The following is a 72,089-nucleotide window of genomic DNA, read 5'->3' as shown; positions in this document are numbered from 1 at the left end:
GTTGCATGATAGAATCATACCTCAGTTATGTCGGTCAAGCTCGACAAGTTGGAACTCCCTGGGGATAACAAGCTATCCCTTCAAATGTGTACAACATTGAAAAGAAAAAAAATTTGAACATACAACACTGCAACGCTGTAAATCTAGTGCCAAAGCACTATGGATCTCCTCTGAGATAGAGAGCTTAGCGTCGAGGCACTGTGTTCATAGCGCCACACGCTGTGAACTTGTTTTGAGATAGATGAGTCAACACCGAGGCGCAAGTGATGCTGCAAGTTAATTGAGTCTATTTTCTCTTTCTTTTAAGAGATGTATCTAATTAAATGTGTGTGTAACGAGTAAAATACTTTTGTATCCAAGTTAGGAGAAGATGGAAGAGAGTGAGAGTATAAAGATCTATGCAGTTTATTCTCAGTTTTATAATGAATTTCTTAATGTGGTATGACTCCGTAATTTTTTTCCCCTTTAAATCCAATTTGTTCTTCTCCATTTTTCTTTCTTGTTTGCCTGGTTCGTGATTTACTTCCCAACATATTTACATTCCTATGCTTTATCATGTCTTGCTAATTACTCCCAAAAAAAAAAAATAATAATTATCGGCTGTCTATGAATGACTATATAAGTATCATTTGTCAACCGATTTGGCAGCCAATAAAAGCTGATTAATAAGCTTTTTATTCTGGATACCATTAGCTTAATTAATTACTAATTAGCAGATACACCCACCCAGCACCGTGCTGCTTGACAGAATCCCACTGCCTAATCTTCTTCGTTGCAAGAGGTCAATGAACAGCTCGTTCATGTAGAGATTACAATTAGGAGAAATGTTGGCTGAGGATATGTTATTATAGAGATTATATAATTAGGAGAAAAGTATACTTTTGATGGAAATTCACACCATCTATTTTATTTATTCAGAATTATTCATAATTTCCGCCTTTTAAGTTTTAAGAGCTCCTTTTATTAAGTAGGTATAACTCCACACCTAAAATGAGTTTTATTATAATTTACTAAGAAAGGATCGATGGATTTATGCATTATTTCGATTATATTATTTATAACTTTCATAAAAATAAGGATCTATTATGATCTGTTTGGAACAGCTATAACATTTTATTAAGTTGATTGAGAAGTTGTTATAGAGAAAATAAAATAGGTTCATTTGATACAGCTTTCTTATTTCTTTTAAAGTAGCGTTTTAGTGCAAATATTTTTTTGTTTAAGAAAATTTTATACTAAAAATTTACTTTATAAAGCAATAAAAATGCTGTTCCAAATTGAGGCTTTGTTTGAGTAAAAATTAATTTTTTTTTACTAGTAAGTTGCTTTAAGAAACAGTAAAAAAATAGTTCCAAACAGAGCTTTATTGCTTTTTAAAACGGAGTTTTAGTACAAAAATAAAAATATTTGTACTAAAACTCCATTTTATAAAACAATAAAAAAGCCGTCCCAAACGAAGCCTAAGTCTTAGTTATTATGGTGCTAGAAATCTGTTTTTCACTAAGAATTTCTTTTAAAATAGTAAAAAATCTTGCTGCAAGAAAAAATATTCAAATAAAATTGTGATTGATATCTGAAAATTAAAATAGTTAGACAACTATCGCAAATAGATCTTTAATTTATTTATTAATTATTACAGTTTAATTATTAAATTAAGAATTCATGCATACGTAGCAATAACCAAGCGAGCTAGCAAAAGATCAGCTGGCTGAAGCTGTTTTAGCAAAATGCTATTAATTTTTAATATTAGCACAACTAATGCTTCCTGTCAACTTGAAATGCTCATAATTATTTAATTAAATAACTTAATTGTACGCACAGCAAGTATTAATAATGGAATTTTCTTTCCTTAGTACTCTAGTAGGGCGGCTGCTATACTACAACAATATTTTTTTTGTGACAATTATTTATTTTATTTTATAAAGAATAATTAGCTTAAGTTATAATAGTTAAATCATAGTCGGATGAGCTTAATTACATTACTAGCGTGATTTTAGGGGAAATGCCTTCTCTGTTTTTTTTTTTTTGGATATTATTTATAATTTTATTTAGCTAATTATCTTCTCAATATTTTTTACCAACTTGAAGGCTGACTTTGCATTGAGATTGGTGCTCTAATATAAATGTACTGTTTTTGGATTAATCATCTCATTATGTTGGATCAAATTTGTTATTTTATCTTTTCTAAACATAACAAGTGCTTCATCGAATTTTTCTTGATATTTATCAAAGGGAACAATGGAAGGAATTATAAGCACATCCTATTTTAATAAATGAATAAGAGTGTAATTGTAAATTGTAATGAAGAAATCTTATTTCTAAATCCTTGACAATGGAGGTGTTTTTAGTTGGAGGGAATCTAATCATAAAATGACAAAACACAAATCAACCAACCTGAATCTGATAGGCTTATTAAAATAAATTGAAATCCTCAATCTAAATGGGTCCAAACCAATATGAAACGCATAAAAATTAAACATATTAGCCTCAACTTGACCTGAAAAGAACTTAACTATTCGAACTCAACACAACAAATAAAAATATATATAAAAAAAATTATAATTTCCTGAGTTTTTATGATCGATTTCACATTTTGGAAAAATTATTTTGTGCGGACATCGGACGTCCGAAGACCAACCAGAACGCGTTATGTCATTTTTTTGCTCGATAGTCGATACTACTGTTTACCGAATGACGTGACGCATTCTAATTGATCTCCTAATCATGTGATGTCCGCACAGAATAATTTCTTGCATGACTTCTTCTCACGATATATAAATCAAACCTTGCCATATATGATATCAAAAGGAGCTACAACAATGAGATCTCACTCCATGCCCGCCACTGCCAATAGAACAACATCGGATTCTTGAGGCGCCCGGCTTGGTCCCCTCCCTCACGGAATGCACGGCTTCGTCGCCAACTTCTCCCGCGCCGTATAATAACTCCACGCGGTCTAATGATCCAGACGCCTTCACAGCTGGCGCGAGCCCGCCCCAAAAAGTCCTTACATCGTTATTTATTGAAAATAAATAAATCCAGGCTGTCCTTCTGCGGTGCCTTCGTAGAGTTCCCTTGCCGCTCAGCGCATAAAAGATGATTCCCATTTAGCCCCTATGTCTTAAACTATCATCTGATTTTGCTCGTTTTAGATGCCGGGGCATTCATGGAAACATAATAAAATCTTCTCATGGCTGAAGCTGCCGGGAAATGTACATGGTTTTTTGCTTGACCGATTGACTAACCAAAGGCCCACCATACGGCTGGCGCCTTCCCTCATATTTAATAATAAAGCAACGTATACCAAGCTCTCTCCATGGCTTCACAGTATATAAGGCTACCATTTATCCCTGTTTTCCCACCACCACATCAACAAAGCTAGCTTTTTTCCCATTTTTCTTCCTCTGTCAGAAAAGGCCTCTTCTTTCTCTTGCTGTTTGATCAGATATGAGTTATTTCAAGCATTCTTCTCTTCTGTTCTTTTTCCTGCTCTCCTTACTTCTCTTACAGGCCTGTCTCGCCTCCAGTCGCCTCACCGCGGCGGAGGAAAAGCAGCCGCTCACTATCACTTACCACAAAGGCGCCCTCCTCTCCGGTCCCATATCCGTCAACCTCATCTGGTACGGTAACTTCAGCGCCGCCCAGAGAGCCATCCTCTCTGACTTCGTCGCCTCTCTCACTGACCGCAATCATAAGCAACAGCAGAAGACTCCTTCCGTCTCCTCCTGGTGGAAAATGACAGAGAACTTCTACTCCCGCTCCAATTCCCCGCTGCCTCGGCTCTCCTTCGGTGATCAGATCCTTGACATGGAGTGCTCGAAGGGAAAATCCCTGAAGAACGCGGACCTGGCGGCGCTGGCGGCGAGGGGGCAACGGCGGAGAGCAATTAATATCGTGCTGACTGCTGCCGACGTGGCGGTCGAAGGCTTCTGCATGAGCCGTTGCGGAACCCACGCTGCGTCTCCCCGTTCGAAGACCGGCCGGTTCGTATACATTTGGGTGGGCAACGCGGCGGCTCAATGCCCAGGTCAGTGCGCGTGGCCCTTTCACCAGCCGCTGTATGGCCCGCAGGCTCCGCCGTTGATCGCGCCTAACGGAGACGTCGGCATTGACGGCATGGTGATGAATCTAGCCAGCATGGTTGCCGGCGCCGTTACTAATCCGTTCGGCGGCGGCTTCTTCATGGGCCCGGCGAACTCGCCGCTTGAGGCGGCGACGGCGTGCCCGGGAATATATGGAAAGGGAGCGTATCCTGGATACGCCGGCGAGCTGTTGGTGGACCCCGCCTCTGGTGCCAGCTACAATGCGAATGGAGCTCATGGGAGGACGTACCTGCTCCCGGCCATCTTTGACCCGTCAACGGCTTCATGTTCCACTTTGGTATAATGATGAGAAGATTTTATGGTTCATTTGTAATTTATCTCATTCTTTGGATTAATATGTTATTTATTTGACACAGTAAAAAACGTTTTTCAAATTTTAATACTTGTTCTTAATAAAAAAAATTGTATTCATGTCAAGAATAAATGGTTATTTATTGATAAACTGGGGTGCGTTTGTTAAATGTCTTGTGTTGATTTTTATTCATCATCATCCTATTGTATGCAGTGTGTATATAATATGTACATTCATAATTTGGATTTAAAATTCCGTTCGAATTCTGCACATAATAATTTCTCTTTTGATTGAGGATGTGAGATGCTAAAACTTATTTGTCCCCTTAAAGGGGGCTAGAGGTGTAAGTGAGTCGAGCCGGCTCACGTGCCAGCTCGAGCTCGACCGTTTATGAGCTCGCGAGTTAAGTTTATCGAGCTCACGAGTCGAGCTCGAGTTCGAGTTCGAGCTCGTTTAGTAAACGAGCTCGAGTTTGAGGTTGAGCCGGCTCGGTTCGTGAGCTTGCGAGCCGGCTCGAATAAATATTAATATTTTAAAATAATTTTATGTTATTTATTAAATCTAAATATTAAAAAAATTAATAAAAAATCATCTAAGTTTTATTTAAATATTAAACATTTCATATTTTCTTATACATTTTGACTAAGTTTTAAAAATTCAGCTTAAGTTTAAAAAATCCTACCTTAATTTAAAAATTCCGGCTCATGGCTTGCAAGCCGGCTCGCGAGCCTGGTCGAGCTTGTTTACAGTGAGACAAGCTCGAATTCGAGCTCGCTTTCCAACTAACGAGTTGAGCTCGATAAAAGCCTAAACCTGACTTAACCCATATATTTACACTCCTAGAGGGGGCTAAGGGGACGATGATCTTAAAAATTCTTCTATCATATGACTTAACGAAGAAGAAACAAGCAACTCTTAAGCCCATGTAGCACACTATATAATCTTAAGGATATTGGCTAGATTATGACTGATTTCTTCATCCAGATTTATTATTGAAGAAAGTTCAGCACATACAACTGAACTTGGTATTTGTAAAATACAAGCATACACAGAACTAAAACATCTATACGAGAGAATAACAGAGAAGATTACTGGACAAGATATGAAGAAAGAATTTTATCATACCTCACAGTAAATATAAGTGTACGGATGCATCCTGAGGTCAATTAGAACACCCCACATCACCCAATAAATAATGCGTTGGGTGACGTGCTATTTTAGTCTTTATAATAATGTATTTTATGCACTTAACCCTGCAAGTAGGTAAATAGAATTCATCATTTTATTTATTCATTTAAAATATTATGGTCTTTAGACAATTGCCCCAGGTCGAACCCCGTTAGGAGTCGCTACGTTAGGGGCGATATACTTGCAAAGCGTAAGGCGATCTATGATATGAACAAATAGGTGTCACTATTGATCCATTTTCTTGTAATGAATGGTCCAACCAAATTCTAGGCTACATCAACAGTTACTTATAAGTTTGTCCCCTATAAAATTAAGACTAGTTCCGCCCCTCTTCATGAGAGCTACCAAAAAACATCTAATGGTGAGCAGTAATCAAGACATACAGTTACAAATGAATGGTGTTGATATGCTAATTGCAGCTGTGGCAGAGAACTGGAGTAGTGGAGCTACAACTTCTGTTAAGCTGAAAGGGATTTGTGATCATTAGGAGTAATGGAATCTGCATTTCCTTTATCAAACCGAACCACACAGTTTTTTAAAATCGATGAAGTTGAGAAGTGGAAGCCATGCAACAGGGTAAATGAGGAGTGATTATTCCCTCAGGTTACCGAATGCATTCGGAAGACAATAACAAAACGCCACGTCACTAAAGTACTTGGTACCGTGCTCGATACAGATGCTCAGTACACACTCAGTATGCTCGATATTCTTTGCCGGAGGCAATAAAAATTCGTAAATGAGTGCCGCGGTGAAAACAAGTATCCTAAGAGAGAATTGAAGGGATGATGTAAGGAGAGAGGGTAAAAGTAGACTTTAAAGCATTGAAAAGTGTGAAAAAGCAAGTGAGACAAGCAGACGAACAAGCGGTATTTTAATGTGATACAAAAATTTATATATCATATATATGAATAAGTATATAAAAATAAATATCAAATATATAAATATAGTATATAATGAAATAAGTTAATCTAAAAAAAATTTACAAATACTTATAACGATAACAGCGCCGAACAAATTAAACCATTTGTTTCAAATATTTCTTATATAATAATAAATTCCACATATGCTGATCAGATAGTTCAAGTTAGCCGTGTGGAATCTGATTGTGTCGATCAATTGCTATTATTTTTTACCTCAATTCAATTTATCATACTCATTGGAGGGTGCCTAAGGTCCTTCAATTCCCTTGCTTGGGTTTGGGTGTCTTGCAAAAAAAAAAAACAAAATTACAATGCCTCGATGTTGTGTACCCAAACTTCCTGTCGTTGTAAACCCGAGTGCCACAACGTTGTGTTCCTGAGCTCCCCGATGCTGCAAAGTTTGCTGGGAGAATTGACAAAGAGCTTAGCATCACAATGCTTAGTGGCGGACTGCACAAATTTCTTTCTCGTTTTTCTTGGGGTTAATAACTTGACTTTCTCTTTTATTTTGTGCATGAGAGCGGTATAAGTGAAGAAAAGTAAATAAAGAGCAAGAGAGAAGAGAGATTTGTACAAATTTCTCTCAATTTTTATAGTTAATTTTTTGTGTCGTCTGGCTCCGTGATTTTTTTCCCTATTTCAGGTTTTTCACGTTAAATCCTAGTATCCACTTATTTCTGCCGCTTTCTATTTCTTGTTTTTTGTTCGTTGCATAGTTTACTTCCACCCATAACTCATATCACTGATAATTATAGAACACATAAATTTTAATTATCTATTCTTATTTACATATCACCTTTAAGGGGTTGTTTGATTAGAAATAAAATGGGTGTAGAATATTTCAAATGCAATGGTATAGAAAATATTGATATTTGATTTTAAAAAAATAAAAAAGTAAAGCAAAATAATTTTAGTGTAACCATTTTTACCACGTTTTGCAAATCGGACCGGACCAGCCGGTCCGACCGGTTCAACTGTGAACCGGTCTAATGGCCGGTCGGATCGCTTAAGAACCGGGGTACCCGCTGGTTTCGCACGTCCTCGGATTTTCTCAACGACCGGTACAAAATTTTTTTTAAAAATATAAATAAATTTAATTAATATTAATATAAATATTATATATTAAAATCTTAATAAATTATTAAAGAATATGATTAAATTATACTTAAAACTTCTCATATTGGCTTCACAGGCTCCATTATAAGCTCCTATAATGAGAAAAAAAAAAAAAAAACTATATAACTATGGGCAAAGCGAAACATCACAAATGATTGGGACTAAACCATACAAGAAAAATATATTGGTTTCTATTATCACTATACAACAGCAAAACATCTTTTTTTAAATAGTTTTTTTAATTATTTTTAATATGATAATATTTATTTTTGTTGTATTTTTTATCTTTTATTTTTATCATTTATTTTTATATATTGATAAATAGTGTGGATTTTTTTAATTTTTTATAGAAATTTTAACTTTTTTAGTTAATATATTTTTTAATTTTTTCTATTTTTAACATTATATATTTTTAATATATATTAGTAAAAAATTATTTTATTGTGAGTTTTTTTCTTATTTATATTATATGTTTATATCTAAATATGTAATAATAAATTAACAATAATTTATAATTAAAGTATATGGTTATTAATATTTCATTATTGGTTTAATTTTTATTATTTTTATAATAATTTATAATTTGTTACGTCATCCGGGTTCAACCCGTTCGACCGGTCGAACACGTGAACTCTCCTCTTCGGTTTGTTGTCAGGTCCGATTTTCATAACCTTGCATTTTTGTTAATTTTTTAGATAAACTAAACTTTGGTAGTTTTGAGTGGGAACTGTTTACACTACAAGCAAACTTACTTGACTATTTCCACTCGCCATTGGTCGCCCCCGCCAGGCTCCACCGCTACTAGCCGCCACCATCGCCGACAACCACCGACACCATCCTCCGTCAACCACCATCGCCGACCACCACCAGCCGTCAGCCGCCTCTACCAGCTGTCTGCCACCATCTTTAAATTTAATTTATATTCATTTTATTTCAAACCCAAAAATATATATTATCTTATTTAGGCTACATTCATCCAACATCTCTTAAGACATAATGCAAAACCTTTCCCAATTACGTTGCAAAACAGGCCTGCGAGAAATTAAAAAACGTGGTCATGCTTGGTATCAATTTTCCCAATGTATGTGGTATCCAGCTGCCGAAGCATTATGCATGATGGATCTAGCGTAATCAAAGCAGACATCCATGGAATTTGAACGCATTCATTACTCATTACTCAATACTATTTTATTTATGTATTAACCGAATTTGAATAGCTATTAAGATCATAGCGGTAAAATAATAATAATAACGATCAAGAGGAGAAGCTCGACGTTTTTTTTAGGGTTATTTGAGTTTAGGAAATTTGATGATAAAAGATTTATTTGTTTAGGAAGTTGCTAATTTTGCTTGTTCATTTAAATATTGTATAAATCAATTCAAGACGTCAATTCGATTCAAAATTGACGAATAACAAGAACGAAAATAATGTGAACTCGCTAGATGATGTGGACAAATTATTTTGTGCTGACGTCGAAAGTAGTTTATTGTCCGAAGACCAATCAGAACGTGCCACGTTAGCAATACCGAGTCAGGTACCGAGTAAGGGGTGATGCATTCTAGTTGGTCTCCAGATGGTAAACTATATTGGGCGTCCGCACAGAATAACTTCTCATGAGGCCAAATTATTCTGTGATGAGAGACTCCAAAGCCACAATGAGCTTGATCGTGATTCACGGCTCTCTAGCTACTTTTTTGCTTATATTGCTTAAATATAACCATTTTGTAGCAGTAGTGGTTTGGTGATGTTGATTAGGTCCAACATTCTGATGATGGTGGTACGATAATGTCAAATTATCAATAGTTCGATAATGGTAGTTAGGTGGTGATCGAACGATGGTGGCCAAACAACACTAGTAGTTTGATGAAGATGAGTGGTTGTTGTTCATCAATAATTGCGAGTGAAGAAGGTCTAATATTAATGATAGAATTGTAGTAATCGACTGACAAAAGTTAGATGATGGCTTAATGGTGGTGATCAGGTAGTGGTTCAACAACAATACTCTAGTGGTGCTCCAATGATGGATGTTGGGTGATGGCCTAACAGAGGTAGCCAAGCACTTGTTAAATGGCAGCATTTGGGCAAAGGCTATTTTACAACGGCAGTACAACAATAGTGGTGCTCGAGTAGAGTTCTGAGATTCTTTAAACCTCTAAGTTCTCTTGAATCACACGTCATGAGTCTCCATGTAAAGAGTTGAAGTCTACTTATAAATTTTGAAAGCAACAGATACCATAAATATAGCAAAAAATTTAAACACTCTATGAGGTGGCCCATAATAATTTCTTTGATCATATTTTATTTCAATATTTAAATCTGCTAATAATGCTAGAATTATGTGGTCTTTTGTTAGTTGGATTGATCTCATTGAGATGTTCAATTTGATTATCATTGTGTCCTGGAACATATAGGTAGAGAGATAAAGAGCTTAATATCTTAGCTTTGAAAGAATATCAAGCACATATACAAATAAAGAGAGATGTGTGTAAAAGTCATAAGAGATATTATAATATTTACATGGAAATCCCTAAAAAGGGAGAAAAATCATGGGGCCTGATATAATTGAAATGAATCCACTAATGGTTGTTGTTGATTACAAATAATATCAATTTTTTGGTGAAGGTGTTAGCTTAATGTACATCATATATAGCATATTATATAGTTGGGGTTGAGAGCTATTCTTAAGATAATGTTGCGTTGTTTATTTAGTTGTTATGATCGTAATAAGGCGTTGTAGGTTCGAGGGATCGTAGTTGGGTGATGATGGTCGAAGGCGCTGTAGTCAATGGGCAACGGAGGTCAGAAGGTCTGTAGTCAAGCGACGATGGTTGGAGGGACTGTAATTGACAGGTGATGATGGTCAGAGTGATCGTAGTTGGTGGACAACGATAGTTAGATGACGATGTTGGTCGGAGGGACATTAATGGGCTGGCAACGGTGGTCGGATGGACCATAGTTGACAGGCAATAGTGGTTAGAGGGACCATAGTCGACGGACAACAGGGGTTGGAGGGACAGTAGTCGATGGGCGACGAGAGGTAGAGGGACTGTAGTATGCGGGCAATAATGCGGAGGGACCATATTCGGAGGGCGACAGTGGTTAGAGAGACCATAGTCGGTAGGCAACGGTGATCAGAGGGACCATAGTCAGCTGGCGACGATGGTCAGAGGAATTGTAGTATGTTGCTTTAAGAAGTATTAAGAAAGTCATCCCAAATGAAGCCTCAATGTTGTTTATGGAAAGCACTCCGATTAACCATACTATAGAAATGGATTTAACCCATGCAAGAGAGTTTATGGTTCAAATTTTCTCTTAAATTATTAACTTTTATAGTGGATATGATTTGGCCACTTGGTCATAAAAAGATGGGTGAAAGTGATCTAAAGAGGGGCCTAAGAGAGATAATCTATCAAAGAATCTAAAGAGTTTTCAATGGATGAAAATTTGGCCTAAAATATAGGATTAAACCATCTTCATCTTTGACCAATCATTATTAATATATGAGGGCCAAGGTCAACAACATATAACAAGTTATACAACAAAATCATAGGAAGAGTATAAAAGTGGACTCTATGTAGCTAGCAAGTATGACTTACAATATCCACTTGGCTTGTTAGGACGAGTTCCTAATTGTAGGAGGGTAACATTGACAAGTTCTTTTACGAGAGCTCATATCGATAAATAAGAACTCTTAACTATGCTTTATTGGCGAACAAGCTTATCAGAACTCATATTAGCTTCATCATACGTACATTTCCATCCAGAAAGCCGAGAAGAACAAGAGATTAAAAAAATTCAAATCAGTCTAAGGCTTCATTTGGGAGGCTTTATCACTGCTTCTTAAAGTTGCTTTCTAGTTGAAAAATTAAAAATTTTCTACTAAAAAGCTATTTTAAGATGCAGTACTTAAAAAGCCGTCTCAAACGAAGTGTAAGTGATATGAAATATTTAATTTGGAAGGCATTTGGATCATTGATAAGTGGCTAATATATTAGCAACCAAAGCATATAGGTTTGACCAAGTCAAACGTGGACTTGGTCAACCATGGCTCTAAATAGGCCTTAATCACCCAATTAAGTGGATTTAAGAGCCTATTTAATGACCTAATCAATGCCCCTTCATTTTGAATTCAATTCCATGGCCAAAATCGACCTATTTCCTTCCTAATTTGATCATGATTCAATCCCAACCGTCGGTGCATTGATTAGAGCTTTAACTAGGGAAAATTTAGGGTTGGAAAAGGATCTTTTTGCTCTTACTTTCTCGAGAGACTTCCCCAGCCTCTGAGATTTTGTGTGAGAGCTCCTGCATCTTCCCTCCACCTTTCCCTACCTAATCCCGACGGTGAAACCTCGCCGGTGGCGAGATCTCCGGCGAACCGAGGCCAAGGAACTTCCAACTCGTGTTGCATGCGATCTGGACGTTGAGAGCTCGCGATTTGTTATTCAAATAGGAGCGTTGACAGTCTACAAGTGCAACAAGCCAGAGATCCCTCGATTTCATTGAGTATTTTGGGTAAATTTCGCAACCCTAGTTAGAACACTTCGAGCTAAATAGCATCTTACATAGGGTGTTTTAGATCGATATAGAGATCAAAATAATTGAAATCACAACATTACATATTAGAATTTCTTAGTGGTCAAACATGCACATTTACCAAATTAATTCACCCAAAAATTCATCTACACACAAGAACATAGTATGATCTCATTGGGCTTAATTGGTTTAGGCAAATTTGATTACTCTCCTCATGATATTAATGAAATGTTGGTTAGTAAAATCTTTTATGGCCTAAGGTCTTATAATTTGCTTGTTAAGTTCTCAAAAAATATTTTCATATGAACTTCCACATCAGTGCCCAAATAAATGAGTTTATTTGGTTAGCTAAGTTTCTAGGCATCAATTCTCTTCCAATAACATTATCAATATTTTTTGTATTAAGATTTGCTTTCTTCTTATTAATATATTTTGTATATATTTGACGTATTTAGAAATTATTATACCAATTCTTAAATTTACTATAAATTCATTTTCATTGTCACCTGCTGTGGTCAATCACAATACACCGCTTACCATCATTACCACTGACAAGCCTCCCCCTGCTATCGTTACAAACTGCCACCGCTGCTGTCACCATCCGCTGCAGACATCATTGTTGGACTAGGCATTGCATTTTTTTATTTTGTGCGAAAAAATAATTATATGTATTTATTTTATACTCATTCAAAAAATTATAAGACTTGTTCAATGAATGTGATGATCTTTCAAGTGCATGCAACAAATCGCTTGTTACTATTAAGGAGTAATACAATTCACAAACAACGAAGGAGAACGACAAGGTTTCACATCAACAATGACATAAAGCCTCTCAAAACTTTCACCTTATCTTTCATTATTTACATATTATATATGCTTCACCACATCATCTAAAACAACGCCACGTCACCACACTCAAACCTTTCTTCCCACTTGACCCACAACTAGATCCCCTACGGCCTACACCAACGTAGCACACGAAGCAGTTGACGGGTCAAAGATACCCGGAAGCAAATACTCTCTCCCGTGGGCCCCATTCGCGTTGTAGCTGGCTCCTGTAGTCGGGTCCACCAAAAGCTCGCCGGCGTAGCCCGGGTAAGCCCCCTTACCGTACACTCCTGGGCACGCCGTCGCCGCCTCAAGCGGCGCCGTCGCCGGACCCATAAAGAACCCGTCACCAAACGGATTGGTAACGGCGCCGGCAACCATGCTGGCAAGGTTCATCACCATGCCGTCAACGCCGACGTCGCCGTTAGGCGCCAATAAAGGCGGGTTCTGCGGGCCGTAGACTGGCTGGTGGAAGGGCCAGGCGCACAGCCCCGGGCACTGGGCGGCTGAGTTGCCAACCCAGATGTACGCGAATCGGCCCGAGCTAGACCGAGTGGACGATGCGTGAGTCGCGCAGCGGCTCATACAAAACCCCTCAACCGCCACGTCGGTAGCGGTCAGCACTACGTTTATTGCCGGCCGCTTAACCCCCTTCGCAGCCAGCGCGGCGAGGTCCACGTTCTTTAGCGATTTCCCGAGCGAGTAGCTCTCTTCGAGGATCTGTTCACCGACAGTGAGCTGAGGCTGTGAAACTTTGGAATTGAAGTAGTATTTGGCAGTCATCTTCCACCAAGATGATACGGAAGGTTGTTTCTGTTGGTTCGGGTCATCGCCGGAAAGGGAGGCGACGAAGTCGGAAATGACAGCTCGCTGGGAGGCGGTGAAGTTACCGTACCAGATGAGGTTGAGAGAGATTGGACCGGAGAGAAGGGTTCCCCTGTGGTAGGTGATGGTGAGTGGCTGCTTATCGACCAAAGCGGTGAGCTTTCTCGCACTAAGTGAGCTCTGAAAGAAGAATGAGGAGAGGAAGAACAGAAGAAGAATAGAGGAAGACTCCATTGATTTCTCTGTAAGTTTTGATGAAGGGTGCTGCAATGTTCTGTTATATATATATAGGGATGCGATTGACCGCCATGAAGCGAAGATAGGTCGGTGAGAGTTTAAAGGAACGCGGTCATCATTCCTTTTTTTCTTATTTGAAAAGACAAAAATAGGCTTTAGTTGTGCATGACTAATTCGAGAGAGTCGTCGCGTTTGACTGGGTTTTTGGTCAGGGTAATCTGGGAATATAAAGTTTGACTACTGCGTAGTGTGCGAGAGAAGCCAGACTGCACGGGTATGAAAATCGTTGAATGTAACTGGGAGCGAGAGGGAAACGGAAAATGGAGGAGGGAAACGCATCCTGACTCGGAGGAGCTATTAGGATAAGAGTGACAGCTGGTGTGGCGGCACGTGCCAACTGTAGCCAACTTGTTCACCAATCACCACGACGAATACAACACGGTTTGTTTATTTACTTATTAAAAAATGTTACCCCAACTGAGAAATGCCGAAATTTTCTATCTACACCCAATGGTAGAAGAAATTATTTATAATCCGCAGATCAATTAGAATATATCACATCAGCGGTATCACGCAGTAAGAGTTGTGGTATCTAGCAAAGGGTTGATATGATACATTTTGATTGATCTCCGGACGATTTTCGGCATCCGCACAGAATAATTAATCCAATGTAGCAGCAATTTTATATAATTTTATGGATATAAATTTGCATGTGTAGGAAAAAAGTTCAAGAGTTTTTTTTTTTTAAGTTTGGTAAGTATTTTTCTTATTTATTAATAACCTTAATGAAGCTCTCCCGTGGCGTTGATATATTTTTATTTTTAATTTGGCAATATTATGCATTGCGATGACCTCGTAGATGCATCGAGTAGAAACCGTCCTATGCTTACTAACGAAAAAACCTAAACACATCTAAAAATTCATGAGATGATCTAATTTTATTGAAATAATTCTATTATAGCATGTAGTCGGTTATAAATGAGCTCGTTCCAAGTAATTAAAAAAAGGTGTTTATATAATATAGAGATATGAACTATAAATGGTGGATTATATTGTTAAAATTGTAAAAAATGTGCGGCATTGGAATTGCTTTCAAGAGAACTTTTTTAGTATGTTTGATAGTTCTACTTTGAGGAAAGGCTATTGCATATCAAGAAATTTAGTATAATAACCCATATTGATGTCGAAAATTGAAGTTAGAATCTACAATGCACATTGGCCTTATTGATAATGGCATGCATGATGCATGAACATTGTGAGCAAAAATAAGTGATATAGGCAATGGAGTGTTTGGATAGCTTTTATTAGTCCTGTAGGTGATGGCGTGCTTCAACATTATTTACAACGATGGGTATAAAATTGATGACCATCAACATTGATTTTAATGGCATGCATATGGCTTATACACAATGTCATGCATCAACATTTTTAATTCATAATAAAGTTAGCGTGAGATTGAGACAATAGTCAGATAGTCATTATACGATGGTGGTTGGAAAAATACATTCTTCATATATTCAAGTTCTTGTTGGGGATGGAAGGAAGTAAATCGAAATGAAAAAAAATAAAAAAAAAAATGTACCAGAAATAAAAAGACACTAAATATTAACGTGAAAAAAGTCAAAGCAGGGGAAAAAAATCACGGAGCCATACCACACAAAAAATCCATTATGAAAATTGGGAGAAATAAGTATATATATCTCTTCTCACTTGCTCTTTCCTTACTTTCTCAACACTCATGCACCATTCTACACTTAAAACAAACAAATAGATACAATATAAATAAATATCACTAAGGAACACCACCCTTGAGAAAAACAAGAAAGAAAAACTATTTAGCCCTCTTTCTAGCGTTGTGGTACAAGTTTGGAACGTTGTGATGCTCAACCTCTATCTTTTGGTTCTATTTACAATGTTGCGACATTGAGAATATAGTTCTACAGTGCTCTGCTATGTCGATTACACAGGAAAATATTCAGGAAATAATATAATATCATGTCATTCATGTACACAACATATGGCTTTGTACGAAAATAAAATTTTTCATATGCAAAGAACCCAAACCTAAGCAGGAGGAGGACCCCCGCACCCCTTGCGAACATGACAAACTGAGTTGAAATTCATGGAAACAATCCAACACGATTGATCAACACAATCAGATTCCTCACATAACTAATAATTCTATTCAATTTCTAGTCAAGATTGAAGTTATCCCCCTTTATGTAGAAATAAGGCTTTGCTTTTGTAATGCGCAAAAATCAAATTTGAAAGAATTATCTATTTCTCAGTTTAAAAATAACTACAATTTTTATAAATCATCAATATAAATAAGAATCAATAAAATCAACTAACAATTACATACCTCAAAATATTACAATCACTATAAGAAAAACGGAATTTTATGGTAACCATTTTAGTTGGAATATGGCCAAAATCCATCAAAAATTTGCATTTTCGGCGGAAATATTTTCTCCGGTTACACGCACGTCGAAAAAGGCCTTCCGGCATCAAATAATTTGCCAGAAACATTTCAGGCATATTTCCGACTGATTTTCCACTGAAAAATATTTCCGACGGATTTTTTATGCGCCGGAATGTCAAGAAAAATAAATAAAAAATTTTCAAATGTACCCAACCGGCCGCCTGTTGCTCCCATTTGCGCTCCAACCTAGCTCAGCCGCCCCAGCCCGCGTGAACTACCTCCGGAGGGGTTCAAACCCTGCCCCCCCTCTCCATGCGCAGAAGCTTTCGCGCCATCTACCATCTAGCCATTAGACCAAAACTGTTAAATCTGATACTTTTTTTTTTATTTAACTAATTACTTATTAATATTAAAAGTAATAATTATTTTAAAAGTAAAGTTTTTTTAAAAGATAAAAAATATAATTTAATTGAACAATGAATTATTAAATTAGTTAATTTAATTTAATGATAAAATTTTAAATTATTTAACTTAATTTAAAAATAATAATAATTTTAAGTTTTATTATAATTTAAGTTTAAATTTAAATCATTTAAATTTTTGTTATTAAATAATTAAATTATAATTTATTTTATTATAATTTAAGTTATTAAATTCAATAGTTTAAGTTAGTAAATTCAATAATTTAATTATATTTTAAAATAAAAATATTTAATTTAAATAATTTAATTTAATAATAAGTTATTTAACTATAACTTAATTTTTTAATTTTCGTCAGAAATCCACCGAAAATTCCTTCGGAAAAAACCAGTCGGAAAACCAATAAAAAATTATGTCAGAAATTCATTGAAAATTTTCTATCGAAAATTCGTCGTAATTTGTGACTAATTTACTTCCACCAGAAATGAGTTGTTTTCCTGTGGTGAATTTATTTATTCTTTCAAAATTAATATAAAATAGTCAAGAGATCAGTACAATCATTAATCCATCACAAAGCTCCTAATTACAAAGGAAAAGAAAAAAATCAGAATAAAATCTAAATAAAACTTGAGAATCTCTATCAATCTCACTCAAAATTTTCCTGACCCCTTTTCTGATTTAAAATCATTTAAACCACATATAATTTGGTAAACAACTCTATAGAAATTAAAACTCTATCATTGCTTGCAATGTAATATAAAAGAATCAATTTGTATGTTCAATTCTAACTAATATCAATCATCGCTTAATATGTGTAATAAAAATATCAAAAACTAATAATAAAATCAATATATATGCTCAGTAAAATTAAAAGAGATCTATCAAACTATAAGACACATGATAAATAGTAGCACCACCCAATCAAAAATTTAATATGCTATGCTATGTTGTATCAATGTTAACATTATTATGAGCTATCAATATATGAATCAATTTAATATACTATTAATCAGTTCAATGTAATATGAGATAAATGTCATCATGAGTATAAATATGAAAATTAAGGTTTGACATTTAGTTTTAATGTTATATTTTCTTCGATATATCTAATTTCGATCATAGCCCCTCAATCTGTCAATTTTCATGTGTGTCTTTCAATAATTATTTAAGAGTCGTCACCCTTTATCCATCAACATAATTTAGTTAATCAGTTACATGCTATAACTAGGATTATACCACCAACCTTTTATTTAAATGAAAGTTCGTAAGCCTACCCTCTTACGCAATGTATTATATTTTAAGAGCCAATAAATATTCATTATAGTATTAACAGTCAATCTTCCTTGATTACATGCAAATGTTATCTTTTTTATATATAATGTAAGATAATATTATGCACAAAAAGAAGAAATCTATAAATGCAAAAAAAAATCTATTAAATTTGTATACTATGCATTTACTTCAAAAAATTACATCTTTCAATTTAACTGATAAAAATTCAATATATTCATATCAAAATGCTTATATTGATGAGATCTATCACATATAAAAAATTATACAGTGAAAATTTTACCAATATGAATTTATCCTTATTATTTGATAACAAATGTATTAATTTGATCTGAAAAATACTAAAAATATAAAATTATTGAAATCAAAGATTGAGTAATTATTCTTTACAGCGAAACAAACAAAATTTTCATTTAGACCGGCTGATAAAAATAGCTTCGTGACCTCCAAATCCTAGGTTTCTTTCGCTGTCTCCTCTCTTTTCTCTCTTAAATTTCCTAAATCCTCACTGTTGCATAGATGGGAAGAACAAAATGTCAAGCGATGAACAATTATTACGTCCTCCGACCGGATGCAGAGGAACATCCGGTCGTAGGCAAAATCCCGCCTATACCGAGGTGTACCGAGTTTTTCCAAAAAAACTCGGTACACCTCGGTATAGGCGGAATTTTGCCTACAACCGGATGTTCCTCTACATCCTTACACCGGACCAAATAAAAGTTCCAAACAAAGAGATCTATAGGTGGATTTAGATATTTAGGATTAAAATAAAAATATTAATCCATTGTGAATATAAAATTCATATAAATACTTTTAAGGTTTCAAACATTTTAGAAAAATATCGATGAAACAGATTATTTTATTTAAAAATACTACTAAAGTTGGTTTATAAAATAGATACATTATAGCCCCAAAATCTCTACTTATATCAACATGTGTCAATTTATTAAGAATTTGTACCAGTACGCAAAAATTATGAAAAAAATTATAATAGTTTTAAAAAATAAATATCTATCTTATGACGAATTCGGTTTTCAAAATTGGCTTATAATAACTCTTTAAAAAATTTATTTATTTGGGTCAAAATATAGGTTATTACAATTTATATTTTGAATCTTCTAAATGTGCTTTGAAACAATGATTTGGACCTTTTTATGGCTAGGATTGGGTTGAATTTGATGTTCTTAGGTTCATCTTTTCGAGACGTTCAGTTTGACTATAAGTTTATTGAAATTGGAGTTCAGATGTTCCCAGATTTAATTTCGGAAGTTTCTAAATTAAATTTGTCTCAAGATTCATGCCTGATCATAAAAATTATTTGATGATATATTAATTGTAAAAAACAAATTCCAGTATAAAAAATTCTCTAAAATAGTGAAAAAATAATAGCCAAATAAAAATTATGATTAATCCCAAACAACTCTTAATCATTAACCCTCATTCATATGCAAACTTTGAACATGTGATTAGTGAAGCTTAAGCTTTCACTGATTGAGCAAAGGATATGTTTAGGACATTTATAATATTTTATAAAGCTGATTAATTATGAAGTTGCTATGAAAAAAATAATTTAAACTTCGTTTGGGATAGCTTTCTTACTGCTTTTTAAAGAAAATTTCTAACACAAATTTTTTTTTATTTTTGTATTAAAATTTTACTTTAAAAAACAGTAATAAAGACCTCCAAAACAAAAACCTTAGTTATTATAGTTACATTAAGCAGCTTTTTATCACCTAAATTTGAGAAAATAATAAAATAATAATAATTAAATAAAATCAGAAAAAAAAAAACAAGAAAATGCATGGTCACCACTCCTTGCAAACTTACAAAATTTTTTTTTTTGGGGTCAAATCATACTAAGAAATACATCCTTCTCATTTACGTAATAGCTCCCCTTCGCACATAATTTTTCTATCATTTATTTATTTATTTATTTATTTATTTATTTATTATTTTTTTTTTTTTGAAGAAAAACAGCTGACGAGTCATAAACTCAATCTATATTAAAGTTTATATTACGATTTATATGGTGCCTACAATAAAAAAGGAAAAAGAAAAATGCTTAATTTAGAGTAGAATATCGTGAAAATTTGTATATTGCAATTAAACATGAGTTCATAAAAAATTAAATAAATAATATCATTCCTGAGGGTGGATGGGTGGCCGACAAAATGGAAGTTAACTAATGAAATAACGATAAATTTTTTGGAAAGAGTTATTATTACTGTATTAAAAAAATGATTTGTATGATTGACTAATTTTTAAGATATTAATAAAATGAAAAAATTCAAAATTATATATAAAGGTTCTTAGTTGACTTGTAATAGTTCAATGTAGATAATTACTTCCTCCTTAGTTTACAAAATTGAAGTTAACTAATAATGTAGCTGGTGGTCAGCGGAAGGCGCCTTAGTTTACAAAATTGAAGTTAACTAATAATGTGGCCGGTGGCCAGCGGAAGGCGCCTTAGTTTACAACATTGAAGTTAACTAATAATGTAGCCGGTGGCCAGCGGATCGGAAGGCGATGGGCTGCAAAGGGCAAAGTAGTGGTGGTGACTGCTAGCGACAATAACCGATTGACTGTGTTAGTCGAATATGAGCGGAGGTGCCTACAATAATAATAAAGAATTTAAAGTGTATTTGAAAATCATCCAAATATAATAGTCTTTAAATACTGAAAAACATATCTTGTGGATGAATTTCAAATACGTTAAAATTTTACTATGCTATTCTTTTAGTTCAAACGAAATATCAATATCCTCAAAACCTTAATATTTGAAATATATTACATCTCTTTTACTTCAACTCAAACAGAAGAATATACGTGATTGTTGCGTCCAGGAGTATTCGCGGCGATAGATAAATATAAAGTTTATCGTCTTAGCGTTGTACGAAAATCCGGCACGCAATCAGATAAGAGAGAGGGTCTAGCATTTATGAGTCACCAAAATTTATACGTGAAAAACCCCTAAAAAGGGGGAAAAACCATGGGGCCTAGCACAGTTTGAATTAATCCACTAGTATTGAAGTCGATTACAAATGAGGCCCTTCCTTGGGAGAAGGCCTTAGCTTGATGTACATCTTATAGAGTACATTACATGATGTAAATACAAAGAGTTACTATTGACGTATTCGTTTGGTCGGGAGGATCGTAATCGGCGGGTGACGAAGGTCGGAGGGCTTGTAGTCGGTGGGTTACGTAAGTCAGGAGGACCGTAGTCGGCTGGCGACGGAGGTCGGAAGGACTGTAGTCGGCGGGCGACTTAAGTCAGGAGGACCGTAGTCGGCGGGAGACAGAGGTCGGAAAGACTGTAGTCTAACGACGAATATCAGAAGGACAGCCAGCGTTAGGTAGAAGTCCAAAAATGAAAAGAAATCTAACTTCGCGTACACGTCCAGCGAAGTCTGATAACCAGTAGAAGTCCGACGTCGGGTATTAACTTGGCGAAGAGTGAAGGTCCAACGTTGGGTAGAAGTCTGACGTCTGTTGGTGGCAGAGGAGAACTCCGGCTTCACTTGGGCGGAGTTTCGGCGTCAGGAGGGAACTCTGTTGCAAATTGAGAAGAATTTCAGCATCCCGTGGAAGTTGGGCGGAGTTCCTGCGTTCTCCGAAATATCACGCAGAATCCTGGCGTCTTCAGGCGGCAGGAAGAGCTCCGGCGGTGGTCGAGGAGGAGCTTCTTCGTTCTCCTCCTCCTTCTCTTCTTCTTCTCTCTCTTCACTTCCCTCCCCTTTATGTAGAATGATGGCTCTATTTATAGTTCATCAAAAATTAAATAAATAATATCATTCCTGAGGGTGGCCGACAAAATGGAAGTTAACTGATGAAATAATGATAAATTTTTTGGAAAGAGTTATTATTACTGTATTAAGAAAATGATTTGGATGATTGACTAATTTTTAAGATATTAACTAAAATGCTCAGTATGGGCAGTTGAAAAAATTCAAAATTATATATAAAGTTTCTTAGTTGACTTGTAATAGTTCAATGTAGATAATTACTTCCTCCTTAGTTTACAAAATTGAAGTTAACTAATAATGTAGCCGGTGGCCATCGGAAGGCGCCTTAGTTTACAAAATTGAAGTTAACTAATAATGCAGCGGTGGCCAGCTGAAGGCGGTGGGCTGCAAAGGGCAAGATAGTGGTGGTGGCAGCTAGCGACAACAACCGATTGATTGTGTTATTAGTCAAATATGAGCGGAGGTGGCTACAATAATAATAAAGAATTTAAAGTGTATTTGAAAATCAACCAAATATAATAGTTTTAAATACTGAAAAACATAACTTGTGGATGAATTTCAAATACATTAAAATTTTACTATGCAAACGAAATATCAATATCCTGAAAACCTTAATATTTGAAATATATTACATCTCTTTTACTTCAACCCAAACAGAAGAATATACGTGACATATATATGCATGTATACATATTAAAAAGAAAATTTCAAGAAAAAGACTGCCATCGTTTTCCCCATGCACGCCCTAATTAATTTATTGACAAGAACCCATAAGATATCTGGCAAGATATTGACATTACAAATAATAAGTATAAATTAGCATTCAAGCATGAAGTTAATGTGAGGAGATAAGCCAACTTTGTATGCACTGGCAACTGGAATCGCAACCACACATAGGTACTCCATGACAAGGGCTTCTCATGCCCACAAAATCGACTAAATTAGTAGCTTTAATTTTCATTTATACGATGATATATTTATGCAATGAAATTTTCTTTTGCTGGTGAAAGGCATCCATCAACCCTAATTTCACAAATCTTACTGAAATTAATGGGTGATGTGTGCATGTCTTAATATCAAGATATTATGTGGTGTAGCTTTTAATGAGTTGTGTAGAATCAAAATGGACATTGTAGTATGGATGATAAAATATATAAGTGATTGGTTTTATGTTTTCACATCAAAGAATTCTTAAATTTCATTCTACATGTTTAGCTAATTTATTCGGTCTTTTACCACAACGGGCGCTTATAAGCTTTTTTTAGGGATAATGGGACTAAATTGTTAATTGTATTTATACTTTGATTTGAAAAGAATATGAATGAATTTTACTTCATAATTTTGTGTTGGTTGTTTGGTCTTGAGGTAATAGTTAATCTCCATAACCTCCATCCCTAGTCTCTTAATCATTCTCCAGAGTTTGCGTCACTCTCCAAACTTTCAAGCTCTCAAATCTCTCAGGTTTGGACTTCTCACAACATTTTAATCTACATTCCCATAACATTCAACACAAACCCTGACCAACCCTATATTAATCTCTAAGGCATCATAAATAAAAACTCCTTAGCCTCACCCCCAAACCAAGTCATTAATCGTATAGTTCTCAAGTTTTCCCTATCCAAGATAACCTTAATATATACTCTCTACATTTGCAACCCATCATGCACTCTAACTATCATCGTCAGTCTTTACCCACCTCCCTAGTTCTCAAGCTCACCTCATTAAAATAAGAATAAGTTTTCTCTAAATATTAGGTTTAAGAAGTGTTGCATCCTGGAATAGTCTCGATGGTGAAAAATTATAAATTTTAGCGTCATACCTTTATACAAAGATATAGTAAATAGACAAATAAAATAGTAGGGTGCAACATTTATAAGAAATACCAATATTTTTACGTGAAAAATCTTGTAAAGGGGAAAATTATGGGCCAGCCTAGTTTGAATGAATCCACTAGTATTAGTGGTTGATTACAAATAATACCCCTTTATTAGAGGAGGGTGTTCGCTCAATATAGTAAATATGCATCATATTACATAGTTTGAGAACAACAGACAACTGTTCTTAAGAGTGTGTTGAAATGTTTATTCGGTCAGTAGAATCATAGTCAACAGGTGACGCTGGTCAAAATGATTGTAGTCGGGTGATGGTGGTCAGAGGGACCGTAGTTCGAAGGTGAAAGAGGTTATAAGGGTTGTAGTTGGCAAGCAATGGAGGTCGGAAGGATCATAGTCAGTGGGCGACTAAGATCAGAAGGATTGTCGTTCAGCGATGATGGTAGGAAGGATCATAGTCGATTGATGAGATGTTGCACTCATTGAATTAAGAGATGTTGCACTCATTGAATTTGTCTCGTCGTCCGCTCAATTCAACTATAAGCATGATATATTTGGATATCATTGGGTCATCCAATTTATACTTTGATCATTCTAAATGTGTTTTGGTCCCTTGATTTGGACCAATTTGGGCTTAGATTGGTCTGATTTTGGTGTAATTAATTTCTTCTCCTTAAGACGTTCAATTCAACTATAAGCTTGCTAAAATCAGAGTTTGGATAATCTCGAATTTAATTTTAAAAATTTATGATTTATATTTGCATGCATCGAGATTTGTGCCTGATAAAGACTATTTTTGGTGACATATCAAGAAGTTTCCTCACCTTTGTGTAGCAAAGTCATTGTGGAAACCTTGTTCGAATTAGGGGCTAGGTAATAGTCATGTGCATCTTGCTCTAACACTTAGCTTATACCTCCTTGCATATTTACTTGTTATCTATTTTTTTAATCTATAAATGATGATCTATTTGTTAATTAAAGCACTCTTTATAATAAACCAATTACATAAATATAAATCATTAAGCATAACAAGACAATTAATATCTCTTAATCATAAATATAATTAGATATCACCATTATACTACTCTTATGTTCATAGTTATATACTTATCTATGTTGAAAATTGTTGTCTCCTTTGAAAATGTCAATTTGTATGTTTGGTTTAATTTAAATCCATTGTACTTAAGAAACAATAAGTTGTTTTATTTCATGCACCTCTTTATCTAGACTAATATGATGAACTTTCATAAAACTTACTTAATATGTTGAACTTTCATAAAACTTGCTTAAACAAATACAATGAGCTTTACTAGAATTGTATAATGTTTAATATGCTCAATAATATAATCTAATATTCAAGTAGGCACAAAGGAGGATCAATTGATATTTTTTTGTCTTGCAGCTGTTTCTAATTTTAGCAATACTAACTATTAATACATTGTGATAAATCTTATTTTGATCCTCCTTCATGCCTACTTGAATATTAGGTTTTTCATTGCTCTCTTCCTTTATTACCAATTGCTCTCTTTTCTTTGTTATTAAGGAGGATCAATTGATTTTTTTTTTCACTGCAAATTAAGCCATTCAAAATCATTTGGATAGCTCTTATTTTTTTAGTTGTGGCAGTCTTTTAAATTAAGAAAAAGGCAAACGTAGCTTGGTTATCAGGATTTTCTTCTTTCTCAAAGTTTAGAGAGCAAGTTGGTTATAAAAATGAAGGAGAAACAATTTCCAAGAAGAAAGAGCAAAGAAAAGAGAGCAAAGGATAATTTTGTTATTAATGCATTTGTATCCATGGATATGTACATAACATTAATTAACTTGTTTTGCTGCAATATAACATATTTTTAAAGGAGAGGATCTTTCATTTTGTTATTAATTTATATGCAAAAATAATAGTACTGAAACTACATCAGTCAAATATAAAAGGATTTTGATTGTATAATTTTTTTTTTTTGTATATAACTAAAATGATGATTATTTTGGAGGGATTAAAGAGGAATTTTAATTAGATTTGATTAGCTTAATAGTTATTTATTTCAATATTATAGTAAAAAAGTGTAATATTTTCATCTTAAATCATAAAATCATAGCACTCATATAATGTTAAATCATAAAAATTGAATGATTTAACATTATATGAGTGCTATGGGGATATTTCTCTCTTCATCTAAAATTACAGTAAATTAGTTCTTATTTTCATTGACAATAGTGTTGGGCACCTCAACTAATAAAAAAGTAGTCAAATGATTTCACCTAGGTAGGTGTAACTGATTGGTCTTGGTCATGTGATCTAACATGCATGTCTAGTGGACAATGGTAGAGCAATAATGCAATGGCTATCGACATTGAAGCCTCCAACTGGTAAATGAATTGTGCCATCATGAAGCTCTTCATAACTAGCACAATTGATCTTATGAATTAGAAAACTATCGATCGAATCATCATCTTGAACAAAACTTGAAATATAGTTTGTATTTACATCCATTGAAAAAAATAATGATTTAGAAATTAATTTGTTTGTCTTCTTGATAACAAAGGCGTATCATCATAATCCAAAAGCATATTCAAACTCCCATTATTAATTGAGAGCTCATAAGAGGGACTTGATTGGCTAATCGATTTCATCTCTATTTAGTCAGCTTAAAAGTGAAACATGATCAGATTCATGTGAATTTAGCCTCATTGGGGTGACTCATCCTATAGAACCTTATCATTTTCACTAAAATTATAAAATTAGTATATATATGGCCTCTATAATGATAAACTTTTTAATCAATTTTTTGCATTTGAGGTCTTAAAATTCACATGATAGTTTATAAATAATTTGATGCGAGTATGACATCTCTATTGTCATTAACTTGCCTTGTTCATTGGAGAAAAAGAAAATTTTTGTAAGATTCATATAGCTTTTAGTCGACTTTCTTTTAAGAAATTCATCCAATAAAGCATCTCCCAATAAATATTATTCCAATGGACAAATAAAGGCTAATTTCGCTATCTATGCCTCATTATACATGCAATTGAACAAATATCATTTTGTTCAAACTTGTGATATGTCATGATTGTGGGGTTCTTTCAAATCCTCGCCATTCAAATCATCACAGTTAGTTCAAAACCTCCCAATTTGTGTGAATACTCGTTGTTCGAACCCTCGTGGTTTCATTTATCCTATATGAACTCCTCTTCTCATTCACAAGCAGCTCTTTCTATTGATATTAAACCCCAACATGCTCCCACATGAGATCTTCTTCCTCTTTACACGGGTTACCCCCATCGAGTTCTTGCAAGAAATCTGCTAATCCTTCAAACATTGACTATCTCATCAACGCATTGTCCCAGTGAGCTCCCAAATGAGCTATTCTTCTTCTTTACAAACCACTAGTCACATTGATACATGCTATTGGAGAGCTCTTGACTGAATTCTTCTTGTTGTTCACGTGCCAACGATCCCATTAATATCAGCACTAATAAGTTCCAGCACGAACTATCATCACAAACTCTCATTCCAAGGCTCAATTCAAAGATTCAACCAAGGCTTAATCCATGTTCAAATCTAAGTTTGAATGAGCTTAGATTCTAGGTTCGAATGATAATAGAAACAATTCAATTATCTAGCTTGAATTTGAATCAATTTAACAGAGCTTTGATCTTGATAAACAATTCATGAATATAAGATATTATTCCCCCATTGAAAATAATTACATCCAAAATAAAATTTTAACATATCTCTCAAATAAACATATAAAAAAATTAGACATATCAGTCAAATTTTCCAAATAAAACCAAATAACTAACATAATGAAAAAATGATAGTTCAATTTACACAAATATTTTTTATTTTACAAAAGCAAACAAAATCATAATTGGTGAAAAGATACATCCCTCATCTGCTCATTAGTTAAAGATGAAAATAATATCTTTAAAATTATCTCACAATCTATTTTATGTAAATCTTGATGAAAAAGATCCGACGGTTATAATTGGGAGTGATATATTTCTTAGGGACCTTTATTTATCTTCCAACACAACAAAAGGGCATCGTACTGGTTGGTCAAAAGCCTAAATATTTAGATGCTTCAATTATATATTAATGAATCTGCTAATACAATTATGCATCCAGCTGGACTCCATTGTTCTGCCACCCACTAATTGTAAAGCTACCTTTATAGGCATTTGGAGAGCCAAGTACTTCAGCTATTTGCCAGTCAGCATAGTAGTTTGACAAATAATTTAGTTTTAGCTAAGACAATATTGTAAATGAGATAGAGGGTTATATATTAATGAAAATAAATTAGAATATAATATCTTGATTAAATTTTTAATAAAGATAGATTTTGAAATTCCTTATTTTATTTTAAAATAAATTATTAATTGCATTACACATTTACATTCATTTTAAAATGAAATTAAAAATTTTAAAGTTTAGCATAGTAGTTTTTATCAGAATTTTATAACATTAATAAATTTATATTATTGTTGAGAGTTAGTATATTTGCACTGATAGAGTGAGAGAATTTTTCGTTCTAACGATGTACATAGATACAGTATACAAATAGATTATTGAGAGAGCATGAAAACACTAGATCTTTTTAACGTGGAAAACTTCGAAAAATGGAAAAACCATGAGGTCATGTCCTGGTGAGAAGTTTCCACTATACTTGAGTGAGTTACAAAGCTTAAAAAAAAAAAAAAAAACTGGTTGGCGACATAACTAATAGCTCGGTGAAACATAGCGATGCCACCTGCTGTAGGGGTGTCAATATTTGACACGACTCGAAAACCCGACTCAAATCCGACCGAAAAATTTTGGGTTAGGGTCAACCCGAACCCGAAACAGGTCGGGTTCAGGTTCAACATTTCGACCCGTTTTAAAAATCGGGTCGGGTTCGGGTTAACCCTTTGATCCGAAATTGACCCGATTTTGACCTGACAACCCGAGATTGACCCGTTTTTGACCCGAAAAAGAGGAGATAGACCCGTTTTTTACCAGAAAAAGAGGGGATAGACCCGTTTTGACTCGAAAACTATCAATTTTTAGTTGGAAACTGGTCATTCGGGTCGTGTTGGGTTGAACCGAACTCGAAGCGGGTCGGGTTCATGTAAGGAAAATTGACCCGCTTTCAAAAATGGGTCTGGTTCGGATTGACCCGAATAGTGCCGGTTCAGTTCAGGTTCGACCCGAACCCGACTCGTGATCCGAAATTGACACCCGTACCTGCTGGCATCAGGCCCACATTTGCTTTGACCAACTAAATAGGCGAGGTCGTAGTAGAGGGAATTCGAACTCGAGATAGGAGATTTCCAACCGTGCTCATCCACCAACCACCCTAAGTCTCGATGGCTCGATGGGTACTGAGATTTTTTTTTCATTAGTTGAAATAGTCATCCAATCCCTTTCATGTACAACTGTCTTTTAATCAGTTTCTTCTTGTTCTTGAATGGTGTGCTTGACCAACCAACCAATCACGACTCATCCACCGCAATCCATCTCTCACAAAATTTATAGTATATTTAATATAAAAAAACTGGCATAAAATAAATATGAAAATCAAGTGGTTATTAAAATTAGGGTGCTAATATTTGACACAGCTTGAAAATGGACGGGTCAGATTCGTGTTGAAAAATATGACACGTTTGAAAGAAAAATGGGTCGGATTTTGATCGTGCCAAATATTGACAGGTTAGAATCGAGTTCGACTCAAATCCGACCCACAACCCGAAATTAATTTAAACCATTTTTATACTAGCAAAGGAGGCATTGCTTAGATTTTTAGTGCGTACTTAATCAATACTATTATTATGTGATTGAATTTTCAGGACATTGGAGGAATAGTTTGCTATCTTAGGGAGTATTTGATTTGAAGCCAAATATGTATAATATATTTCTAATGAAGAGGTTTTGAAAATGTTAATGCATGTTTTGAAGTAAAAAAAAAAATAGGAAGTAAAATTTTGAAGTATTTTGAAATTCATCCTATTATTTAGTTTTGATATGTTTAAAATCATTATATTGGATAGATTTCTAAATAAATTATAAAGACTAAGTTATTGTTGTCGCCGCCAACATCGATCACCTGTCATCGTCGCCACCCACCATCTACCTTTGATCGTCATCGCTTGTCACCTCATATACAATGACAACCACCTACTATCGGCCACTGCCTGCCTCCTACTATTATCCGTCACTATCACTGTCCGCTACTATCATTGCCGCTCACTAACCACCATAATCATTGGATTTTATCCTGTATTTATTTTATTTCAAGCCAAATAAAAAAAAATGCTTGCATTTATCTTACAATTATCAATATAACAACTCAAAATATCTCAAATAAATTGAAATTCTATTACAATATATTCTATTTTACTTTGCATTTTTTTCCCAGCAAGCCAAACATTCTTTTAGTATTTATAAAAATTCCACATATAGATAAATAAATAGGTTGAGAGTAATTTATAGAAGAGATGATATTCTTTATGTGAAAGTATAGAAGGGGAATAAGTACGGGAGACTCAAGTTAAATGATTTTATTACTGTGATTCACATAATAAAAAGGTATACTTATCTACCAGTAGAGAAAACTTTGATGATACAATATGATATATATGGACTATGGTTGAGGCTTAGTTAATCTCCTAATAGGAAGAGCGACCAATTAGTAATAAGGTTGGTATCGACCTTAATGGCGAAAGCATGCATCAATCTTGGTGGCGATGACTGACGTCGGTGTTAGAGGCCACCACGGATATCAAACTTAGTGGCCATGATGAGTATTAGCCTTATTGACAATATCAGGTGTCATCATCACTAGCAAAGGCAAGCATCAGCTTTGTCGACAATGACAAACTGGTAGCGGCAATGATGTCAATAATAAACATCAAACTTGTGTCGGATACTGATAGTTAAACATTGTTACTTGTAGCAGTTAAAACCGCAATTATGTAATCGCAATATCAAACACTACAATACTTTACAACAACTAAAACTATTACGTAGTGATTTAAACTACAATAATTTATTTTTCTGTAACAAAATGCTTGTAACCCACTTATGCCTTTTGTTTTCTCCCTTTTTTTTTTACTTATCAAACAATAAATGTTTCCTTTATAATCATAATTTGTGGGTTAAGCTTAATCTTTTCAATTTCTTGTTGAGAAAATTTTATTGTTCTTAATTTTTTTGAGATAACTTTCTTACGGTTCTATAAAGTTATTGTAAAAATAATAATTTCTTAGAGTTATTATAGAAAGAAGTTTTCTCGTACAATTTTTTTTTTTATAATAGCGAAAAAATAATGGCCAAATAAAAATTATGGAAGCCTTGATTAAACAAATATTATGAAATTTACAAGATCAACTGCAAAATGTGCTGCTATGTTGTACAGAAAATGCAATATCTGCTAAGATACAAAGGATGAAAATATTATTTTATTTTTTGATTCAATGTTGTACAGTTAATCATGCAAATTGATTGTTTATGCGGGCGAAGGATCGACGAGTATGTTTATTTCTCTCTATTAATTACTGCTAATTGCAATGTTTTAAATTGATCGTATGTAGATGTGATTTTAACTACTGTAATTCAAAGCATTGAGGCTTTGTTTGCCCAACAAATATAAAATCTTTGCATAAGGATTTTCTGCATATGACACTCACAACGGTTCAAAAATCAGTGTTTTTTTTTTTTTTTTGTAAAATTAAGGCTTCATTGAGATAGATTTCTTATTGTTTTTTTAAATACTTTTTTGAATGATTTTTTTAAAGCAACGAAAATAATAAAATATAGTGGCTGAAAGCTGGACAATTTTTTTTTTTTTTTTTTTTTTTTTAAAGCAACGAAAATAATAAAATATAGTGGCTGAAAGCTGGACAATTTTTTTTTTTTTTTTTTGCTTTCTATAATAGACTTTTAGTTAAAAAATTTCTTAAAATCAGCAAAAAAAAGCCCATAAGCTGTCCCAAAGGAGGCCCAACACTATTGTTAAAGCTATTCACAGCTGCTAAGAAAGTGCATTTTTTTAAGTAAATTTGGAAGGTCTTATAATTTTTTTTAATAGTAAGCATTTTGATCCATGTAAATCAACATCAAATTTATATTTAATCGAATGAATTTTACATTCCACTTTATCAATTGCCAAAGAGCTCTTAAAAGGGAGAAATTATTCTGTGCGGAGGCCGGAAGCATAATGCCATCCCCAGACCAATCAGAATGCTCCATGTCAGTGGTACTGAGCTGCGGTACTGAGCAAATGGATGATGTACTGCATTCTGGTTGGAGAAAACCCATATATGCGCATACGCATTTCACAAATTAAAAACAGTATACATCCTTAATGAATCAAAAGCTCTCTAAAAATACAGTCTTTGAAGTGAAACCTATGAGCTAAAGATTCAACTAAATATAAAATGCGAACATGAAACTAAAGGGAAAACACCATAGGGAAAAAAATGAAATAAACAATAGCATGAAAGCAGCATCAGCAACAAAACAATAAAAAAGAGCACATCCACAAAAAGGGCCACAACAATGACTAAAAACCTGCACAAACATAGAAAAAAAAAAAAAGACAAGCAAAAAGGGAAGTTGATAACCACCCATACGATAGGCCACAACATCAACCATGATTAGCCACTGAACTAGCCCCAACACTCACATAACCCAACAAAAGCTAAAAATCAAACCATCAAAAGCACAGGACAACCACCATAGTTAAACCCAGATCTCCCACATGCCCTAGCAGCAACAACACTCACCCAACACAAAATCTCTCACTTAAACAACACAATCCCACCACCAACAACATCACAAAAAACACCAAAGATAGGCTTACACCAACCACACGGGCATGATATCATTATTTTTTAGATTTGCACCTACGACGCTTACTAGCATGAGAGAAACATTACCAACAGTATGACTCGCATTTAGCCCAAATAGCTCATGAAACGAATCAGCCTGCTTCATCCTTATTAACCCACAAGGAGAAACAGATGTCTCATTAAGCCAGTCATATTGCACCAAACAAGAATCCCTCACTTTAGAGACCAACTAAGCATTCAGTACATTAGGAGAAATCAAATTGATAGGAACATCAACAAGAGTTGCAATGCCTTTTGGCCTCACATGAGAGGGAGATAGAACCAGGTCAACGATAGCTATAGGTGATTCGGCAGAAAAATCCAAACCACTAGACGATTCATTCATCATCATCAAATTAGCCTGATAAATATCTCTATCCACCTCACACTCACCAACCACAACAGCATGAATCAAAACTTTATCACAAGCCTCCATACCATTAGCACCAACCAGAGCGACACCAAAAGAATACTCTAGAGTGCCCACAACATTGTCCATAATGATAGGACAGTCACCACCGTTAGAGTTAGGATTCAAATTATCAAATTTCTTCTGAGCCATAATAGGCATAACCACTTGCCTCATATCACTAGAGTTAAGCAAAGGTAATTCATCACCCACATTGCCTTGAATAATGCAATTCAAATATTGAGAAACCACCTCATCCACAATAGTAGCATGAGGACCAACATTATCAACATTAGGTTGTGAAGGAATTTAATCAGTAACACTCATATTCATAGTATTATTAGGAGAAGCATCATCCAAATAAGGATGCATAATAGAACATTCAACTTTCAAGTGACCCAAAGCTTTATAGTGATTACAATAAGTGGCAAATTCTTCCATTTTCATAAATTGAATGTAACCCATAGTCTTAGATCCCATCCAAACTTGATCAGGATATCGTTTAATAACATCTAATTCAACTAGAATACAAGCAACCGAAGGCCTTGTTCCATTGGTAGTAGCATTATCCGTTCTTAAAGGGCGGTCAAATAAAGACCCCAAACCATGAAGTATACTGGGAAAAAAAGGTGGGGGGCAAGATTGGGGAAAGAAACCCAAATAGGAATGGTAGAAGATTCCACATTAACATCAAAATATGCAGTCAACTTGAAAAGCTTCATAAAATATTTATTTATAAAGTAATAGCAGTGGGAGAAAATCCTACAATAATCTAAGTCGTTCACTAACTTAAAACAAATAATAATAATAATAATAATTAATCAGCACATTCTTAGGGTTTAACAAAGTGACAGAGAATTCACCAAAGAGTTTGAAGTTAGAAGATGTAAACGACACCTAGGAAATTTCCCAACCAGTGCAAATTATAAGTGGGCCACTAGAGCAAGTATTTCCTTATCTGATATCCACAATGACGGTAAACTGTGATGAGAGGTGATTTTGAGCGGAGGAAAATCCAGAGAGGCTAAAGTCCCAGATAAAATATCTCTAAAAGAAACCAATTTAGACTTCCCATTTAAAAATATGGGGTCTATCAATCGATTCGCAATCATTCAAACCGAAAAATCAATCGAAGAGAAGAAAATTGGAAGAAAAACTAGCAAGCTTAAAGAACAAGGAAGAAACATACCAAGTCGAAGCAACGCTAGAAAGCAGATAGAGTAGGAAAGAAAATCACTACAGGAAAACCCCATATTACCGGCGGACGAAATCCGCCGGAACACATAGATATTCCGACGGAACTATAAGTTTCCGGCGCACGTTGCGGCGGAAATCCATACACCGATTTTGATCGCGTCGATAAATTATTTCCGGCGCCAATCTTGCGTCGGAAATTTCTCCGGCGCAGTTTTCGACGTATTACCGGCGAAAAAACGGATCGTTATCGACGTTGAAAAACGTCCTAATTCCGGCGCCATATCCGCCGGTACCTGCGCCGTTTATTACCGTCCAGAATTTTCCGCCGGAAAATCCGACGGTAATCGCGTGTTTTCCCGTAGTGAATCCTAGACAATTATTCTTCGTAGAATCTCAATGAAGCAAGAGCTTCTTAGGTTTCTTTAGCTCTCGTACCATTGAAAGAGAAAAATCAAGCTGGTAATAAGTTTAATAATTATATGTTTTCTAGAAGAGGAAAACCACGAAAGGATACGCCAATGAAATATACTAAGGATTGCTGACAAATTCTCATAGAATTGATGGAAATTAACACTAATTTTTGTCCATTCTTTATATTTTATATCCAAATATTAGTTTTTTTTTTATTTTTTCACTAATAAATTATGTATAGTAACAATAAAAACTTCTCTTCCAACCCTTCTAACACTATAAATTCCTTCATGGACCTTGAAAGTTCATACAAAAGCCGCCACATAATTACTATTTATTTTCTTTCAAAGAAAACATAATTATTATTCTCACATCTCAAATTATATTTTTTAGGAAAATAATTCCACCAAAACATATAAAAAATAAATTATACCTACAACCAACATAATATTTTGACTTCATGTAGCTCCAGTGGAAGATAAGATTATAGAGAGCCATCTTAGATGGTTTGGTCGCATAAAACGGAGGCCTTCCGTGTAATATCAAAATCTGCTCCAAGATCGTCCAGGACGATCTGGGATCGTCCTGGGACGATAAGTTGAGATATTAGATTTGACTTATGTTAAGAAAGGTAGAGGTAAACCTAAAAAGACTTGGTTAGAAAATATTAGAAATGATCTTGCTTTATTAGATTTAAAAGAGAATTTGACTTTTAACATGACACAATAGCGAAAAAGGATTCATGTAGTCGACCCCACATAGTGGGATAAAGGCTTGATGTTGTTGTTTATTATAATTACTTCAAGTTGACTCTTTCTTTTCTCAAAATTTCTAAACCTAAGATATACAGTTTGAAGTTTTGGGGTTCCACATCACCGACAGTAGAAACTTTCGCCCTCCCACATGGAAAATTATTCAGTGCGGACACTAGATGTAACTGTACATCTGGATGCAAATAGAAAGATGCCACGTTGCGCTCCGACGACCCGATCCACCAAAAAGTAAAATTTTATCACGAGCTTTCCCCTTTACCGTGCAGCCCAATGACCCAACCTGGGGTCCACACTTGAATCATCACTTTTTTCTCAAAAATAAACAGCGGGCACTATCACAAATTCAATTTGGAGGCTCTTTAGTTTTCCTTGTCTTGTCTCAGGATTTGTTCATCTTCATTGTCCGAAGCTCATTCATTTGCTCATCAATTTCATTGCAAGAAGCCATGCCTAAGGTATTTTCTTGCTTTGAAGTACTTTTCCATAGTGTGATGTGTTTGTTGTATTTTCTCTACAAATATTTAAAGGGTTTAGGATTTTGTTTTAGGGTTTCAAAGTATAGGTGTAAAACATTTTCTCACACAATGAAACTATTGATATAACAGAAAGTTTGTTGGAAATAGGATTTTTAACTTAGTACCATACCGAGCAGCATCCCATTGTTGTTCCATACAGAGCATGGTACTATGTTTGGTACTTCACGGTACCTTACTCGGTATCATGCTCGGTACTATACTCGGTATAGCTCATACCGATGAAATTTTGATATATTATGAACTTACGAAGAAACACATCATGCTTTTGACGACGACATCTACAAGTGGTCGATTCAAATGGTAGTGGATGTGCTTGTCCAGTCAAATAGCGTCGATTGCGGTATATTCGTCTATAAATATATGGAAGTTGTTATACAACCTAAACCTGTTATATGGAGTAAACTTATAGACTGGTTAGATAAAATGCCTAAATTTAGAGTTGAATTTATGTATGCAATTCTTTCTACACTCATAAAACAAATGAGTTTTATGTATACATTCAAAAATGAGCTCATAGTTCCAATTTATACATTCATTTCTTGTGCATGCAATCATAATTTTAATCAGTACATAGTTAAAGTTTTGTGTATACATTCAATTTTGTGATCTTGGTTCCTAAACCATATTGGGTGGTTGCTCGTGCTTTTGTACCTTGCTCAACTACGGACCAAATCGAGCTTGGTATAGAATGATACCGAGTATGAAAATCGATTAGTACCAAACAAATTACCAATCAGTATAGGACATTACCAAGCGATATAGAGGCATGTTTCGAGTAATCATCAATATTGAGGTAAGACCATAATCTGTTGATGGAGGTTGGAAGAACCGTAGTCTAGAGACGGAGGTTTGAAGAACCATTATCAGTGGAGGATAGAGGTCGGAAAGACTGTATTAGGCAAGTGATGGAGGTCGGAAGGATCGTAATATGGCTACGGAGGTCAGAAAGATCGTAGTCGACGGGCAACGAAGGTCAGAAGGACCATACTATGACGATAAAAATCAGAAGGACCGTAGTTGATGGGCGACGAAGGATGGAAGGATCATAGTCGACTGGTAATAGAGGTCGGAATGATCATAGTCGATAGACGATAGGGGTCGAAAGGACCATAGTCGATAGGTGATGGATGTCGAAAGGACCATAATTTGGCGATAAACCATAATCGATGGGCGACAGAGGTTTGAAGGACCATAGTCGGCAGGTGATAGAGGTCAAAAGTACCATAATATGGTAATGGAAGTCAGAAAGACTATAGTCAACAGGGCGACAAAGGTTTGAAGGACCATAGTAGACAGGTGATGGAGGTTAGAAGGACCATAATATGGTGAAGGAGGTTAGAAGGATCGTAATCGACGGGTGACAGAGATCACAATGACCATAATCTGGTGATGGAGGTCAAAAGGGTCGCATCTAATGGGCGACACAGATCAGAAGGACTATAATCTGGTGACGGAGGTTGGAAGGACAATAGTCGGCGGGCGATAGAGGTTAGAAGGGCCATAGTCGGTAGGTGACGGAAGTATGAAGGACCATAATTTGGCGATGGAGGTCAGAATGACCATAATTTGGCGACGGAGGTCGTAAGGACCGTAACCGGTGGGTGACGGAGATCAGAAGGATTTTTGGTGGCCTGGTGTAAGTTTGACGACAATTGGTGACCGGGTAGAAGTTCACCTAGGGATGATGGTCGGGCAGAAATATAACGACGGACAGAAGTTTAATATTGGGTAGAAGTCAGACAAAAGTTTCAAGTGTCAATTGGTTGTCCGATAGAAGTCTGACGTCAGTCGGTGGTCTGACAGAAGTCTAATAGTTAGTTGGTGATTCGACAGAAGTCTGGTGTCAGGCGGCGGCCCGACGGAAGTTTGATCAGTGGTCGAGGAGGAGCTAGGTGGCAAGAACGATCTCTAATCTCTCTTCTCGCTTCCTTTCTTAGGCCTCCCTTTCCATGAGAAGTGAGGGGTCTATTTATTGATTTCTGAGAGTGGAATGACCCGTAATTAGGAGGAAGATCAAGGGTAAATTGTGAGTGGTTTTGATGGACAACCGATGTTGAATCCCTTGATCGTTGATTGTTTATTAGGCATTTAAATATCTTAATGATATCAAAATTTGGCGATCTTGGGCTCGTTGGATTTGCCTTGTCAAGCTGCTCAATTTGAATATAAGCATGTCATGTTTGGAAACTGTTTGGTAATCCAAATTATGTTTGAACCTTCCAAATGTTCTTTGGGTCTTTGATTTGGACCCATTTAGGCTTGGATTGAGTCGAATTTGGTGTCGTTGGGTTCATATTTTCGAGACGATCATTTTTATTAGTAGACAAATAACTTGTAATAAATAAAAACAAATAATGAGGTGTCTCACTGTCATTGTTTAGCTATCTTGTCTCTCATTCGTTAGCTATCTTATCTCTGTTAAGTAAAGTCTATATATAATAGGTATTGCTTGTAACCTGAAACTCATATAATAAAAGTTTTCTCTACCGTCTTGTCCAACTCTCTGTCTCTTGTTCACTGTTGCATTTCAGATCTTGCCAAACAAGATCTCTTGCATTTCTTCATGGTATCAAAGCAGGAGATCAAGTAAGGTGAAGATGATGAACACAACTTCTTCCCAAACCGACGAATATGAGGAATCGATGACTCAAGATACGCTGGCTCTATCTTCTACCTTGAAATTCGTTGTTTCTAATCTCAAATCCATTGTGCAAATCCAACTTACATCTGAAAATTACTCTATATGAAGATGACAAATCACCAAGGTTCTCCGGGCAAATGGTTTTTATTCTTTTCTTGACTCAAATATCCCAAAACCCACTCATTTTCTTGTTTAAATTGACAGCTCTTCCACATCTAATCCTGATTTTTTGCAATGGCTTCTCACGGACCAAAATCTGTCTGCCGCCATTTGTTCTACGATCTCCTCCCCAATTCTTCCATACATCATCCATCTTGATTCCACCTCTGAAATATGGATTACACTTGAAAGTCATTTTCAATCTACAAATCATTCTAATGTTATTCAACTAAAGAACAAATTACACCATATTTCTCTCAAAAACTCTACCATGACTCAATACCTAGATGAAATCAAATCTTTGGTTGATAACATAGCCTCAGCGGGTTCCAAGGTGGATACCGAAGACATTATTCTGTATATTCTTAATGTTCTTCCCCTATCTTATCAATATTTTAAAACAGCCATTAGAACTATGTTAACCCTCATTAGCCTCGACAATCTTTATGCTCTTCTTCTTAGCGAAGAAGTCAATCTCGCTTGTAATATGTCTCGCCTTTCATCTGTACCTGACCTAAACGTAGATTTAGTTTCTAACTGTGGTCGTGGTCGCCGCAATAGAGGCTGTGTTTTTCAAAGTTTCAACAATTCAACTCACCCCACATCGAATGCCTCCATCATTTGTCAATTTTTTTTCAAGAAAGGTCATGTGGCTCCAAATTGTTGGCATCATCTCAATCCCTAATATATTCCCAAATATTTAAATAATTCCAACATGGTGCTTGCTGCCAGCAATGCAACATCATCCACGGACTGGTTTCTTAATTCAGGAGCATCTTTACATCTCACTAACTCACTTGAAAATCTTAATGTTTCCTCTCCGTATCATGGTCTGGAAGGTATCATCATTGGAGACGACAGATATGTAAGTATAGCTAATTCCGGTGCAAGTTTGCTACTAACACCCGCTCGTAAGCTTACTCTCTCTCAACTTTTTCATACTCCTAATCTTAAATACAATTTGTTATCCATATTGCAAGTTACTAAATACAACAGTATTTCTATTACTTTTGATTCTAATGGATTTGTTTTGAAGGATCTGATGACACAAGAAGTGCTTCTTCGAGGACCGTGTAGCAATGATCTTTATCCCGTTAGGACTACTACTGAGTTTTTGCATCAAGCGTACTCCGCAACTACTTCATCCTCCTTCTCCTGGCACAACAGACTGGGGTATCCAAATAAAAATATCTTACATGTTATTATTGTTTCTAATCCCAATTTGCATATAGATCTTAAAAATAATCCTTGTAATCTTTCAAAAGCTCATAAACTTCCTTTTGAACAATCGTTAACTCGCAAGAACTCAGTTTTAGAGCTTGTACATTATGATATTTGGGGTCCTGTGCCTGTTGTTTAAACATATGATTTTCAATATTATGTTATTTTTGTTTGTGACTTTACTAGATTTACGTGAATTTACCCTATGAGATTTAAATCTGAGGTTGCTGAAATTTTCACTCGCTTCGAAACTCAGATTGAAAAATACACATCTAAACAAATAAAGTGTTTACGTACTTATGGCGGGTGATAATATATTAGTCATACGTTCACTCACTTTCTTCAAAGTCATGGTATCTCTCACCAAATATCATGCCCTTACAACCCTGAACAAAATGGGATAGCCGAATGAAAACATGGACATATAATTGAAATAACTCGCTCTCTTCTTCACACTGCTCATGTTTCTTACATTCACTGGCCCGATGCTATTTTGACAATAGTCTATCTTATAAATCGTAGCCATCCACCAATACCAAAAATGTCTCTCATTTTGAACTTTTACACCACATAAAACCCATTTATACTCACTTATGTACCTTTGGGTGTGCATTTTTTCCTCTTACACCTCTGCCTGCTCGTCATAAACTTCAACCAAAATCTAAACTTTGTGTATTTCTTGGATACTCCGATACTCACAAAAGGATACAAGTTCATAGATATATCTTCAAAGAAGATCATTATCTCTGGACACATTACTTTTGACGAGCACCAATTTATGTTTTCACAAAAACTTTCGGATAACTCAACTTTGCCTGACACTACCTTGCCTTTTCTGCTAACTCATGTTTCTGCTCATAACCCGCAACACACACAAATTCAGCCCAACCATAAATCTGCTGATGTTTCATCTCAACGTACCATAAATACTCAATTGCCTCAGCACTCTCCGAGCACTTCTCCTTCAGCTTACACTCTTTCATCTCTTTCTCAGCCCAATATAATTCGGCACCCCATGATCACTAGACAGCAAATTGGTTCATTAAAGCCTATCATGATATTAAACCTGCTTCATCAGCAACTCCCAAAGCCTATTCAACCTGACCCAGGAAGCCATTAAACATATTGAATGGCGTCAAGCTTTAGTCGATGAATTCATTGCTTTACAAAAAACAAGGGACCTGGAGTCTCGTTCCTCCACCTAAGTCTTTCGTCCTTGACTGTAAATGGACCTACCTTACTAAATTCCAAGCTGATGGATATGTAGCTAAATATAAAGCTCATCTAGTGGCGTTGGGAAACAATTAAGAATTTGGTCTTGATTATACAGAAACATTTAGCCCCGTGGCTAAATTACATACTATTGATATACTTCTTACAATTGTTTTGCATAATGATTTGCAGGTTCAATAACCTAGGTTGACCTGATCAACAAGGTTGACCCAGGAATGGGTCTGAGCTCAAGAGACTTGGTCTGACCCATGGAACCCAAAGAAGGTTTTCTTGAGGCCTGGCTTAGTCAATTTGACCAGGTCAACCTCTTGACCCAAGTGTTTGACAAATTCAAGGTCAACATGTAGCTCGATTATCTACTGAATCCGAATACCATGCCTTAGCCGCTCTAACTGCCGACGTCATATGGCTTCTTAAACTACATGACGAATTTCAAGTCCCTCAAAATCAACCAACTGACATATATTGCGATAATACATTAGTTACCGCCTTGGCCAACAACCCGATTTTCCACGCTCATACAAAACACATCAAAATCGATCAAAGATTTGTTCGAAATCATATACAACACAAGAGCATTCATATTCTACCCATTAACACCTTGGATCAAGTAGCTGATATATTCACAAAATCTTTATCTACTCCAAGATTTCAATCATTACGGCTCAAACTGATAATTCCCCAGAACCCATCAGTTTGCGGGGGACTATTAGTAGATAAATACCATATAATAAATAAAAACAAACAATAAGGTGTCTCACTCTCATTGTTTAGCTATCTTGTCTCTATTAAGTAAAGTCTATATATAATAGGTATTGCTTGTAACCTGAAACTCATATAATAAAAGTTTTCTCTACCGTCTCTCGTCCCACTCTCTATCTCTCGTTCAACGTTGCATTCCAGATCTTGCCAAACAAGATCTCTTGCATTTCTTCAATTTTGACTATAAGTTTGTTGATATCAGAATTCAAATGGTCCCGATTTTAATTTCATAAGTTCCCAACTTGATTTTGCCTCGATTCATGCCGGATCAAGATAATTTTTTGATGATATATCAATAATATATATGTAAATCATTCTAAAGTAAATTTCTTAATTTTTGTTAAATTAGATCCTATTTTTATTTAAGTTAGATTAAAAATATCACTAATGTATGTAAATCACCTTTCAAAACCTTCTACCTGTATCGAACTAACAACCCGCTCCTAGTTCCTTCTCACACGGAGAAATGGCGGAGCAACGAGAAGAGATGGCGGAGCATCAACATTCTCTCCAGGCAAGCTCCGTCCCCGCATCCATTTCCTCTTACTCTTCACCAGCAACCGTAGCTACAGCCGGCATACCATTGCCATCAGAAACGTTCTGCCGATCATGCGGCGGCCCAACCACCGATGCAGCTTCAATCTCTTTGCCTCCTCAGTGGTCTGACTCGTCACCGCCGCCAGCGTACCGTCCGATCCGCGCTCCGGCAATTAACGCCCCAAAAAATACCAACGCCATCGTCCTCGCTCCTGTCCCTCGACCACTCCCAGTTCCAGTTGCGGAGCCTCCCTTCCATTTTGAGGTCCCGTCGAAGCGCATCTTCTCCTCCGACGACATCCAGCGTTTTCACGCCTCCGCCGCCTGCCGCCATTTTCTAGGATTCGTGGCTGCCCTGTCCGACTCAGTTCGCGGCCGCAAAATCCACGATCCCGTTTTACCTCTATCCCCCGCTCTCTCCTCCCTTCTCTCCTTAATTGAAACCCTAGACAAATGGATCGAAGAGATCCCGCCACTCCCCCATTCATCTCGTTATGGAAACCCAGCTTACCGCTCCTGGCACGACAAGCTGTCCAATGAGGGCATCTCCCTGATCCTTCCTCTCCTAATCTCGGATGTGCTCCGCCCTGCCGCTGATGAGCTCCTTCCTTATCTCCTTGATTCATTCGGCAACGCCTCCCGTATAGATTATGGTACTGGTCACGAGACTAATTTTGCTGCTTTCCTCTATTGCCTGGCGCGCCTTGGGCTCATAAAGGAGGAGGACTGTCCCGCCTTGGTAACTCGCGTGTTTGTTGCATACCTGAATCTGATGAGGAGGTTGCAAACTATGTACTGCCTTGAGCCTGCCGGCTCCCATGGGGTGTGGGGTTTGGATGACTACCACTTCCTTCCGTTCATCTTTGGATCGGCGCAGCTAATTGATCATAAATATATGAAACCTAGGTCGATACATAATCCAGATATATTGGATAATTTCTCAAATGAGTATATGTATCTGGCTTGCGTGGCTTTCGTGAGGAAGGTGAAGAAGGGGGCGTTTGGAGAGCACTCGCCCATGCTCGATGATATCAGTGGTGTGCCCACTTGGACCAAAGTCAACAGTGGCCTGCTCAAGATGTACAAGGCAGAGGTGCTGGAAAAGGTGCCCATAATGCAGCATTTTCTTTTCGGATCACTTATCAAATGGTATGATTCACTGCCTTATATATATTTTTTGAATCGGTTATGTGTGATGTTGCTCATGATTTTAAATTTGGTAAAATTCAAGTTAGTGCTATTTGCATGAGGAGAATTTTACTTTTCATGTTTATGGCTGCAAACTTGATTTTTGCATTTGATCTTTGATCAAGCAACGAAAAAATTAGGAAGTTTATTATAGTATAAGTGGATCTAGTAAGTCCCTTAAGGAAGTGTAACATACAAAACAACTTTCATATATGTATGTTGTGAGATTGAACCATTGAACATGACCTTGTAAGAGTCATGGTGAAGGTCCACCACCATGATCATCATTATCATTAGCTCCATACCAACTAGTATATGTTGGATTTATGAATACTTGTTCTCCATTCATTTCTTCTGAGTGTTGTATAGGTGTTAAAAAACTATTTTGCATAAATTTGTATGCCCTTCTATCTATAACACCTTAGGTTGATCCAATATTTCTTCCTAATCATTCAACATTAATTTTATCTATCTTATTTATGCATTTTCTATCTTTTGTTATAAATGTTCAAATCACATGCCACCCTTTTTTGACCCAATCTTTAATAGATGCTATTCTCACTATCCTTCTAACAATTTCTTGACATATTATTATTTATTTTGTCACACATCCATCTCAAGATCTTCGTTTGTACCATATTCAATTTGTTTATTTTGTCACACATCCATCTCAAGGTTTTCATTTGTGCCATATTCAACTGGGATGTTAATGATTTATTTATATCCAACATTGATATTCATACAACCTATCATTGCCGGGTCCCAAGCACTCATCAATAACCAACGTAAAACTTATCGAACAATCATACATAAATCTTTTAATTAATTGAGATCCATACAACTTGTGTTATGAACACCCAAAGTGCAACATGAAGTGAAAAGGAGATTTTTTTTTTTTTTTACGAAGCAGAAAACATAGATGAAGCTCTTTAGTAAAATTATTAGAAGATTTATATCATATTCTATCAATTATTAATGACAAAGAGCTGTGCAAGATTGTAAGCAAGTTAAGCTTCAACTTGTAAAAGACCAAAGGTTAGATTAATACCTTCAATGAGTATTCATCAAGAATACCCGACATAAATAATTGATATGAAATTGTTGTACACTCAACAAATTATTACTCATATATCTGTGTAAATATTAAAGTACATATATACCAAATAACATAATCAAGCACTTAAGTAAGCTAAGGCTCTTAGCAAAATAAGTCATTATAAAAAAACAAACAAATATGTTTTGTCCCAAATTATCAATCACATGCAAATTTCTTCTTAAAAGCCCAATACTCCGAAGAACAAGAAAATAAAAAGTTGAAGCCATCATAAATAATGAGTTACTCAATCATCATTTCTTACTGCACCAACTTTTTCTTCACGACTGTCTTCATCATGTGAATTAATATAAGTGATGGCTTGGTTTAGTATTTTCTTTGATGTTATGTTATTTATAAGAGGTGGAGTTTGGCATTCTCTGTTATTTAGGTTGCTTAAAAACCTTTGGTAACCATGATTAAGATAATTTAAATTGTTTTCAAATTGGATGCCAATTTTAATGGTTTTAAAGCGAAGGATTAAAAAACAAGAAAGTTTTTAATCTCCATTAATTATTCTAAATAGGATTATATTCTTCGAGTAAAGAGGCCTTCAACTAAATACACTGTAGTTGATAGATGGTACTATTATTTGAATAACATTGTATTTTAGATAGCAATTTAATTTGCATGACATTGAACCAAATAACTCCTATGATTCATTATCTTTCAAATCACCTTCCTCTTTACGTACATCCATATTTGGTGTCTTTGATGCAAATTTTTTTTAAGATTGATTTGATGATTTTTTTTTTACCTTGAAATATTATGAAATTTTGTTTATCTTCTTTTAAACAAGAAGCCATGTCAAGCTCTTTCCATGTTAGATCATCATAAAAATGATAATCCCCAACATCATTCATAACCCCAATATGCTAATCAATATCACCATGTTATGGTTCTCCCTGAACCGACCAAACCAGCCCAGGTTGGGCTGCTTCACTTCTATAGGTGGCTTAGAAATTCTTGCCCAAGCATATGGGCCCCCCCTAGTGCGGCAAATAGAGAGAGGGAAGGGGGCGGCTAAAGCATAAGGAGGTTATTTTGAATTTGGTTTATTTTAGGAAGCTTTTATTAGGAAGATATGTTTTTAAAGAGCATAAGAGGTTAGGGTTAGGACATGCTTGATTATTGTTTCTCTTTGGTGTCTTGGGCTCTAGACTCATCATCTAGAGATTGGGAGAGAACGATCCTCCTCTCGAATTGAGGATCAATTTTATCTTTACTTTGTGCTTGCTTTGATTTGATTCCTATAATACAATTTATTATTTTGGATTGTTTTCACCGAAGTTCTCGAGTTTTTCTCGCTGTTTTTAACAATTATTGTTAGGTTTTCTTGCGAACTCAAGTATTTCCCATTAGGGTTACTTGCAAACTCAAGTATTTCCTATCACACCATCAATGTTTTCTAAGTTAATTGGGTCTATTACGCCCCACTTATCATGTCTATGCTTAAGAGCCTGATTGCACTTTACGTAGACAAGATCGTTCTACCTTTTATGTGCTAGCGTATTTCTCCTCTTAATATGAATCACACTCAAATTGTGTATAAAACCATAAGCAACTTGAAATAATAATCAGTCACTATATTCTGTATTCTTCCTCTTATCTTGTAATGACATGAATTGTTCAAGGGTACTTCAATTGTGCTCACATTTAGAAGTACAACAAGAGAAGATTAATACCCCTTTTGCCAACTTATGCAAATTAGTTGGTGATGCATCATGCATCTCCTACCAAGTAGCCAATTGTTTAGTGCGAAATAAGGGGGCATAATTTAGGTATCATATAATATAATGCATTAGTTTAATATTTTTAATTTTTAATTCATGGTGACTTCTTGTTTCTTCTTTTCATGATAATTTCATTTCCCAAAAGTCTTTGACATTATTATATTTTGCTAGCTCTTCATCAATATCCTTATGCTTTTTAACTCTTTTTATCAATGTGTTTATCACTTGATAAAGGCTATCTATAATTATTTTATTCGCCATGATCTTGGACTATTTTTTATATAAAATTTTGGATTGAATTAATACCCATCTTTATGGAGAATGTGATCTTTTGCTTTTTAGGGTTTGGAATTAATTGATTTTTTAGGGCTTGTAGTTAATATAGCAGTGTTCTTATATTTCTTAGGAACCCTATGTTTGAGTTTTTGAGAGAAGTAGATTGGTGTAGGATTTGCTATGGTTGATTAAGGATGGCAAACCCTATTTTGCCGAGAGCATACATAAGAATTTTAGGGAGGCTAGGATTTCCAAATGGAGAAATTAATGGGCTTGAAAATATTTGGAGATAGTAGAGAAATGTTTAAGGATTAATTTTGAGTCGAGATTACGTCCTTTAAACCTAGTTTAGTCTGACAACATATTGGACGATTTTAAACAACTAGGGTTATTAAATGAGAAGACCTTTGAACTTAAAACCGCTTGGAGATTGTCAAAGAATGTTTTTGGATTATATATGGGGCTTTTTTTTATAAATTTTCAAGGGATTTTGATAGGTTAAAAGAGAGAAAAATCAAGACTAGATCTTGTTAACCTATCAGAGGTTGGCCTTGATAAATAGGGCACATCTTTCATTTTTTTTCTAAGGTCAAGTTAGCGATCAACTATTGGATGTTATGGGAATTTAGGAGAAGATTAAGGTTGAGTTTATTCTTTCCATGTTAGATCATCATAAAAATCAGCATTTGGTCTAATTTTCTTAAGGATTTTAAATGGGCCACTAGCCCTTGCATGCAGTTTAGTGAAGATGAATGTATTCTTTCAAGTCTGATGCGAATCACTATATCATTGCCGTTATATTTTTTTTTGTAGATCTAGTTTTACTTATAGTTTCATCATACTAGTCTAATCCCCTAGGTGTTCTAGGTATACCCATAACAAAATTCATCAAAAGGTCCTCCTAGGGCCTATATTGTAAATGCAAAGCAATATATTTTTTCTGTTTTTTATTTAGTTGCTTTTGCCCACTTGCATGGGAAACACCCGAGAATAATCCTATCTACATCCCTTTTGGTAGAAGGCTAATAAAGTTTGCTCTCAACAGGATTGCTTCTTTGCTTGTCTTGTCGCTTCCTAAATATCTTACAATTCCTCTTGAATGAAACTCTAAATATCTTACAATTCCTCTTGAATGAAACTCTAAAATTAAAAAAAAAAAAAAACTCTGACTGATACCTTAGGGATACATAACTATCTAATTCTATACAAATATTCATCTAGCACAAAAAAGGGTTTCATAAAAGATAAGGGCATTTTTTTATGCAAATGATGTATTTGTGATATGGATATATGGGCATGAAAGATAAGTCTCCTTTAGTGTATCAAAATTTAAATCTGTAATTGAAAAGATATGATGGCCAAAGGTACTCTAGATTAAACATCTGCTGATGTATTCTCAACACCAAATTTTTGCTTGAGACAAAGGTGTAATCATGCAAAAACTCCACCACTTTACATGTCTATGACTTGACTTTTCTTTTAGTATATTGTTAAACCTAGGGATCTAATGATCTGAATGTAATTTGAATTTCATCTATAATGAATAGTGTCTACAATGCCTGAGAGACTGAATAATGGTATGGAATTTATTATCACATCTAGAATAATCTTGTCCAACATCATTCAAATTTTCACTAAATTAGACAGGTGATTTTTGTATTTAACATGCCTGTAATGCCTAATCTTAAGGCAGCACATGCAACCTTAAATGCATTTGTGAAATTAGGAAATCTCAATATAAGAAAAGTGGTCATAAATACCTTGATCTGATTAAATGTTTCTTGAGCACTAGTAGTCCATATAAATTTTCTTTACTTAGGATCCATGGTGCTAAGGTGCCTAATAAGCCTCTTGTATAATATCGTGAAGGCAAAAAAACTCTTAACATCTATAAACGATTTAGAAGTAGGCTAATCAATGATGGTTTTGATATTGATAGGATTAGGTTTGAGTCCATAGGTGGTAACTTTAAATCTGAAGAATTTGATCTCTTGGCTCGTGAATAGAGGGAACTCCATACAAAAACTCTTAACATGGATATAGTGGTAGTATAGTCAATATCATGCTAGGACTTTCTAGCAGTAAATAATCCAATCCTAATTAACTTAATATAGGGCTCTATATTCTTTTGATGAGTGGGCTATATATCAGAAGTGGGCTTGTGATGATGTGGGGGAGGGATCACTTAGATGACTTCACAGGATAGTTAAACATATTAGTGTTCTCTAAACAATAGTGTATGACATTAGTATCAAATAATCTAAACCCCTCTAATAATCTATTGGCTATATCCATAAGAAGTACATCACACCAAACATAATCCTTGTAACTTCTCATTTTAATGGGCATCATGCACCTACTAGTAATTGGGAGGGATGTGTGGTTCACCCAACTCACATGAAATGCTCTGAATGGAGTTTACATTTTAAATTTGCTCTTTGAAGTGTATGGATTGATATCACATTCATTGCAGTGCTTCTATTAATTGCTAATCAACATCTATTCTTGCATATGACATACACGTTAAATATGTTTCTCCTCCAATCTTTATTTTTTTTTTCAATAAATAAACACCTTATCACATTCAGATGTGACTTATTACTCTCTCTTATGTAATGATCAGACAAGAGTGTCATCAATAATCTTCTCAATATCATCATTCTCCTAATCATTTCCCTCCTCTAGAAATAATATTTGGGCTTCACACTAATGTTTCAGATGCCCTTTTTATGAAATTTAAAACAGATGATCTCCCTTTTAGTTTTAGAGATGGACTTAGTACTCGTCTTCGTGCCTTGATGACTAATTGTAGGGGAAATAAGTTTATCAGTAGACTTCTAGGTTGAGAATGTAGTGGTATGGATTTTAGTCTTAATGAGGGGTGTAAATTTCTTTTAAATTTCGATGGGGAGGGAACAATCGAATCTATTCTCAATGGTCTAAGGATCATATAGCTCTACCTCATTTTCAATCTCCATTCTAATGCCAAATACATTAATTGACAAGTTACCAATCAACATCAATACAACTAATCCGAGCCACAAAATCCTCTAATGTATTTAGGTACTAAGTGACCTGCATACTCCCTTGAGAGTCATCAATTTCTTATGAAGCTTTATATCATGATGTTTTGGGAAGTATTTTGACTTTAATGACTCCTTCATGTCCACCCATTTGATGACTAGTTTTTCTAATGTCTTTGTTGGCTAAGATATTTGACTAATAGATTTTGATTTGGCCACCATTTTAACAAACGCGACCCGTTGATAGTCATCCATTTAGTACCATTAAAAAACTCATCCATCTGAGGGCCAATCTAGAAATATATTATGGTCATAAACCCCATCAAATGTTAGGGTCTCTATTTTGATTTTTTTTGGTAGGATCATTAAAATCATCTTCATTTCTTTACTGACTTTCTAGCAAAAAGTTATTCTTATTATCTTAGTTGATTCTGATTTGTTGGTTCTCTTCTATATGATAATTTCTAAGAGATATGGGTTGGGGTTTGCAATCTAAGATTCACTTGGTTAATTGGTGTTATCACGGTTTCTAGTAAGTTTGCATCTCGTCATTATTTTTCTCTAATAAAGTTTGCACTTGCATGGTCAATTGCTCTAGCATATAGGTCCTCTGGTTGAGCTCTTAAACATCGATTAAAAAAGCGGTCGAGGCGTCTGAACAGAGGCGCGACTCAGTTTGAGGCGCTAACCCGGCGCCTTGAGGCTTAAGCCTCAATGTATTTGACGAGGCGTGCAATTTTTTTCAGCGAGCTGTACGCGTCGAGGCGTAACGCCTCGAGGCAGCATGAGGCGACGCCTCATTAGGATTTGACGGAGCTCACAGCGAAGAACAAATTCCTTATCTTTCGAGCGCGCTGCTTTCGCTTCGTCCCTTTTGAGAGCTGCTTCGTGTTCGATCACAAGTGAGTTCTTCGATCCGGCAGGAGTGCTCGGGAACGATTTTTCTTCCTGTTCGACCACTGGTTTGAGTTCTTCACGCTTTGTGTGAAGTCGGAGCTCGAACCGAAGGTAACACTTCAAGTACCGCTCAGTACCGAGTGGTACATGCTCGGTACCACTAGCCACATGCTCGGTACCGAGCCAGGTCGAACTCAGCCAAGGGGAAGCGCCCCCTTGGACCCCTGGCAGACCGATATATTGTTGTATTCATGTTATTTTATTATTGGTAGTACAAATAATTGTTAAAACAAATCTTCAAATTCATAATTGGCATAATATTTTGTTATTTTTTGTCATTGTTTATAATTTTAAATTAATTTATTTTAATCGTTTTGAGGCTTACGCCTCGATCCCCCTCGAGGCTTACGTCTCGCCTCACATAGAAAAAAATGCCTCGATTCCCGATTTCGCCTTTTAAAACCTTGCTCTTAAATTACTCCTTATTTGTTGATTTTGGTGGCATGCTATGTAGGTGAGTAATCAATATAGATAGCATAATTGTGCAAGCATTTTATAATGTAAGTGTTGTGGTGTGTGCTTTCTATAATACGATGATATGTGTCACGAAAATCCACATAATTTATTTTATGGTCGGCCTACATATATTTTTAAGTATCAAATTGAAACTACTTAATAGAAGAGTGTTCACTTTCTGATAAGCTAGCTCAAGCAATATATTATAATTTGGGATTTTATAAGTGGTCGATTTTAGAGATGAAAAACTCTAAATTATAGTGTGAAACTCACATACTGAAATTTGGAGTCACTCAAGTAATATTCTAATGGTAGGTTAAGAAAAATGGCAAGGTTATATTGTGGAGGCAACAATTGGATTGATGACATTATTTTCATGGAATTATCAATAAACAAAGCAAACCTACTACCTAAGCATGAAGAGACATGCCATTAAAAAGAAATAAACATATAAAAGAAAATTACCCCAATACAAATGAAGAAAGTATCCTTGTGCAAGTGTCGCAACCAATGAATTGTTATTCTCTCCACTTTTGATTTATTGTGAAACCAATTTGATGGAGCCTTCAAATTAAATGCTTGCAAGGGCTTATAGTTACTGTAGATGTGTTCCAATATACTTCAGAATTCCTAGATTCGAGTTTTGGAGAGTAGTTTCAAGTAGTGTTGGCTAAGGATGTTAAACCCTATTTGACCAAGGGCATATTGGAGTATTTTGGCGATGCTAGGGTTTACATATGGAGGAATTAATGGACTTGCAAAACTTGTAGATGGTGGAAGAATGTTAAATGATTGATTTGGACTTGGGTGAAACTTTTCAAAACTTTTTAGTTGTTTAGATGAAGCCAAAAATCGAGATTAGGACCTTTAAACCTAGTTTAGGATGACAACAAATATGATGACTTTGAACAACTGAGGTTTTAAAAGGGAAGTTTTTTGTATTTAAAACCATTTTGAGATTGTCAATGGATGTTGGTAGAGTATATTTGAAGTTTTTCTGAAATTTTACTAGAGATTTTGATGGTTCAAAAGAGTGCAAAGTTGAGAATAGGCATTCTTAACCTGCTCTTGGCCGACTTTATTAAATATGGCATATCTTCCATTTTTTTTTCCGAAGGACTAGTCGAGTATCAGACATGGGATATTATGGGAGATATAAGAAAATATTAGGTTAAATTTATTCAGGACTTGTAGAAAAAAAAAATTGCAAAAATTATTTCCTCACCGAAGGAAAGCCTCTCAAACACCAAAGAGAAGCAAATCATTTCACCAACAAGTTCTATATTTCATTCAAACCATCATTAATTGTTCTTACAGCTGGGAATCACATCTAAATACATTTTCTTATTTGAATTACATTTGTTTCTAGGAGATAGTTATCACATTTATTGTGGAGTGGTTTGGTCCCTCCATTTGAGAGGAGTGGAATGAGGTGGCACTTAGTGGCTGAATTACCATGTCGATTTCTCAATGGACGTCCCTTGACCCATGTAGCCTCTTATATTAACCTCCAAGTTAATCGACCACCAAATGCAACAAGTAAATAATTAGCAGAGTCGACCACTTCCACTATTTCTTCTTTCTTTTCTCCAACATATCTATTTTCTGCATACTGTCCTTGGAAATTAAATGACCACCATTGCATATTTTTTTGATACATAATACAACTACAAGATAACACAATAAATGATAACATACGAGCACACAAGGTTCTCTCTTTATATCGCCTAACACAATTTATAATTACTTTAAAACTTGGCTAGCAAAGTTATTACATAATCATAGATCTAATAATTGTCCTACAATACCCTGCATCAATACTTTTTACAATTGCATTTTTATTTTGGAAGTTCTCTTTATATCTGTCCTGTAGTTCAGTTATTTGGTGATTTGTTTCATTTTTTGTCTTTCTATTCTCCAATTTGGATTGCTTATTTTAAGAAAGGTAGAGGTAGCCTAAAAAGACTAGGTTAGAAAATATTAGAAATGACCTTTTTTATTAGATTTAAACGAGAATTTGACTTTTAACAAACATAATGGAGAAAAAAGATTCATGTAGCTGATCCCATGTAGTGGGACAAAGGCTTGATGTTGTTGTTGTATGTTTCTAATTTTTTGAGTTTAAGACTTCGTTTGAGATAGCTTTCTTACTGTTTTTTTAGTTGGCTTTTTAGTATAATGTTTTTTTTGGTACTAGAGGGCTACTTCATAAAGTAGCAAAAAAAGGTGCCAAACGAAGCCTAAGTCAAACATATGATTTTTTTAATGCTCCAAAATTTCTATGCAAAATTTCTATTGGAAGACCACTAATTTATCATGCGGAGATTTTCGCTCAGTTCTAATTTACGTCTATTTTGATGAATAGCAATCTAAATTAGAAATTTGGAGCTATGAATTTGAATTTGTGTATGATTTTATACATCTCATTTTAGATATGTATTAAAAAATCTAAGCTCCATACGTTATTGCATCACAAGAGTTTAAAGATCTCATTTTAGATATCCAAATGCTTTTGCTCCTGTTTTGATCTGCTTTATCTTCCTAAATCACTTCTTGTTCTTTAAGAACTTGTTTTGCTCTGCCTTGTTCTTGCAGGGAATGAAGTACGTTTGGTGAATCTGTATGATTTTGTGCAAACGCTAGTTCTGGAAGGTCTTCATTTTACTGCGTAGATAACTGAGAAAATGGAACACTTTTATAAGGCTTAATTGTTACCCTAAACGGAAGCTTGGAAATGATTAGGAATACTACCTATTCCAGTAATCTACTTTGGCTCATAGTGTTTTCTTCTGCTCTGTTTGGATTCATCTACATTCACTTGAAAGAGTTTCAGCTTTTCTTTACAGTTGCTTCTCTTGCTTATAAAAGTGGCTACGGTAATTTTGTATTTCTTTTGATCATCGTGACCAACTTACTGCACTCTAAATTTCCTGATTCAGACCTGCATTGCAAAACTAATAGGCTTTGTTTGGAACGGTTTTTTTACTGCTTCTTAATGCAATTTTTCAGTATCAAAATTAAAATTTATGTAATAAAAAATTACTTTAAGAAGTAGTAAGAAAGTCGTCCCAAATCAAGTTCTAGGGTTCGTTTGGGACGGCTTTTTTATTGCTTTCTAAAACGGAGTTTTAGTACAAATTTTTTTATTTTTGTCCCTAATCTTCTACCAAAAGCTAGTGTTGAACAGTAATTCAAAAGTAATTTTTTTGAACATTGCCATCTTGATGGCAAGAATTGTTGTTTATCCTATGTACCGCATACTATTTAAATGTGTGAAGGTTTAAGAGCTGGTTTGGGATCATTTTGATTTTCAAATTTTATGTTAATTTTATTTATATTTTATATGAAATATAATATGTTTAATTTTTTTAAACATTATTATTTTATTTTTGTTAATATTAAATAAGTGACAACAATTGCTAGCATGATAGCTGTAGTCATTGATGAGCAATGGTTAAAATGTGTGAGAAGTGGTTAGTTTTTGGTCAAATTTTCGTAACAAGCTTCTTTTGTGTGACATTTAAGGGAAGGAGCAGCTTTTAAAAAAATTTTAAGAAGCATCAAATGTGCTAGAATGATAGGCGTATTCAAATAATACGCCATATTAGTTGGCGCATTCTTTGAAAGTGTGAATCAGTTTGGCGTGTTCTGGGCAATACGCGTGATATGCCGGCGTATTCCTCTCAATTCATTATTTTACCAGGTTTTCAGTCCGTATAATCAGGTAAAGCCATTATTTCCATTAGTTGCTATTTGATTTTTCTTGTTTTCAGGTGAACATGGTTTTCAGTTGGAGTGATTTTTTTTGGGAAAATTCAGTTGGAATGATAACGTTTAAAAAGAAGAGAAATAGAAGCTTTATTTTGTCTCGTTTTGTGTTGAGGTATTACTATATTTTATGTTTTAAATTAGGTTTGATTAAATAAAAATAAATTCTTGCACAAATTGTAGAGTTTTCCATTTATAATAAAGTATGAAGAAAATGTTGATACGTTCTATCATGTAAGTTAGTTTCTTTGCAAAAGTATGGAGAGTTTATCATCTTAATTTTACACGTATAAATTTAAAAAAATATATGCAACAATCATAGTAAGAAGAAAATTATGTGAAATCAACTTGTTGAGATAATTGTTGAAAAATTAAAATTTGTTATCTCATCATTTAAATAATTAATTATTTCTTAAAAGATAATAAAAATGTAGAACTTTTATGTATTTGTTTTTCCCTGATTGAAAAAAGAATTAGATTTCATAATTTAACGGCATTATTTAATGGCCAAAACTTCGAAACAAGCATCGTAACTGCGATATTTAAAGATTCAAGCAGTATTTTTAAAAAAATTAAAAAATATTCGAGCATATTTTATATTTAAATCTAAAATAGAACTAGCTAATAATTTTATAAACCAACAAAGAAATATATCCCACAAAAACTGCGGAGCTTAAAACTACTTCACAATACATAATTTTTTAAATAAATGTACACAAGTTTTACATCACAACCAAATAAACTATGAAATAAATTAAAAAGAAAAAAAAAATTAAACATACCTCACCTATCTCTCTTCGGATGAACACAGCGGTAGCAAGAAATACAACAAACAACTGAAGAAGCTTATGATTTCCGCTCAGCTCTTCTGCTCCTATTTATAATTGAAATCTGCATGGCATCTTCTTAACCCACTCCCTAAACGTCCAACCAACCGCAATAATTTGCATTTTAATTTCCGCACCGGTCCGCGGAATTCGTGGATCTGGTATCCGCTAAAATCCAAAAAATCAAATCAGACAGCCAACCCAACCGAATTCGTGAAGAATGCGCTGGGCTGGTTGGCGCATTCTCAAGAATGCGCCGAACCATTAAGCGCATTCAAGAATGCTCTTAATGGTTCAGCGCATTCTTGAGACTACGCCGAACAAATTAGCGCATTTACACTGCGCTAGTTGCTTTAGCGTCTTAGCTCGTATTCAAATTTTTTCATAAATCTACTTCTTCCACGAAAATCCATTTGCATCATGCTGCTTCCGAAAATTTTGCCTTAGTTTTTTGTGAGGAAGGAACGTGTGAAGGGGGAACTATTGCTTTGCTTTTGGCGTTGGTTGGTTAGAGCTTGTTACTGTGATTTAGGATGCTTGATTTGTTGCAAAAAGAATATATAGAGTAAAATGGAATATATTGAAATATAAATGTAATGTAATTGAAATTTTAGGAGTTTTTTGAATAAATATAAAATAATGTAAGTGATTAATTTTTTTTTTGCTTGACATGAAGTAAAATGAATGTAGTGTAAAATTCAATGATTATATTGATTGATGACCAATAGTGATGGTAGATGTAGTGGATAGTGGCTAGCGAGTGACAACGTATTTAACAATGGCCAGCTATTGCTAGTGGTCTACGGTGAGTATGGGTGGCATCTGACAACAGTGATACTAAGTAATTGAGCAATGGTAATGGCTAGCGGTTATAACAAAGTTAACTAACAGTGTATTTTAAAATTTGACTGAAAATAGATGAGTTCATAAAAAATTTTAAATCCCTTATATTTGGAATATTTTGCCTTTTATTTTTTTTAAGCAACCCAAATAGCCCCTTGAAGTAGCTTAAGCTAAAATATTCTTCCAAATTTTCAGGTCATATGCTTAGAAATATAAGCGTTGGGTGAATGTGCTGGTCTAGCAACCCCCCAGTTGAACGACGGTCTCTATCAAGAGAGATTATTGCGTCCGGATATTGAACGTGTCCAGAGATCAATAAAAAAGCGTTACATTATTGGGCGCTCGGTACCGTGCTCGGTACCATACGGTACCCTCAGTACGCTGTCCGGATAGAATAATTTTTCCCCTACCAAACCCTTTCATACACAATCCTCTTGTTGCGTCTTGGAGTATTCGCGGTGGTAGAGAAATATATAATTTAACGTCTTAACTTTGTACGAAAATCCAGCACACAATCAGATAAAAAGAGAGGGTGTAACATTTATGAGAGTCAAATATTTTTATGTGAAAAACCCTTGAAAAAAGAGGGAAAAAAAGGGGCCTAACCCAGTTTGAATGAATCCACTAGTATTGCAGTTGATTACAAATGAGGCCCTTCCTTGGGGGAAGGTCTTAACTTGATGTACATCTTCTAGAGTACATTACATGATGAGAATACAAAGAATTACTGCTGATGTGTTTGTTTGGTTTGAAGGACTGTAGTTCGTGGGCGAAATAAGTCGAAAGATCATAGTTGACAGGCGACGAGGCCGGGGAGAACTCAAACGTTACTTGAAAGTCGGGCGGAATTCCAGCGTCACTTAGAGATCGGGTGGAATTGCAGCGTCACTTTGAAGTCGAGTGGAATTCCGACGTCACTTTTGAAGTCAGATAGAATTCCAGCGTCCTGTGGAAGTCGGACAGAATCCCGGCGTCCTGTGAAAGTAGGGCATAATTCCGGAGTCAATGCGAAAGTCGGACAGAATTCCGGTGTCCAGTGGAAGTCAAACAGAATTCCGGCGGTGGTCGAGGAGTTTCTTCCCTCCTATCATTCTCCTCTTCTCTTCTCCTTCTTCTCTCCTTCTTCTCTTCTTCTTCTCTTCTTACTGGGGTCCTCCCCCCTCTTAAGAGAAATGAAGAGCTATTTCTAGTTTTTAGAGGGTGGCATGACCCGTAAATAGGAGGAAGATTAGGGGCGAATCGGGAGTGGTTTGAATGGACGCCCGATATTGAATCCCTTGATCGTGGACCGTTCGTCAGACATTTGAAGGTCTTAATGATATCAGAATTCGGCGATCTTGGGCTCGTTGGATTCGTCTTGTCGAGCCACTTGATCTGACTATATGCATGTCATATTTGGAAACTGTTTGATAAGCCAAATTATGGATTGAGCCTTCCAAATGTGCTTCGGGTCTTCGATTTGGACACATTTGGGCTCGTATCAAGTTGAATTTGGTGTCGTTGGCTTTGAATTTCCGAGATTCTCAGTTTGACTGTAAGTTTGCTGAAATCGATGTTCAGATGATCCCAAATTTAATTTTTGAAGTTTCCAACTTGATTTCTGCCTTGAGATTCATGGCCGGTTAAGATAATTAACTGATGACACGTCACCTATATATATATATGTATATATATGTATATATATGTATATATATGTATATATATATATTGGAAAAGACACCCAAATCGGAATAATAGGCGACTCAACATTAACATCAAACGAAGGCGACCACTTAATCAACCTCATGTAACAATTATTGATAAAATAGGAGCGGTGAGCAAAGACACGACAATAATCCAAATCGTTCACAAGCTTGATTAAAACATTCTTTGGATTAAGAACAGTTACAGAAAAATCACCGATGAGCTTAAGGTTGAAAAAAAATTTGCGAATAGCTTCGAGGGATGGACGATGGTTAGGAAATTTCCCAACCAAAGCGAAATCAAAAGGCTTAGCAAGTGCAAAAATTTGGGCCTCTGAAATCCACAAAGAGGGCAAACCACGAAAAGTACAGATTTTCAGGTCAGGAAAAGAGGAAGAAATGCCAGATAAAGCCTCACGGAAAGATCTAGAAGAGGTGTTACCATCCAAAAAACCCGGATCAACTAATCTTTTACCGGCCATGAGCACAAATAACTCAAGAAACCAAAGAGAAGGGTGAGAAAATACCCAAAAATGAGTCAAATAGGCGGAGAGACGGCGGGCGGCCGGAATCCACGCGCCGAAGAGGCGCTAGGGCGGCAGCAAAGCGCCAAACGGAGAGGCGGAGAGAGGATCTCGTCCGAGCCAAGGGAGAAGGGCCGTAAAAAGTAGTTTAAATATATTGGAATTAATACATACTGATATTTGTGGCTCATTCCTTACAACTTCTTAGAATGATCGACAGTATTTTATTAATTTTATATATGATTATTCTCGTTATGGGTACTTATACTTAATACATGAAAAATCAAAATCCCTGTATGTATTTAAGATCTCTAAAGTTGAAGTTGTAACTCAATTTGGTGAGAAGATTAAAGTTGTCAAAACTGATCGTGGTGATGAATACTATGTTATATATGATGGATCAGATGAACAATTTCAATGCCTTTTTGCAAGATATTTAGCAAAATGTGGCATTGTTCCTCAATACATCATGCTAAGGACTCCAAGTCAAAATGTATAGCTGAGAGACAAAATATAACCTTAAAGATATAGTTAGAAGTATGATTAATCATTGCCATAATTTCATTAGTGAGAAGCCTTATAGACTACAGTTTATACTCTTAATAGAGTTCCACGCAAAGCAGTAGCTAAAACCCCTAAGCTGGTTTTCCTCAGTTGAGCTGTTGGTTGACTCTTTGTGATTTTCTTGCTTTTCTTTTTGTTTGTTGTATTAGTTGGATCATAGAATCATTAGATTTTGTTTTAAATAATGTATTTTTAAAGAGCTCTTTATCTTTATTAACACGTAATCCCTCCGTGAGTTTCATCCAAAAAAAAAAAAAGAATGTTTGGTTTACCCATGTTTGATTAAAAAATGTTCAAACATCATTCTAATAACGCGTCATTCAAGAAAATATTATCCAAAATTCAAGAAAATATCAAAATATATAAGATCAACTCAGGATAATTCAATATATGAAATAACAAAATATCCATTAATGTGCTTCAAATATTTCTCCTGCAAATATCAAAATGCTAACTATACAAAGAAACATAAAGTAGTTTACAAAATCTAAAAGAACGAATTGCAAGTTATTACAATTCTCTCTCTAATTTCCATACAATTAGTAGAAAAGAAAAAAAAAAACTCAATTTGTGCATCAGAATAAAATCTATCTATTCTTGAGCTGATTATGCTTCTATTCTACAATTCTACCCTTCAGAGGGCAGATCTCAAAGAATGATAAAATTGAATATATGAATGAATATGCTTTTCTAAAGGGTGGAGTTAGTCACCACAACTGGAATTGAAGATGGCAAATCCAAGACATGTTTTTTCTTTCCAAGCAGGAAAAAACTCACCATTGGCTTCACTTCCTCACCAACTTTAACTGCAACCCAGAACAAGAACCTATAAGCCACCACCATCCCAATTAAGATGGCAAGATCAACCCACTTTGAATAACCAACCTCCATTTGCCAATAATCCTTCAAAACCTCTTCCCCCGAAATTGATGAATTTCCACCTCCATTGCCACTAAAATTTAGCCCCAAAAATTCATTTTTGTAGTATCCTTGATTTGCGTATTTATGAAAGGCAATATAGTAGAGTGGGTACTTCCATATCGGCTTCGGCAAGTCACCGGGCAGACGGAAGAAGCCACAGGCAAGGACCATCATCGCTTGTATGGTGGCGCCAGTAATGATGCCCATTAGGTAGTCGGGGACGATGCTTGCGACTATCATCATGAGGCCCTCGACGATAAGCATGCTCGAGTAGAGTATAAGAGTGAAGAATATGAAATGTTGCGGGCCTCTCTGTAGACCGACCATGTAGTAGGCAATAGCAGCAGGAAGGACGGAGATCAGAAATATAAATGGCGCAGAGGAGAGCATGTTTGCAATGGTGAATGCAACAGGTTTGTAATGCCCATTTAATCTCTCTCGACGAAAGATCTATTAAAAGGAAAAACTTGTTAGAATCATGAACTATGAATCAAAGCGAATCAAAATGTTTCTTCAATTACTTCTTTTTCTACACTGTGATATTAAGGCTATGTAATTAATTTACCATAGCTTTATAATCATTTTCAATAGCTCAATTATACACATGACTCATAGATTATCATATAAAATTATTATGAGGAAGAAACAAAAAATAAATAAGATAATAGTAAGACTTTACTGACCTTAAGATCCTCCACAAAAGAAGGAAACCCTCCAATCGCCATGAAAGTAAGATATCCAGCTACGAACATGAGCATTGAACCTCTGGCCTGAAATGCATCATAACATGGACAAAGTTTCACTTTGCAGAACACTTTTGAATAGAGAAATAATAATAATGGTACCTCCTAACCTGAATTGATTCATAATTAAATCCAATATCATAGAAGATTGTTCCAATGCTAAGGCAAATAGCAAAATATATAGCTAGTCTCAGCCAATAATAGCCTGGGTCTCTATACATGTTCACAAATGACCTCTTTGTGAGCACACAACATTGAGTGAAGAAGGGAGCTTGACTTCCCCTCTTCACTATTTCTCCTTTCTACAAAAGAAAAACAAAATAAGATGGCAAATTGATATAGTTTTATGGGTCATGATGCATGTAAAGGCAAATATTACTGCATAACTTACCATGTTGCTGCTTTGAGCTACTTGCCTCAACACTTGTTGAAAAATACTCGAAGATTTATATGATCTTTCAAGTATGTTTATTGCATCTGAAGTAATGTCTGTGGGATGATGCTCGCTACCTTCTCCAATAACCTTAATTTGCTAAAGAAAGAACAACGAAAAACTATTACTTCACTTATTTTACTTGTCTTTCCATTAAGATTGTATAAATAGAAAGAAGATTAGTTTAGTTTTCATCTAACCACATTGAAGTCTTTATTGATTGTTCGAAGAAAATGATCAGAAGGATTCCTCATTTGTGGGCATGGAAAGCCATTGGATGCAAAGAACTGTGTACATCACAATAGATAAATGATTTAGCAGAAATAAACAAGTACTCGACTGTCTACATATAGTGAAAGAATATTATCTCAATAACTCAAAGATCTTTTGTCATATTAGGATTATATTTTCTTCATAACTATTCTGTTTTGGCACTAATTGATCTAATAGAATATTAAAATTGAACAATTCGAAGCAAACTATATGTACAAAACGCAAAAATTTAAGCTATGCAAAGCTGTCAATCATTCAAACTTAACATACAACATTGCATTGGCTCAATGTTGAATTATTAACTTCATACCTCGCTAGTTAAAGAAATTGGGCCAAAATAGATTGTGTTTCCCGATGATAAAAGACACAAATTGTCAAATAGATCAAACACTTCAGAACTTGGCTGGTGAATGGAGGCAATGACAGTCCTTCCATGGCGACGTGCAAGGTCTGCTATCCGACTCATAACATGGTACGATGCTGCACTGTCCAATCCACTCGTGGGCTCATCAAGGAATAGTAGCTTTGGACGGGTCAACATCTCTATGCAAATGCTAAGTCGTCTCCTTTGCCCACCACTTATGCCTTTGCTACTTCGACCTCCAATTCTAGTATTCATAGCCTCTTGTAAGCCCATCTCCTTGATCACTGTATCTGCTCTCTCCCTCTTCTGAGCCTTGGATAATGAATTAGGAAGAAGTAGCTCTGCAGAATAATACAGGGCTTCTCTTACAGTTAAAGTTGTCATTAGAACATCATCCTGAGTGACATATGCCTACAAAAATCAAACACATATGTGTTATGTATTTTTCATGATTTGGAGACATTTAGTTTGCATGTCAAACATTTTGTATTTTTTCTTGAGAATTAATTAATTTGTAGTTCAAATGAGTTCTTACTGAAGTCCCATATGCAAGTGCTTGCTTTCGTCCATTTACTAAAATGAATCCAGATTGGCTCATACTTGACGCTAATCTACCTGCCATAAGTAGGTGAACATAGTTAGAAAGTATAATTTTGGAATAATTTTGTTTGATTTTAACTCAAGAAAATTTGTTATGTTGATGCTTAATGTCTTAGATTGTGAAAAACAGATAGAATATAGAATCAAAGGAAGAAGAGGTTCATGATTCAATAATTTGATCAGAGTTGAACTTGATGATATAATAAATATTAATTTTACTCAAATTTTGTCAAAAAAATTAAACATAATCATATTATCAAATATAGAGCATATATATTAGATAATTTGAATAATTGAATAATTATAAAATTAAAGACATTAAATATTTGAGTAATTAGCCTCTTTATTTGAGCAGCTAAATAACATAATTTAATAATATGCACACTTCTATTTTAAGTAGATATAAAAAAGAAAAAAATATATGTAAATATTCTAATTTTCTAAGAAAAACTAATTTATTAAATAATAACATATCATTCATTCATTTGATTTCTTTTAGAGTTACTTTTCTTGGTAAACTTAGGCTTCGTTTGGGATGGTTTTTTTACTGTTCTCATCAAAATGATTTTTTTAGTATTTAAATTTTTTAATTTAAAAAATTTTATACTAAAAAGCTACTTTAAAAAATAATAAGAAAATTGTCTTGAGAGAAATTATTTTGTGCGGATGCCGAATGCAGTCCGGAGACCAATCAAAATGAGCCACGTCGGTACCACGCTTCAATATTGCTTGGTACCGCTTGGTATTGCTCGGTACCACGCTCCGTATTGCTGACGTGTTTCATTCTAATTGGTCTCCGGATTTAGAGCTGCATTCGATTGTACGCACATAATACTTTCTCCCCAATTGAAGCCCTAATATCAGCAAAAAAATTGAGAAGTTTATATGAGGTAAATAATATTTATTTTTTTATGCTTAATTCCGGCAGCCAAAACAAAGCAAAGGTAAAGCTTTCCCAAAACGAGAGAAGAGCAAGTAGTAGAGTACAGGAATAAAAAATCCGATTATTTGGAATTCCAACTCTGAATCTGCTTTCTATAAATAGTTGTGGATGAATCCATCAAAGTGACCGATAAGAAGACGGTGTTTAGATGACAATGAAATTCATGTAATGAGGGATGGGGTGGTCGATGCGAGAAATTATTCTGTGTGGAATCTGGTTATAGAGTTGTGTTCGGATGCCAGTAAAATCATTATACATTGCGTGCTTACGTGGAAAGTTAGGATATTCATTTGACTTCTTACCCGACCCGTTTGTCTTTTCGGACTTACTTCGGACGAAGAGAAATCCGCAACAAATAAGCAGTAATTAAGCAGAAAATGCGTAACATATACACAACAAATACTCAATAAATACGAAACAAATACGTAATAAAATACTCAATCAATACGCATATTTTACGCAACGAATACGCAATAAATACTCAATCAATACGCAAGTCAAATAAATATGACGGACTTTTAACTTTCCACGTAAGCATCCGAACACAACTCTATAACTGGATTACGCACATAATAATTTCTCGATGGATGCGACCTTGCAAGAGGGGAACTGACACTCTTTAAAAAACCGACCAATTCGGTTCAATTTTTAAAACATTGAGTATATATAAATGCAGAACATTATATCCTTTTAATTTTTATAAATTTAAAAATTATGAAAATATTTATTGAAAAATGTTGAATAATATAATATTTATTTATATCTAACCAATAGAATAAATATTATAAAATTTTGATTCTTGTGAAAAAAAAGAAGATAGGACACATTTTTTATATTGGTAGAATTTTCAAGAATAAGTTTGGCACTCAACGAAAAATCAACTTATATTAAATCATTTGGGTGTCAGTGGATTAACCCTAGCAATCATAAACATTTCATCGCTACCTGACCATACTTTGCTCCCTCGCTAGCTGCAACCATTTTTTTGTGCGGATACGGATGGCGTTTGGAGGCGAATCAAAATGCGGCATGTCACTTATTTATTGTGTACCGCGGCTAGGTACCGCTGTGTTAGGGCTGCAAATGAACCGAGCCGAGTCGATTATGTGAGTGTTCATGTTTGTGTTCATTTAATATTAGCTTGTTCATGTTTGGTTCATGTTTGTTCGAGCTTTAGCGTTTGTGTTCATGTTTGGTTCATTTAAATTAAGGAGTGTTCATGTTCGGTTCATTTTCAGTTCATGTTCGTTCGTTTAGTGTTTATCGAGCTTGTTCGCGAGTATATTTAACAAATTTTTTTAACTATCAAACAAACACGTTCATGAAAATATCTATGAACAAACACATTTATAATAAAAGCAATTGTCTATGTAACAAAGGTAATGATTATTTATATTTATTTATTCTATAGTCAAATATTAATTATTTTTATCGAGCTTATTCACGAGTTCAAAATCGAACATGAATCGAGCTTTTTATCGAGCTTAATGTCGAGCTTATTCACGAACTTCAAATGATTTTGTTCGCGAACATAAATGAGCCGAACACATTAGCGTCCAAGTTTGTTTATTTAAGAATCGAGTATTTAAAATATTGTTTAAGTTTGTTAGTTTAGTTAATTAAACGATCGCAAACGAGCTTTAATCGAATCGAACAAAGAGTAGCTCGTCGAACGTTTGGTTCGCTTGCAGCCCTACGCTGTGTACTAGATGATGTGACGCGTTCTGATTCGCCTTCGGACAGTCTAGTATCCGCATCGAATAATTTCTCTCTCAACGAAAATTTATTATGTGCGGATAAGGACGGTGTCCTGAGGCAAATTAGAACGCGCAACGTCACTCGTTTGTTGTGTATCACGATTAGGCATTGCTATGTACCGGATGACATGGCAAGTACTAATTCGCCCCCAAACAATCTAATATACGCACAAAATAATTTCTCCTCCTCAACACTCTAACCTCCTTCATTGCTTGCAACAATTCCTTGATCACCTCCACGGCTGGTGACCTCATTTCCCACTCGTGGAGATGATTATAATATAGATTTTAATGAATTATTTATTTCTAATTTAACATAATATTATAGTATTTGCATTAATTAATTATTCATTATAGTATATTTATAATATAAATTAACCACCGAGTCCTTTATTTTTGTTTAATAAAACAATTTACACCAAGCAAATTATGAAGAAGCAATTTCATTCATTACAAATAAAATCCGATATTATAAATTAAATTCATAAATAATAATGATAATAATAATTTTATCTATAAATAAAATATTTAAATTTTTTTGTTTACGAAATGCTTCCCTATAGATCAGAACTTTCTACCAAAAACTTCTCTTCCAACTCCCCTTAATCTAAAGTAATAATAATAAATGTTCAAATAATAACCTGAAAGAGCATCAAGCAGGGTGGACTTGCCGCAACCGGATGGGCCCATGATTGCGAGGACCTCGCCGGGCCGGGCGTAACCCGTCAGGCCTGCAAGGATGGTGGTAGATTTGCTCTTGAAGCTCGAAGTTGTCACCCAAAGATCCTGCCATGTTAGATACACCCCTTTGGCTTCCTCCGACCCGCCCCTGGCCCAACTCTCTGACCTCGCCGGCCCTTCGACCTGCCCACCTCCGGCCTCCTCGTCTACAGCCTCCACCGCGAAGGAATAGCTCTCCGGTGACATACCTTAAAGTAATTAGCTTCTTAGGAATATTTAGCTTTAGAATTCCTTAGTGCTGTCCATTGTAGATTTATAGGCAGCCTGCATTGACTGCGAGTCTGCGAGCTTCCTCGTTTTACAATGCTTTGCGGCACTACAGAGAATTTTAAATTTATTTATTTTCTTATTTTGAAATATGTGACGTAATTATTAAATTTCTATAATTTAATCTTTTGGTGAAAAAATCATAATTTTAAAATAAAAAAAGTCGATAATTAGTTTATCCTATTTAAATATAATAACTAAGAAAAAATAGTAAATCCTTATCATTAATTTGATGTCTTATTGATGAACAATTATTACGTCATCTGACCGGACGTAGAGTTACGTTCGGCCGCCAATAACATGTCGCCACGTGCTATTACTCTTTACCGCGCGGCCCGACGACTTGACTCGGACCGGAACCCGGGAATGCTATGTTCGTGATTTTCTCAGTATTGCTCGGTATTGCTTTGCAAAAACGAGAAATACCGCTCTGTGAAAATCAATACCATGCAAATACCGAGCTGTACCGAGTTTTTCTACAACTCGGTACAACTCAGTATTTGCTCAGGATTTGCTCGGTATTGTTAGGGATTTGCTCGGTATTGCTAGGTATTTGCTCCGTATTGCTAGAAAAAACTAGGTACAACTCGGTACAACTCGGTATTTACTCGGTATTGCTAGGTATTTGCTCGGTATTGCTTGGTATTGGTTATTGCCGAGCAAAATCGACCAATACCGAGCAATACCAAGCAATTTTTGGTCCGTTCCGGGTCAGGTTGTCGAGGCGCGCGGTAAATAATGAAAATGCGTGGCGTGATTCTACTGGCGGCCGAACGTAGAGTTGCATATACGTTCACCGGACCAATTAAAAGTTCCTTATTGATAGCTTTCATTGATTTTCCTCTTCGAATTTCGAAAACACGTTTTTCTTTAGCAGCTGGAAGGTTTGTTAAGCAATGCAACCCTTGATTTTTATTGGTTCTTTTGAAGTTTGTCTTTCTTGGTAACTCAATTGACTCGACATTAATGAAGAACTTGAAAACGCTTTAATATTATGGTGAATCAAACCTGAACTTGTCAAATTTCAAATATCTCTCAATTTCTGAACTCTTATTATTATTGTTTATTTATAAAATAGTTTGTAAAGAGGCAGCTCGCTTTCATGTGTTGGTTGGGAGCTTTGGGTGTCAACTAAGTGGTATTGGGATAGCCAAGTGGTATTGGGTTCAAGTCTTACAAATATATTTTGTGTGTGAGTTCACCTTAATTGAATTAAATGTCGACAAAAAAAAAAAAAAGTTTGTATATTATATATTTTTTAAAAAATATAGCTTGTAGGTTAGTGATATGTGAAGTTAGAACATATTTCACGGCAAAAGCTTCATTTTGGACGGCTTTTGTGTGACGGCCCAGACATCTATAGTGAAAGGATTCATCGACATTCTTGTTTATTCTGATGGGTTTTACATTTTGGCCACTATTTTTTCTCAACTTTCAACAAATTTTTATACTTAAAAGCTGCTTTATATAGCAGTATGAAAGTTATCCCAAATAAAGCCTAAGACTACATCATGCTTGTAAATCTCAAATAAGCTATATCATACTTCCATTTTTTTTTTTTTTTCTATTACCTTATATAAGCACTCAACTTCTATCCCTAGTCTAATCTCTTTTCAAACTCTTTTTCTTCAATAACTTTCGCTATGCACGGAGATGAGCCTCTCACTGACAATCTCAACTTGGTCGGAGCTGGCCACCTTGTCATGAACTCAAGCTAGCTAAGGATTCATCGTTTTCATTTATCGGTGTTGAAGTTGGTTCTCTTTGATCAGTTTTGCATTGCTAGAATGTCCCACTTCTCATGCCTTGCTCACTCCCTCCTCATATCATTGTCTTCCCCACCTTCCCGTTGCTAAAAAAACATGGTATTTTTTTTTATGGGACATTAAGTCAATTAAGACAAATTCACACACACAACATATACACCAGACTCAAACCCAAGATCTCTTGATTAGTAGTCAAAATTCTCAACCAACAAACCAAGGTGACCCATATACATGCGGTATTTTTTGTAATTTAAAGAAAAATGATCAATTGAAGCTATCTATAAGACATTAAATTAATGATCCGGTTGAAGCCCTTGGCTAGGTTTATTGATTCCAGGCCAAATTATTAATAATATTATTTATCGATCAAATTTGATTGAAAAAAAATTGGTCAATTGATTGTTTTAAGAAACTTTCTCGACAATACACATTGGACTTCTTATCTTTGAACGTATCATATAAAAAGATATATATATATATATATATATATATATATATATATATATAAAGATGATATTTTTTTAAAATTTTAATAGTTTATGAACAGTAAGCTATTTCATGATAATTATGCAATTACCTTACAAGTCTAATTTTGCTATTATTAAATTCAAATAGAGAAGAAAATAAAATAAAATTCGGTACAAGTTCTCTCCAAATTCCACTTTCGGTATTTTTTTTAATTTAAATTAATTTATTATTCTCAAAAAATTTTCTCGTCATCAAAATTATATAAAAAAAAGGAGAATAACGTGCTTTGACAAGCCAGCCCTACGAGAATTATCCATATCCACACGTGTAAAGGAATGTTAGTTTTGCTTAGTCTGAACTAATTATCCATAGGTCATTTTCATTATATAACTATTTAAGTCCGTTTATAAGTCAAATAAATTAACTTTAATTCCGAACATTTCGGGCATGTTTTGTGACTTTTGTCTGATTGCAGAAAGGAAAATTACTTAACTAACAGAATTCCGTGAAGAAATAAAATACATCACTAATCTTTCAAAAAATAAAAAAACATCAAAATATAGTATTTAAAAATTAGAAATGTGACACTTTCTTGGAGGGGTGTCAATATTTGACCAAAACGGGTCGGGTTCGGATTCAAAAATTGGGTCGGGTTAGCTATTTGATCCGAAATTGACCCGAAAGTGACCCGATTTTGACCCGAAAACTCGATTTTGACCCAAGATTGAACCAATTTTAACCCGAAAGAGGAGATTGACTCATTTTAACCCGAAAATTATCAATTTTTTTTTGTTGGAAACGGGTCATTCGGGTCGTGTCGGGTTGACCCGGACCCGAAGAGGGTCGGGTTCAGGTTCGGAAAATAGACCTGTTTTTAAAAATGGATCGTGTTCGGGTTGACCCGAATAGTGCCGGGTCAGTTTCAGGTTCGACCCGAACCCGACCCGTAACCCGAAAATTTACTCCCCTACTTTCTTGTATGATAAATAATAAATTTATGTATAATTCTAATTTTTTAGATAAATTTAAATATCATGTGAAATTATATAGTAAAATAATAAAATCTTAAGCCATGTAAGAAATTCTTATATTGTTGGGTTTTATTACCCTTTCATGTTTTGGCTAAGTCTGAGAATAATTTTTTTATCATTTTTTATTTTCCAGATAGTAACTATATTTTTTTATTTGATCATTATTTTATCACTATTTTAACTAAATTGTTTTGCTAGCAAGTTATTTTCTATAGAAGTTTAAAATTTTATTTTCTCCTTAATAATTTTATAACCACTTATAAAAAGTTGTGATTGTTAACTCGGAATTAGGGGTGTCAATTCGGGTCGGCGGGTCGGATTCGGGTCGAACTCGAAACCCTACTCGTTTTTAAAAACGGGTCAGGTTTCTGGACCCGAACCCGACCCGATTCAGCTCCGGATTAACTCGACCCGACACGAATGACCCGAAGTTGACCTAAAATTGCTAATTTTCGGGTCAAAATCGGGTCAATATTCGATTTTCGGGTCAAAATCGGGCCAATATTCGATTTTCGGGTCAAAATTGGGTCAATATTGGGTTTTCGGGTCAAATATGAGTTTTCGTGTCACTTTCGGGTCAATTTTGGGTTACAGGGTCAACCCGAACCCGACCCGATTTTTAAAACGGGTTGATTTGTTAAACCCGACTCGACCTGTTTCAGGTTCGGGTTGACCCGAACCCGGATTTTTCAGGGTCGGGTTCGGGTCGTGTTTCGGTTTGTGTCAAAAAATTGACATCCCTACTCGGAATCTTCCTTTTCAAGGAGAAAGTCGGAAAAAAAAAACCTAAATTGTCCATAAAATACACACATTAAATAAGAAACATAATATATAGACTTCATGGATATAAGAGTCATATATTGACACATTTAAATTGTGAAGTTAACAAAATACATAATATATAGACTTCATAGATATTCCAAAACAGAAGTCTTTTAGAGATGAGAAAATAAAATTGATAAGTTTGGCTGTCGGTACGATAGGCGAAATGAAATGTCAATCCTGACCGAAGAAATCATAATAATAATAAAAAAAATTTCAACATTTTCTTTCATCAAACCACAAACGAGCTGAGTTAACCCGACTTGTGAATCGGCTTCGAACTCGATTCTATTAATGACTTGTGAATCAACCATGACAAACTTTCGAGCTGGCTAATTAAAAAAGATGAATATATAATGCACTAAAAATATATTAGAATTCAATAGTTCAAGGATAAAGTTGTTAAAAATATTTAAAACAATATATTATTTTATTTTTTAAATATCTAAAACGGATTAACAAGTTGGATTCAGATCATCAGGTTGCTAGTGAGTCAGGTTCTAGTTGATCTTTTTTACCCGCTTATTAAATTGGTTGGGTTCAGATTGATTGGATTTTGATCAGATCAATTTTGGGTTGGATTCAAACCTGACCCGTCAACCTGTTTTAACATCTTTAGTTGTACTCATCTGATAATTTAATGATTTATTATTTTCAAAATAATAATTTAAATAATTTTTAAGTTTTAAAGTTTTTTTTGTTCCAAAATAAAAGATAAATTTGATTTGCGTGACTGTCTGATAAAATATTTTTTATTTTTTGATGTGGTGCACGTTGGGCATAAATCTAAACCCTGATCTGTGTTCACATCATAACCTCCTCAATATATAGGGATAGCACCACGTGATGAAGAAACATCAATAATGATTCAACATTTCAACTGATTTGCATTTCATTTTCCCCATTTTTTCGGCAGTCAAACTGACCAAATTTTATTTTTTCATCTCTCATCGAAATGACTTCTGATTTGAAATATGGAGTATATGTTATGTATTTTCGTCAATTCACAATTTAAATGTGTCGATATATATATGTGACAAATAATTAAAAAATATAAGAGATTTTTACATACAAATTATTAAAAATACATATTCAATACTCAAACTATTATATTTATTGATATACCACATAAAACCCTCATTTCCCTCAATTCTACTACCCCATTTAAACACAGTAAGAAATCCCGCTTCGCATCGTCTTCCTTTCGTTCGCGTGGAGGAAATCAGCGAGCAGTTGAAGCTTCATAATTCTTTTCCTGTCAGATGTGATGTGCACCATCACGAAAATGATTGGGTATTCTCCACCGTCGCCAGCACCTTCCAACGTCATCAGGAACTGCCGCACTGATGGAGTCAGTTGTCATGGCAATCACTGATGAGGGAAGAAGCGGTAGGCCAAGAATTTGGTTGAGCAATTCCACCGCTGAAGCCATCACTGTCATGGCAATCGCTAACGAGGGAAGAAGCGACAGTCACTGAGGAGTAACGGAGTGTTAGAATAGATGAAAAGAGGAGTTTTAGGTGGTATATTAG

The 72,089-nt window shown here is 35.1% G+C and overlaps 4 protein-coding genes across 5 annotated transcripts; 2 read left to right on the top strand and 2 right to left on the bottom strand.

Annotated features, from left to right (window-relative positions):
• The first annotated feature begins 3,346 nt into the window (after positions 1 to 3,346).
• On the top strand, positions 3,347 to 4,543 carry LOC110094219 (protein EXORDIUM-like). Its single transcript, XM_020819398.2, has one exon. It carries the CDS (start codon positions 3,448 to 3,450, stop codon positions 4,384 to 4,386), a length of 939 nt encoding a protein of 312 aa, XP_020675057.1. The 5' UTR covers positions 3,347 to 3,447; the 3' UTR covers positions 4,387 to 4,543.
• An 8,346-nt stretch (positions 4,544 to 12,889) lies between these two features.
• LOC110094239 (protein EXORDIUM-like) lies at positions 12,890 to 14,103 on the bottom strand. The gene has a single exon (XM_020819423.2). The coding sequence runs from the start codon at positions 14,041 to 14,043 to the stop codon at positions 13,117 to 13,119; it is 927 nt and encodes a 308-aa protein (XP_020675082.1). The 5' UTR covers positions 14,044 to 14,103; the 3' UTR covers positions 12,890 to 13,116.
• Positions 14,104 to 42,357: 28,254 nt separating this feature from the next.
• On the top strand, positions 42,358 to 54,065 carry LOC110094216 (serine/threonine-protein phosphatase 2A activator). Of its 2 annotated transcripts, XR_003701443.1 has the most exons (3): positions 42,358 to 43,643; positions 53,816 to 53,881; positions 53,925 to 54,065. XR_003701443.1 is itself a non-coding variant. In XM_020819396.2 (2 exons), the coding sequence occupies exons 1-2, from the start codon at positions 42,424 to 42,426 to the stop codon at positions 53,820 to 53,822; spliced, it is 1,227 nt and encodes a 408-aa protein (XP_020675055.1). In that variant the 5' UTR covers positions 42,358 to 42,423; the 3' UTR covers positions 53,823 to 54,065. The 2 variants fall into 2 exon arrangements, 1 of the variants encoding a protein (XP_020675055.1); XM_020819396.2 differs by having other exon boundaries at positions 53,816 to 54,065.
• Positions 54,066 to 59,851: 5,786 nt separating this feature from the next.
• Positions 59,852 to 66,406, bottom strand: LOC110094235 (ABC transporter G family member 11). The gene is made up of 8 exons (XM_020819419.2): positions 66,104 to 66,406; positions 62,698 to 62,777; positions 62,109 to 62,573; positions 61,726 to 61,812; positions 61,484 to 61,624; positions 61,203 to 61,394; positions 61,033 to 61,119; positions 59,852 to 60,799 (listed from the first exon to the last, which is right to left on the bottom strand). The coding sequence occupies exons 1-8, from the start codon at positions 66,387 to 66,389 to the stop codon at positions 60,119 to 60,121; spliced, it is 2,019 nt and encodes a 672-aa protein (XP_020675078.1). The 5' UTR covers positions 66,390 to 66,406; the 3' UTR covers positions 59,852 to 60,118.
• Between the last annotated feature and the right edge of the window lie 5,683 nt (positions 66,407 to 72,089).

Source organism: Dendrobium catenatum, unplaced genomic scaffold (genome assembly GCF_001605985.2).
Source record: "Dendrobium catenatum unplaced genomic scaffold, ASM160598v2 fragScaff_scaffold_85, whole genome shotgun sequence".
In the NCBI taxonomy this organism is placed as follows: domain Eukaryota; kingdom Viridiplantae; phylum Streptophyta; class Magnoliopsida; order Asparagales; family Orchidaceae; genus Dendrobium; species Dendrobium catenatum.
This window is presented reverse-complemented; position numbering and strand designations above follow the sequence as displayed.

Bases quoted from the DNA above. Each gene is read 5' to 3' on its own strand.
- LOC110094219 (XM_020819398.2), top strand. From the start codon at position 3,448: ATGAGTTATTTCAAGCATTCTTCTCTTCTGTTCTTTTTCCTGCTCTCC.
- LOC110094239 (XM_020819423.2), bottom strand. From the start codon at position 14,043: ATGGAGTCTTCCTCTATTCTTCTTCTGTTCTTCCTCTCCTCATTCTTC.
- LOC110094216 (XM_020819396.2), top strand. From the start codon at position 42,424: ATGGCGGAGCAACGAGAAGAGATGGCGGAGCATCAACATTCTCTCCAG.
- LOC110094235 (XM_020819419.2), bottom strand. From the start codon at position 66,389: ATGTCACCGGAGAGCTATTCCTTCGCGGTGGAGGCTGTAGACGAGGAG. The intron at 62,574-62,697 runs GTAAGAACTCAT...TGATTTTTGTAG, and splicing joins CACTTGCATATGGGACTTCA to GCATATGTCACTCAGGATGA. The intron at 61,813-62,108 runs GTATGAAGTTAA...TGATGTACACAG, and splicing joins CAATTTCTTTAACTAGCGAG to TTCTTTGCATCCAATGGCTT.